Genomic DNA, 67,212 nt, shown 5'->3' on the forward strand with positions numbered 1-67,212 from the left:
TTGAATAAAGAAATACTCAGAAATGCAGTTTTAATCTTGTTTTACATATGTCCTCCATGTTCAGAAAAAGGCTACAACAACATGTTAAAAACACCAAAAACACAATTTTCTTTGGAATATGACAGGGGTCGCCAACCCAAAAAACAACGGTAAAAAAGCCATTTGGGCTCGTTTTTCTGCTGATCAAAACCTAGAAGGAGCCACATAGTTTTACTTTAGCCTTTAAGAAATTTGGATTTGCATTCATGACCTTCTTTTTTTTAATAATATGAATTATGTTTAAGGGCTGCATGGTGGCGCAGTGGTTAGCGCTCTTGCCTTCACAGCGAGAAGGCCCCGGTTCAAATCCCGGCTGGGACCTTTCTGTGTGGAGTTTGCATGTTCTCCCCGTGCATGCGTGGGTTTTCACCGGGGACTCCGGCTTCCTCCCACCGTCCAAACAAATGCTTCATAGGTTAATTGGCGACTCTAAATTGCCCCGAGGTGTGAATGTGAGAGTGATTGTGGCCCTGCGACAGACTGGCGACCTGTCCAGGGTGTACCCCGCCTTCGCCCATCAGCAGCCGGGATAGGCTCCGGCACCCCGCGACCCCGAAAGGGAAGAAGCAGTCAGGAAAATGAATGAATTGTGTTTAGTTTTTGGCTCGAGCAAGAGCAAAAAAATAAAAAGAAACTACCATCTCCTAAAATGTAATTTAAAAAAATGGTGACAACAGCTCAAATAACTTAGTTTCAAAATTAAAGATGCTCTGTGCCAAACAGGATCATCTCAGTGCAGCTCTGAACAGCTAGAACCAATGTTGTGCAGCATAAGATAATATGTGCTTTTAACTCATAAAAGATCAAACTTTTTCCAAAGTTTTGTTTTGCATATTAAATTTGTTCATTCTGGAGGTAGAGTTGAGCAAACTAGACGTCTTCAGGTCAACAGGATGTAAAAACCTACATAGTTTATCATCTATGTGAACCTCAGACATCAATTTATACATTTAACTAATCTAAATTAAATGAATGCTAATTAAGTAATCCATACTTTAAAAAAATGCTATCTTCTTTTTTTTTTTTTCATTTTTCCCTCTTTGTCCTCACCAGTCTTACACTGCTGGGTTTTGTTATTTTAGTTTGGGGTTGGACATTGGTAGTCTTAGATGGTGGGCTTTGTTTATTTGTTTTCTTTAGGTAGTTTGGGTTAGACAGCCATTAGATTTTAATCTTGTGTAGCTGGTTTTCCAGGGTTCAGTGTCAGTTATGCAGAGTGTCAAGTAAAAGGAAGCTCAGAGACACGCGTCTGAGGGGTGAAAGACCGCCATTTTTATTATACCTCTCTTATCATTTTTATACTCACATTACATCATATACCTGTCAAGCGCACCAAGAACACCCAAGAGGAAATGAAAATAGTGTAACAAAATGTACATTTTCTGTTGTTTTAAAGAACCTATTTGACCAACTACCACTGTTCCACGCTTCAGTCAGCACTTCAAATCCTAAATGACGGTGCCACCACTTTGCCTGTCATCGCTCATGTCAGGTAAATGTGTATTTACAAGGGCAGTGGTTTTTTTCTGGAGAGCTAATTCCAGTTGTTTCCATTTGTGTTTTGTTTTTGTGACCAGGCAACTTGACACGAAGTGCAGGCCTGATTTTTTAGATACTGAACAAAGTTCACGAGTAAAAATAGATAACTCCTTGAAGACGAGGTGAGGCCATCCGCCTGAAAGATAAACTCAGAGTGGACCTTTGACCGGGATAACGATCCTCAGCAGGCCAACAAATCTGCCAGGATCTGCTTAACACAGAAGATACGTGAGGGCAGGTCAGGTCTGACAACATGACAAAAACAAAATAATCTCAGCAGTAACTGGGAAAAGAGAAGGTATTTGTTTCTGAGAAGCATGTTAAAGTATGTAGGTTAGACTTCTGTCAGATGATCCAGTCGAAGCCAGAATCACCAAACACACAAATGTAAATCTGAACCACCATGAAACCAAGACAGAACAGATCTTTTCTGAGTTATCTGAAGGCACTTTTCAAAGAGGATCTCCTTCAAATGTGTTCAAGTGTCCTATGACTGTGGTTCAATGGACCATGAAGTTCTTCCATCATCAGGAGGACCTGCTGTCAATTTTCTCAAAGCTTTCTAGACTCCTCCCATCAACTAAAGTCACCATGACAACAGATACAAAAATGTTCTCACTACACGTGAAAAGTTTTGGAATTCTGGAGCTTGCTTGCAGCTACTTTGGTATGGTGGCAGTGAAATGAAAACAAAGCTTCATAGCTCTCACTGGTTTCACCTGAATAGTGTCAGAACTCACAGCTTGAAAGGTTGGCCGATCTCTTTCATTGGGTAGTTGTAGTTTGCGAAACGGTGGTTGCTAAGATAATTCATGAAAGTTAGTTTTGTGTATTATGTCAAAAATTGGCACACGTACCAATCAGTTTCAGTTGAGCAGATAACATCATGGTTGCCATGGGCTACGACCTTCACAGTGATGGCCATAAACTTGAATGGGTCACTGTTTGGATTTACTGCAGAAGTGAAGCATGAATTCAAGTCCATTTTAATGGCAGAGTCTAACTTAGAACAGAGGTGTCAACATTTTCCAAAAATAGCTGTTTTAACTCTTTATCACTGGAGCTCCAGAGTTTAGGTTCTTAGATTTACTGTAACTTTTCAACTGTTAGCACAATAATTCCAGTAGATTCTGAAGGAGAAAAGCGGCTCAATGAGCCGCTTTTCTCCTTCAGAATCCAAATCCTAAACTTTTGGAAACATTTATTAAAAATGACAGGAATTTTTATCATACCATAAATCTGCCTTTCATCTATGAAGGTCATCTAAAATAAACAAAAGCTATCAGGAAAAAAGGAAACTGAAAAAAAAAGTTTCTACATGTTTTAGGTTTATTCAAAACATCAATTTAATAACAATAAAAGGCAGACTGGGGTTTTACATTCTAAACATATTAACCGCAAAATAATTTTCAAATTCAGTTTTCACATTCAGACAAGCAAAATATTGAAAGTTATAAGAGCAAAAGCAGTATTTCTAACCATGTTGTCAAACTGAATATGAGGTCAGACTGTGGTTTTGGTTCAGGATGACATCTGCAACCCACGAATTGTGACTCCGTCTGCATGTCAGTTGGGTCTGGATGCAGATGGTCCCGGAAAATGGTCGACGATCCCAAAACCAGATCAAGGAGTCCTGGGCGATTGGAGTGACCTTTGCGTCGTGACTTGTCTTGATGACCTAAGTAGTTTCATATGGGCTGCATGGCGCCCCCACCCCCGAACGCATGCACACACACGAATACGGCGGCCTGACTAAAAAGAAGCACTGCAGCTGCCTGGAATATGTTGAAATAAGTATTTATTTATTTTAACTGTCAAGGGTTCAATAATAATCACAGAGCATTTTTCAGGATAATGACACTTCTTCCACACCATGACCAAACCCCCAAACCTTGCAGTGGAAGGCAGCCATGCTAACCACTACAGTAACATTTGATACAACTTTCTCAGGAGGGTAGATCTTTTGACAGGCATTTCCAGTATAAGATTTCTGTTGATAAGGATTTAAAAAGAGGAAAAGGGGAATTACCAAGGAATGTAAATAAAAAAGACAAACCTCTGCTTTGAGTTCATTTTTTTCCTCATCTTTCTTCATTTTTTTTTACCTTAAAGCTGTCCCTGAGGGCTTGTTTTGCAGCTTTTTAATCCATAAAGTTTTAAAGAGGCACTAACAGATAAGACCGCACGCAAGGCGGGGCAGAGCACTAGACGAATTATTGATTATTTCAAACTTTTTAGTTATAGGTTTTATATAATATTATATATTATATGAAAATTATAAAGAAAATTATATTATATATTTATATTTTTTTTATATGTTTTTTTTTTTTTTTACATTTTACATGAAATGAGTAGTGTGTCATACTGTAAAGAAGAAAAAAATCATTGCAATTTGGCACCCTCTCCAGCAGGTGGCACCGTAGGCGGCCGCCTAGCTCGCCAATGCCTAAGGCCGGGCCTGGTTGTGCCTATACAAGAACCAAAAAGTAGCAGTTGTCTCCATGTGTATTTGTACAGCTGACATCATAAAGTCATGCTTTGTACTCACAGCACAACTGTTCAGAATCTGAGAGAACAGAGCTATGGATCAGCTCTAAAAAACACGACAATGGTAATCCTTCTGAGAATTGAACAGACTGCCTAGTCTATTCGAGTTCAGGTGAACACTTTCAATGAAAAGTCTATGTAGACCCAAGCCAACCCAAATTTCGGACTTCCATGTCCAGTTCTTACAAAACAAGCTTTCATTGATCGTGCTGGGAGTAATGGTCTCTTAAATACAATCCTAATGTTCATCTTCCTCCCCTTTGTGAATAGGGAGGATGGTGCCTCCCCACTGCCTGGCTTGTTTCTGGAAAGGCCCTACTTCCTGACTCTTCTGACCATGTGGCTCAAGGAGTAGATCTCACCAAGACGGCAAGAACTAGCAACAACTGATAAATCTAAGCATGATGTATACGTGAAGCAGGTAATGAACCTCATAAATGCTATTTTGAGTTGTAGTGAGCAGTTGGGACTTAAGATTAAACATAAACCTCTTCTGGGTTTATTTAGAAATGAACTTGAGTCATACATACAAAAAAAAAGTCTGGACCAAAATATTTTCAAATGATTTGCATGTGATTTGCTCTTTTGTGCACCGTGACACCAGAGTGACACATGTGGAGGTGTTTTTCTGCTCTCTAATGTGTTTACAGCCGAATGTTTGGAGGCCACACTGGGGTTGTTTGCATGTAACGTGGTTTCTGAGGAAAACCTGGGAACCAGGGACATCAGTTCATTGGTCAACAAGCAGCCTCAACAACATTCTTCATCTCCATTCTCACGTCAATGTTCAGCTGATATTTGTATAGAAAGTTGAATTTTTGTGAAAAAATGTCACCCCAGAATCAAAAAATGATTTTTTTAAAGATAAATTTACATCAGATCATCAGGTTTCCTTAACCTCTAACTCTTTGGCTCTGGAAGCCTGTTTTTTTTTTTTAATGTTCTTCGTTGTCTTATTAGAAGGTTGTAAACCAACGAAGGGAGTGCATACTGCCACCTACTGTGTAGATTGTTATGACAAATGAAAGGATGGATAGACAGTATGTGGATGAGTGAACGCCCCTGGTGTGGGGACGCTCTAATGGAGCATTCACTCAGGTAGATCTGGTCCTGGTCTGATCCAGAGCTGGTTTTCTCTGACGGCCCTCCTGGTTCTGTGGTTGTGAAAGCTCACCTGAACTCCGGTTTGGACCAAACAATGAAGAGTTCCTCTTTGGAGCAAGGGTCTCCATTCTCTTGCAAAAGAACTCTGGTGTGGTTCACTTCAGTGTGAATACAAACAGACTTTCCATGGATCAAAGAAAGGAAGAGAGGGAGGAGACGATGTAAGCTCTGAGGTTCCCTCAGAGGAGTAGAGGGACCAGCCAGTTTTTTTTCTTCTAGTTTACAGCAGTTACAACCACACAAGATGGTCAGCCTTTGCCTTCATCTTGGGAGCTTCTTATGTGACAGTACTTTCCAGCGTTCCCTCTCTTCTTCAGTTGAGTCGAGTGAATTGACCCAGAGTGGAAGACGCCTAAGCTGACTTTACACCTGAAAAACTGTCTACTTTAAAGGATTGACAGAAAATTCAACTTTTTTGCAACAAAAATATTTTTAAACCCTTTGATGAAATAAATCATTTTTAAGCATCATTTTTAATGATAGTAAATATAAGTAAATATTGACACGAATCTTCAGAAAAATATTATTTTATTTACCCACTGTCTCACATTTGATACACACGTTTTTAACTTGGTGTAACTGAATTATAAAGAATTAATTATCAACAAATGTTGCAATATTTTAAAACAGAAAAAAAGTATTTTAAAAAATGATTGATAGATGACTTATTCTCACCATGAAGTTTGAAAATTTGTAAAAATGATGCTGCTAGAGGTGTTATTAGGATTTCATTCATTTAGAAATGAGCAGGAAAATGTACATAGAATGCTTTGATCATGCTAATGAGAGAGAGGTTCTAGAAATGTATGGATCAAATATGACAAATATGATATGAAATGTGATATAGGGTTAAGCACAGGAACGGATTTAGCCAGCCCCATGGGGTGCCGGTAGAATATCGAGTGTGTAATGAGTGCAATGAGTTGGCGAGCTCCGCTGTCCAGCGAGCCAGACTACTGAGTCCCCACTCTAGCCAGTGTGGAAGCACAGGCGGGACCACCATAGAACCCACGGACAAACCCACCTGGGGCCCACCGATTCAGCCCAGAGGTAAACCATATGGGGCCCACATTGAAATGTTCGCTGGGAACACTTTAGGGTCACAACACAAGACATTATGTCAAAACGCAAGTTAAACTGCTTTTATTTTGAATTTTCTATCGGGCTCAGTGGCTAACAGAAAGTTACATCACAGTTGGTGAGCTGTGGCGGGAATACACAAGAAGCAAGCAACGGTGAAGGCTGTAAAATCTTCAGAAGTTAGTAATTAGTGGTAAAAAATGATTATGAACTCTTGGTACTCACTATTTAAATGTTTATAACTGTGTCATTAAAGAGTTTTTGCACATTCGAGGTTTCAAGTGTTGTGACCCTTCTGGGCCACCGTAGTGAGGGGCTGTAAGCTAGTGGGAGAGACAAATGGATGATTCACTCTGCAAAAAAATCTAAAAGACCACTTTTACAGTAGATCGAAAGACCTCTCCTGTAAACTAAGAAGGCCTGATCCATGATCCCAGTGGGAATTTAGGATATCTGGTTTTCATAGATCCTGCAGATAACCAGCAACTCCAACTTCAGGATCTGCTCAATCAAGGCGAGCAGAGGTGGATGCTCGGTTGCTGCTGCACATGTAAACTTTGATCATCTTCAGAACTTGTTGCCATGTTTTTGTTATTATAAACATGTTACACAAGAGGGCGTGCTGCTCCCAGAACCGGCAGTTTGGCAGCAACCCTGCAGTCAGAACCCTCCCAACTGCGCATGCGATCACTTCAGTATCAGTACAGCTGATGCAGCTGTTCCCAGGAGCTCATGGGTGATTTCTTGCTGGGGAGTTGAGGGTGGGATGGAGGCAATGAATGAGGCTGGCGCGCACCTCCCCCTCCCTGCAGGGGGGGCAGCTTATCCAGCAGCCCGGCAGATGTTCTCCTCCTCCTCCTCGGTGGGGGCTGCTGGTGCCTCCTCACGTCTTTGTGCGGGATTTTTCTCCCCCTCCCTCCCCTGGCAGATGATGCTCCCGCACCGCGTCCGTGCGCGCGCGTCTCCTCCTTGACCTCCATTTCACTCAGATGGCTTTGTTTTGGTTGTCAGCACATCAGTGGCCTCCCCTGACTTTGCTTCAAGTGTCTCCCCTCCTCGCGCACATGCGCACGCACAGGCGCGCGCGCACGCACGCACGATGAGGCGCCCCATTCGCCCGCGCAGCCTCACTGCGCCGTCCTCCGCCCGCAGATTGGAGGACGCAGGCAGCGGGGGAGGGCCGACGGAGGGGAGCGTTGCGAGGCAAAACGGCAGGTCACATGAGCGCAGATCTGTTTACAAACCCGGAGCGACGGGAGGAAGGGGAGCCGCGGCGCTGAAGCTCCATTATGGACTGAAGGAGGAAGAGGAGGAAGTCTGCCACGACGAAGGTGTGAGGGCTCGGCGCTGCGCACGCTCCACCTTCTCGATTTGTTTTGATTTTGCTTTCAATCGAAGCAGCAGATGGTTAGAGGGAGAGTAGGACCCCCTCCCCGCAAGCTTCTCTGGGGGCTGCATGGAGCGCTCCTCACTTTGTTTGGGCTCTGAAGGAGACGCAGCTTCGCCTTCTGCGCTGAGGAGGACCGCAAGATCCGAGGAGTGGAGGAGGAAACGGCTGCTAAAAAGCAGCTTTAGACGAGACAAAGCACAGATTAATGTTGGATAATTACCTTGATTGGGGAGGGGTGTCATCCTGCAGGCCGGGGGTCTGTGAGCTGGAGGGTCGGAGAGACCCTTTTCTGCTGGAAAGGTGAGTATTTCCTGTGTTTATGTGATCGAGGCCTCAGCAAAACAAACACAGGCCTCTGCAAACCTGTCACTTTCTCTCTCAACGCCTTTTCCCTTTGTGTCTGCTTCTCCTTCCTGTGATGACAACATTCTGGTTGGGATCAAGACGCTCATGAGGTCTCCAGACCCCAAACCTCCCAGCCCGCCCACAGAGCGCCTAATCCAGATTTGGAAGTGCTGAGCCAGCACAAATCCAGAAACAACAAGAGACTCTGCTCAGAGGGAGCCGGGTCCAGCAGAACTCCCTCCGAGTCCGGGGCAGCTTGGCGCCTCTCCAGGGCCCGAATTTGCTGCTGCTGCCTTGGAGTCGAGTTTCATGCAGTGGAGTAACGGTAGGTGAGTGGGTTGTGGACGTCCACAAAAACACGGGCATTCAAGATGTTTGTCCCCCCAAAACAACCCCCACATCACACCATTGTAGATGTCAAATTGTCCAAGTGGAACCCCCCCACAGCGTGCAAGCTGCTCCCATTCATCCCCTCTGAAGAGTCCTGCATCAATGGGAACACATGGACTTCCCGTGCCATTGTTTTACCAAATGGTCCTGGTCCCTCCAGCTCATTTTGGTGAACACGCCCCCTCCTGTGGCAAATTAGCTTGACACACACATGCAGTCACTCCTCACCTCTGCAGAGCCAGGGAACAGATGGCGGCGTGACGAAAGTGGTGTCTGTCCTTGGTGTTTGTCTTGTTCACAGCCAATTAACGCGCAGTCCTATACCTGCTCCTCAGCTGCCGCCCCCCAGCCCCAAAACTACTCTGATTACTCGCTCATGTCCATTGCTCCACACAGATGCCTCGATGCTCTTGCAGTCTGATCTGCATGTTCACGGTGGAACAAATGAGCTTTTCTTTAACCCTCGTCCTGTCTTATGGGGTCCAGATGACCCCACTTTAATGTAAACATGCCTAGGATAGCACAAGGGTTACAGGGGTGTCAAACATATGGCCCGCGGGCCGCATCCGGCCCACCAGATGGTTTAAGTCATGAAGAGAAAAAAATATAAGGATGTTGAAAAAAAATCAAGTTTCTAACCCATTCCTGTAGCAAGTTATGGTTATTTAAAGAAATGGCTGCAATGTACAATTGCGCCACTAGGGGAAGCAAAGGAAAAGAAATACCAGCCATGAAGAAAAGCGCTTCTCAGGGCGATGCGGTTTAGCCTCGCAACGGAAGACATTTTCCCCCTCCACTTGGAGGGGGAAATTTTTAAAAATATATGTCCCGGACACACTTGCACTGAAACTGTCCCTTCAAATAGAGGGAAAAGGAGAAGGGAAGAATATGGATTGGACCTAAGTAAGCTAAGCTAACATTAGCATTAGTATAAACAGAGAGCAAGCTGATGTTTGTGTGTTTTACATTAGTCAACTCATCGGAAAAATTAGTCGACTATTGTAATAATCGTTTGTGGTTGTTTGAGGCATTTTTTCCAACTGAAAAAAACAAGCAAAAAAACAAAAACAAAGCTACAGATAACAAGTTGATCATATGTTATTTTGCTATCTTGTTTCTGGTCCGGCCCACTTGAGATCAGACATGTTGAATGTGTCCCCTGAACCAAAATGAGTTTGACACCCCTGATTTAAACTGTTTTACAACGTATTAGAGTGACCACCAAGCAGACAGTAACAGTACAAAGGTGGCTGATGAAAGAGGAAAATGCATCTTGAACGTCTTGTTATGGAGGGTTAGTGCAGAGATGCTTCAAAAATATTATCAAATCTGACATTTTCAAGGACATATTTTCTGCAGAGATGCAGGAGTTCATCAATAATTCGCTTCTGAGTTGTGGGTGGGATTGTTGTCATGGAAGTAAGCCTCCACTGATGTCCCATCATCCCTTTGTCTACTCCAGGGGTGTCAAACTCAATCACCCAGGGGGCCAAAATCCAAAACATGCAAGACAAGATAAATATTTATTGACGAAAAAACGAAATGGTTAAAATTTTTAAAATGTAACTTTAAAACATAAACATGAATAAAAACAGACAGAAATTATATCCAGGAATAAAATAAATTTAAACCTTAAATAACTCAAGATTTTGTTCTCCATAATAAAACATTTAGTCAAAATTGTTCAAGTTAGAAATAAAGTAAATGTTAATATATATATATATATATGTAATTGTACATAAAAAAATATAAATACAGGATCAGCAGCTAGCTGGTCCTGAGGAACCTTACTCCACATGTGTCAAAGTCAAGGCCCGGGGGCCGAATTCGGCCCCCGGGCCTTGACTTTGACACATGTGGTCTACACTCTCTCCTGCTTCGTCCTCCACCGATCCAACACAATTTGAATAAATAAATAAACAAAAACACTGTTTTAATCTTAAATTATTTTCTATATGATAAAAATGCTACAGGAGTATTTTCAGTGGAGTGGGACTTTAAAACAGACGGAAAGAGTTGATGTGAACTGCATGTGTGTGTACCGCAGGGTAACAGCTACCCTCTTCCTGGCAGGATGCCTTTGTAGTTTGGGTTGTCAAGGCTCTGAACACGACCACAGCATGACGTCGGACATCTACCACCTCCCGCTCAACGTGTACGTCATCGTGCTGGGCATCGGCCTCTTCGTCTTCATGCTCAGCCTCATCTTCTGCTGCTACCTTTTCAGGTGGGTTTCGAACCAACGCCCCCCCATGGTACAAACTGACATCATATCGTGATGAGATAAGATCTGTTACAAAAACTGCTCCGGTTGCAATTCTGCAACTTACAACGTTCAGTGGAAAACCCCTTCTAACAATTAGAAAAAAATGTGTTTGCTTACATTTATAAATGTGTTTTATGGTTCACTCTTTCTGCTCTTAGTTGTGGATTCAGAGAACACCAGCTGCTGTCTAAGTCCTTCGTTCAAACTAAACATTAGACATCCGTAGAACTGCAAAGATGCTGCAAATGTTTGGTTATGTGCAGATAAACATCTGCTTTATTGGATTGTTTTTGACCGTAATGCACAAAGCTGTGCACCAGACTCGCCCCTCATCAATTCATAGCAGAAAGGTGTGTATTATGGAGTCAATATTTGACTTCTTTAGTGAACTGAGCAGAAATCTCTTTGACTTCCTGATTGAAACATGTTAAAAAGGAAACTAACTGTTCCACTTCAATTCACCAACTTACCTGGAGGACAATGCTCCTTAGAACTCAAATTGTGTACTACTCAAGTTTAAAATATAAAAAATGCTACAAACGTTATATACTTAAATTAAATACTTATATTTGAATTAAATGTGTTTACATTAAAAATAAGCATTAAACACATAATTGGCATTCTCAAAGCTAAGGATTTTGACTATATGCTTTTGCTCGAATAATTAACACATTTCATTAACGTAAAAAATTAAGTGCCTTATAATCAAAAAATATTTTAAATTATCCTTTTTAAATGTCTTTTCAAGAACCACTGCTTACAATCAATCCTTCACTATCTGTTACTCAATGTGACCCTTGACTGTATAAGAGAATTGGACTAAGCCAGTGTGACGTCGCCCGTTGAAAATGACCTACTTCTGGCTCCAATGAAATGAAGTCAATTTAGTCGCCATTTTGCTCTGATAACGACGGTTATCTTTTCTGAGTCAGCTGAGCAGCTTCTCTTCCGCTGTAGTCCCACCGTTTTGACGTCATCGGTCTACACCCCGCATGCGCTTTGATGGTTCAATGGAAACGCTCACTTGAATTGCCTGGACCGTTCTAAATCGACTAGGAGTGGACTGGTTCGATCCCTTCCGCTCAGTGGAAACGAGGCATTAGTAAGCAGTGATTGGTCAGTTTGAGTCAACGTTTCTATAGTAACTACTGCTGCAAATCAGGAGCGAGCTTGTTGAAAGTCCAAAGCGACTGGGGAGAATCATCCCTGTGGGAACCAGCGGGCACCACATGTTTTTATAGAGGCATCTGATTGGTCAGTTTATCACGTTAATAAGTTGTAAGAAAGAGTTAATGTCATAAAAAATGAGGATTAGCAAGAACATGTTAAAAATAGAATCAGAGTTAGAATGGGGATTCTGACAAACATAATGGTCCTATTTGTAAGGAGGGAGGGGTTACTCGGTCCAGTTCTCCAATAGTCTATGTAACTCAAACCTGTCAATCCAGATGTAGTAGCTTCTCAAAAGACCAGTGCAGACAGGTTGTAGACGAGAACAATTTCCCTTCCACCCACATGTGAAATTAGGATGGCTTTGTGTCAACCTTTTGGAGGCTTTTTGCTTTGTTTTCTATTCATGAAAATTGTGATGAGGGTGAGTTTCACTTGAAAAGAAAGAAAAAACGTCTTCTTTCATTTAATTAAAGGTCAAATTTCATCTTAACTGGGAGGAGACCAGAGTTGGTGAGATAAACTAAAACATTGTAATAAATAAACCAAAAAAGAACAGAAACCGAAAAAACAGAGCAGATGACCTGACAAGGTAAAACTGGAGACCAGACACTTAAATAGTCGGAAGGGAATTGACAGAAATGAAAACAACAATGGAAGATCAACATGGACCTGGAGTGACTGAAAGAACAACTCAAACCAAGAACACAACAAACTAAAGCAGAATCCTTACATGGATGATGCTAGGGATATCTATGGCATGTATGTCTATGGTTTAAACAGTACCCATTTACCCACACCTTAACGGGCACAAAAACATTATATTATATTTTCCTTTGGTCTTATTGTTGAATAGATTGTCATGACGAGTGTAGCAGGTGAGATTGTGGTGGCTGTCTCATCTTACACTTGTTGTCTTTTGATTGACAGGTGACAATCAAACCCATAGCTTGTTAAAGCCTCACTCTGCATGTCCTAACATGTTCTAACAAAGGGTATGAAGAGGTGGTGACAAAAAAATAGAAAAGATGCAAACCAGACGGGCTGCAGCAAAAATATAAACAAGGAAATCAAAAAAATAATAAAATTGTGTTTAAAAATATTTGGAGACATTGAGTGAAAAGTTTTGAAAATGGTGATTAAAACAATATTGATAAAATATTTCTAAACAAACCTGATGTTTTTAGTTTAGTTTTAATTTCAGATTCTGTTTGTCAATTTTATGTTCATGTTTAAAAATAGAATCAGGAAAATATATTTTTAAAGTCTTCTGTAGAGTTGTTATAATTGACTAAAATATATATTTTTCAAACAACCTTGTTAAAGTGTTTAATTTTGTGAAAATGTATGGAATTTAATCTAAATAGTAACGGTCTTGTTGTTTGGTAAACTGCACGTGCCTCCATTTTTTATTTTTTTAGATAAACTTTAATTAGAAATTCAGAGCTGCTGTTTTATTTGAGGGAAACCCCAGTGGTTACTGGTGGTACTGCAGGCTCCACCATCAAGCTTTTGTTCTTTAAAAATAAAACCCCCCTATGGAAGTTTTTTTTTTGTTGTTGCCATAATTGATTTTTTTTATTCACTTCTTTATTTTTAAATTGTCGTATTGAATTGTAAATTTTAATATTGAATTCTGAAAAATTATTTTTCATATTGAAAGCATGAATTACATATTGAATTGTCAATTAAGAATTGCATATTGCTTTGAATTATGGCTAAAAAAAACTTCCATAAAATCTATCATTCAGAACTAAGAAGTCCAAAGTATTTCATGCAGACATTATTTAAAATGCAGCATTAAATTAAAATGAACTGCACTCAAATACAGACTTAGAAAGTACATAGAACAAGTTTTCTCAATGTTTATTTAAAAGTTTCTAAACTTAATAAATAAATTAAAATAGGGAGGTAGTTTTACTTTTAATTTCTTATTATGTGAGACAAAAATTAAGATTTTCTATGATTGTTTTATTTCAATTCAGTCCTGATTAATCCAGTTAGACCAGTTATCTGTTGTGAGTTTCAGTAACGAACTCTGTTAGTGACCAGCAGATTAGATGGGTGAATTATTAGTCCACCCTGAACATGAAATGGAACCAAAAAAAAGAAGATAATTTAGTTTTATTGTTTTCTCCACAAAGTTAAAGTGGTTAAAGTGAGTTTTTGTGGTCACTGAGGCAGCCTAAACCCTGCGCTGCGTCTTGCAGGCGAATGTTTTCGCCCCAACACTGATTCCTGTTCAGATCTGTTCTGCTGTTTGACTGAGCTTGTCCACAGATTTGTGTCAGTGGGCGGGGGGCACGGACTCCTCTGACGCTTGTTCTGTTTGTCCCTCAGGTTGAAACAACAAGGAACGAGGGAGCAGTTCAGCTACAACGAGGTATGTGCTGCAGTCTGCGGCTGCGGGTGAATATGTAACTCAAGCCTCTGAGGCGTGTTATAAATACTGTGTGTGTATGGGGGGGCTGGGAGCATCTCACTCTATGAAAACTGAACGCTACCCTTTATAGCTGACCTTGACACCGTATCATTACCTACGCTCTGGTTTTAACTGCTAATCCAGCAGCGGCAGGAAGGAAGCGGGGCATGACAACGCGCTGACAGGGGGTTCAAATGTGCTCAGCCTCGCCTCGGGGAAGGTTAAACTGCCTCTGCAGGACATGAAGCCACAACACACACGGCTTTAAAGCCTGGAGACCGAGCTAAAGGGTTAATTTCTGCTGCCCGACAGGAACATTCACCCGTTTGTCCTCTTCTCTCTAGGTGGTGCTGAAGGGAGCCAGCAAGAAACTGAGTCTTCTTGGAGTAAGTCCATGTTTTACCCCCAAAGCTTTTAGTTTTTATGCATCCGCTAAGATGAGTCATTATAAGAGGGGGGGGTGGACCAATTGAACTTCTTTTTGGGATGAGATTGGCAGGATGCAGCTCATCCTCCCTGTAAATGTCTTTAATAAAATCGTCCATAGTTTCTGGGCTCATTGCAGGTTCTCTGGAAAGATTTTTTCTGCATGTTTTATCAAGAACAATTTGGGTCTGAACCCAAAGTGTCTTGTTGCTTAGAAACGCTTGGAAACAAGGCAAAAAGCAGGGATTGGAAGGCATTTTTGAGCCTCAGAATTGAATTAGTGCAAAAATGAGGCTTGTAGTGACAGCTGTGGGCAGAACCGACTCCACCAGAAAGAATCTGCTCTTTTATTCTCTCATTTGAACATTTGCAGTTCCACAGAACTTGACTATAAATAAAACATTATTTGGGGAGCAGATAGAATATTGTTCTCATTGTGATAATTTCTTTCTCTCTAATCATCGTGTAAATAATGGGGTCTGCACGTTTAAACTAGTTTCAGATTCATTAACTTGTTGTTTGTGTTCCTGCAGCAAACGTGCGCGGTGTGTCTGGAAGAGTTCAGGACTCGGGATGAGCTGGGAGTGTGTCCATGCTCACACGCATTTCACAAGAAGTGAGTGCAAAAAAACGCTGCTCGCCATTAGCGGAAACACTAGAGCTCATTTGCACAAATGAGCTCTAGTGTTTCCACACGGTCACATGACTCTAAGGACCAATCGTGGTGGTTCGCTTCATTCAGGAAAGACACTGGTGGCTCAAACAGACAGGAAAACTACAGAGTGGATACAGCAGAATGAGTTTAACTCCCTAAAATTATCTACTAAGATAAAAAAATACATCTAATTTTTGAATCAGTCAGAAGGTCTTATTTAGTGTTTAATATTTGCAGAAAGGGGCGGAATTGGAATTGCTTCCCTGTCCCAACATTTATCCCTTTAAGCGGAGAGATAGAGGGGAAAATGGTCTCTTCCAATTCAGACATTACTACCACCATCACTCTACCAGTGGACGGACACATCAAGTCACTACGGTTCCTCATTAAAGAACACTTTCTGACACCACTACTATGGCATTACATTTCTCCCAAAAGTCCCCCACAAACTCCATGTGTGCAATGAACGTTCCACAGGTACAATTCCGCCTCCATGAGCGCTCCTGTAGTCCTACACGCTCATGGAGGCATTTCTGCTCGCGTAACAACTTCTGCCTGAGTTTGTATAAAATAGAAAAAACTAAACGGAAACCTGCGTGTGATTGGCCACTTTTCCCGGTTGCTAGGGTAATACTGATGCCATTAATGGGGTTATGTCTGAATTCTTTCCCTAACCCCTAACTACTAAAAAACTATATAGTGTGGGACTATATAGTTTTGGATTTTAAAGGTAATTCAGACATGACGCTCACTACTTTTCTTTCGTTTTTCTAAACACCAGATATGACATTACCGATTTCACCAGGTAAAAATCGAATAAATACGAACATCTTACGACGTTTATTTATGACTTCACTGAGTTTTGATGGAGACAATGTGGATAGTTTATTCAAATATTACATTTAAGCAAGTGTTTTTGTTTGAAATTGTTTGACCACAATGCATTGTGGTCTATATCCGCTAATCTAGTGAGCATCACTGGACAGCAGCTTTTCCCAAAGACTTCTGGGAAATTTCGAGTGCACGTGATTTTGGAATTACTAGATTCGGACAGCACTAGAAAATGGTGAACGCACTATATAGTGATGGGGGGGGTTCGAACAAAACCAGTATCAGTGTATCATTTGTTTTTCAAAGTAAAATAAATTAAAAATTAAAATTAAAAATGACTATTTCAGATGATTATCATTTTCGAGAAACAAAACATTATTTGTGTTCCCATTAAAGTCTTCTTCCACCTTTCAACTTTCCCACAGCGTAACAGCACCCACGATTTCGCATCAGTGATTTGGCAGAGATTTTACGCCGGATGCCCTTCCTGACACAACCCTGTACTTGAGGGGCACAGAACAAATAATTTCCGCTCCACCACAATTTAAATTCAGAGTTCCTGTTTTTGTGTTTTCCCCACCCCGTGATCAAACACTTTTCTTAGAAAAAATGAATCTAAATATTTATTATGTGTTTGCTTTATTTTCATTTTTTTAAATGAGAACATCAAAAATAATTTGTTTTTCTACAGTAGTTTAGATACTGATAAATAAATAAAGAAGTCCTTTTCCACCATTTTCATTTTTAGTTTTAATTTGACTAAGGATTCGCGGGTATGTCTGTTTAGTTTTTTTTTTCTCTAATGTTGAGTATCACACGAGCGCACAGTCCTCCACAAGGGGGCGGAACTAGTTTTAGGAGAATAAGAATACTTTTATATAAGAGCAGGAGAGGTCACAGGAACATAGGAATATTTCCACGAGTAGAGGAACGGGTGTGGAGACTGTCCTGCGTCCGTGGAACGTTCATTGGCTGCGTGGAGAATGTTTATAGTTTAAATTGTGCTGGTGGGAAACTTTAGGCAGAAATTTAATGGCATAAACTTCAGCTTCAAATACCCCTACAATCGGAGCAAATGGGGAGGAGCCAGAGGAGTAGGGAATCTATTTGGATTCAGCTTAGGAGTTGGCTTCAGTCGCAGGAAAGGTAAAGGTCCATATGAAACCGGTACCACTTTTGCTGGTTCTGTCACATTAGTTCTGTCTGGGCAGACTTGAACATGTCTGATTGGGGGACTGTGGATGACGGTATGCTGGGAAAATCTGTCAGGTCTCGTCTCTGGGACAGCGGAAATGTGCAGGAATGCAGATTAATTTCTGCCTCATCAGGAATGCTTTAACTCGTCTGCATCACTGTTGCTTAGAAATATTTGTAAATACAAAGAGGTAAATAAGTATTTGAACACAACCATGATTTTGCCCTTAAAAATCAAGGAGGGATCTGAAATGTCCATTTCAGGTGCATGTCCACTGTGAGAGGAATAAGCTAAAAAAAATCTGCAAATCACAGGTTGTGCCCCTCATGTAAAAAACCACCCCCATAGCATGATGCTACCACCCCCATGCTTCACAATAGGCATGATAATAATCATTCTTCTTCCTCCAAATTCCAGAGGAATTATGACCAAGAAGCTCTATTTTGGTCTCATCTGATCACACGACTTTGTCCCATGATTCCTCTGGATCATCCAAATGGTCAAACTTCAGACGGGCCTGGACATGTGCTGGTTTACGGAGGAGAACCTTTAGTACCGTGTCAAACCGTGACATCTTAGTATTACCTACAGTAATACCCAGCTCTTTCCGTGTAGCTCTGGGCTGATTCCGTACCTTTCTTAGGATCATTGAAACTCCACGAGGTGAGATCTGTCATGGAGCCCCATGTCCGAGGGAGACCGATAGTCATGTTTAGCTTCTTCCATTTTCCATCAGACGTGGATCTTTTTTTTAACTAAGTTGCTTGGTTATTGCCCCATAGCCTTTTTCCAGTCCTGTGGAGGTCTATAATTTTGTCTTTGATGTCTTATGACAGCTCTTTGCCATGTTAGTAGTTGGAGTTTTACTGATCATAAGGAGTGGACAGGTGTGTTTATGCAGCTAAGGACCTCAAACAGGTGCTTCTAATTTAAGATAGGTGGAATGTGGACTAACAGATCTTTCTAGCTAATACACAGGTGTTCACTAGTGCTGCCACAAACGATCATTTTAATAGTCGACTAATCACTGAATATTTTTTCCGATTAGTCGATTAATCGGGTCATGCACAAAGTGGATGTAAAGCACACATCTTAACCATCATTAGCTTTAAACTAACTAAAAACTAGACACATTCACAATAGCATTATCACAGAAAGAATGTAAGTTGAATTTGGCCGGAAAAGATGCTAGCTGAAGATGCTGATAGCCAGCTAAAATATTTGTTAAAGGCCAAATCAGCCTAAAAAAAGCCTAGGTTAGAAAAACAGCTAGCATGTAGCTGGAAAATTGACTAAACACAAAATAGCCAATAAACAACAACAAAAAAAGCCCGAATTAGACAAAGCAGCTAGGATGTAGCTAAAAATATTAGCTAAACTCCAAAATAGCCTTAAAACAAAAAAGACCATGTTAGCAAAACAGCTAGCATGTAGCTGAAAAATTAGCTAAACACAAAATAGCCACAAAAAAAAACAAAAAAAAGTCTGAATTGGCCAAAACAGGTCTAATGTAGCTAAAAATATTAGCTAAACTCCAAAATAGCCTAAAAACAAAAAAGACCAAGTTAGAAAAAACAGCTAGCATGTAGCTGAAATATTAGCTAGACTCCAAAATAGCCTAAATAAAATTATAAAAAATGCCAAAATAGTCCAAAAAGCTAGCAGAATGCCGTTATAACTTTCAACTTTACTACACTCTGACTCCATAATAATATAAAGTAATGACTAATCGACTATTAAATTAGTCGTCGACTATTTTAATAGCTGATTAGTTGTCGATTAGTCGACTAATCGTGACAGCCCTAGTGTGCACATACTTACTTGCAGCAGTAGCAACAAATACATTATTTTAAAAAATATACTGTGATTTCCATCCATTTTTTTTTTTTTTAAGATCATGTCCACCTGAGATGAAAATTTCAGACCCTTCCATGATTTTTAAGTGCAAAATCACAGGGTGTTCAAACACTTTTGTCCTCACTGTAGATTACATCATCTACGCGCCCCAACTATAAAAGATCAACTGTGACCTCCGTCCTTTTCCTTTCAGGTGCCTGCTCAAATGGCTGGAGATCCGCAGCGTGTGTCCCATGTGCAACAAGCCCATCCTGCGGCTGCACACCGACGCCCCGCAGGGCGCCGAGGGTCCCATGGACCCCGAGGAGGTGTGAGGTTGCAGGCCAAACCCCAGACAACCCCCCCTTCCAGAAACACACGCATCAAACACACTAAAGATGACGAACAGTGATCGTCTGACAGGAAAAGTTGATCCTGGGAGGCGCCACCCTCGACCTTCGACAGGAACAGGAGCCGCCGGGATTCAGGAGGTTTAGAGCGTAGGATCTTTCATCAAAATGTTCCTTGTTGTACTTTCATGTTGCACAGTTCACCAGAGAAATGAAAAGAGACGATACAGGCGGCCGCCAGCGAGCCGGTGCAGCACTGCCACAGACATCACGGAGGCGCCGAGGAGCCCGGACCATGACCAACCTCCACGATCTCAGGGGTGTTACCAGAACAGCCAGCACAAACCCCGACGACAACAACGCATCCGCCCGTGCCACGCATGCATCTTCAGTACTGCCAAAGCTTCGGCAGCCAGGGGGCGCCATCACTTCAGGCTGAAACAGACCAGCTGGAAGACGAACTTCTACGTAGACGATGTTGTTTCTGATTGTGTCCCCGCCCCCTTTTCCTTTCTCAAAAAAACTAAAAAACAAAAAGAAACAGACTGATAGAAAACTAGTCTTGGCTCTGTGTACTGTACGTAAACGTCTCCCTATATATTGTTATTTTGTATTTTAAATAAAGTGTCATGTCATGTGTTGGATTTATTGAAAGAAAGTTCATAGAAATGTTGAGGGAGTTACAGAAGTTCTGCTTTGATCCTTAAAAACGAGAAGAGTTCTTCAGTCTTTCTCATACAAACGTCAGTTTCTCTCAGAGGGCTGATCCCACGCAGATTTACAGCTTCAAAGTCCAGAAACGATAAGCTGGGGCGCCAGTTCCCCCCCTCAGCTGGAACCTTCTGCACCTTTAGCTTCCACAAACTCCACGGCTTTGTCTTTGACGGCCTGGACGCTCTCGGCCGTGCCGTGCTTCTTCTCATACTCCAGGTAACGCTTGAAGAAGAACTTGATCTTCTTGGCAGAAATGCTGAGGTGGATCACCCGATCGAAGAGCGCCCTGAAAGAGGAGGAGAACGTCATGTTGTGCAGGACACATTTGGGATCAGTTGATGCTTTAGATCAGGGGTGGGCAAACTGCAGAGCCCGTCCAGATAATTAATCTGGAATAAGTTTTTATTGCTCATCCCTATAACTCTGATGTCTCTTCTTAGATAGTGCACTACAAACACGATTAGATATGATTACCTGACTTCCTTCTGGGAGCCGTGTTTGATCTCCAGGTCGATGAAGATGGACCACAGGTCTGTCCGCTTGGGGTAACTGGTCAGGACCTTGTCGAACATGCTGCGACCCGTCTCTGGATTGCCGTAACGGAACTCCAGCTGAGCAAACTTGGCGATCACGTCCACACCTGTGAGGAGACGGTGATGGTTACAGCAAGCAAAACCTTCAAACACCAAAAGGGTCCATCCAGGCAAACATACTTTCTTTGGCAGGCAGACTCGCTAGCGCCCTCTGCAGGAGAGCGCTGGCGGCGTTGCTCTGACCCTGCTGCAGCAGGAAGGAGCCATAACTCAGCCAAACCGCCTTGTTCTGGCGGAAACGCTTCACCATCGTCTTATACAAGCTCTCGGCCTCCTGAAGGCAAAGAGAAACGCACAAAATAAGCAACAGAAAGTCTGACTCGGCTGCATTTTGGATTGAAGTCGTCCGACGATGAGCCATATGAGGCTACTCTACTGTGCTGATGCTAACACAAAAAACCTTCTATCACTCAAGGAAATTCCACGTAAATGAACATATGGGATAACAGCAAATAAGAGATAAACTAAGCTGTGGAATATGAACAAGTATCCGAGCACTCAATACTTGAGACCTGCTACCAAATATTCAAGTATGAAGGTTTTTATTAACAATTCAGTTTAAATACCTTGGATTTTTTTTAAACAAATATGAAGGCTGCTGCTGTATATCAGCCACAGCTGTTCTCATTTGGTTTATTTACACTAAACCGTTTGTTTCTCAATTATGAGAGATCAGTTATCCGTCAGATAAGTAAGCTATGACATATACTTTTTGTTGCAAATCCTGAAATATATAGTTATTGTGATATACAATAATTTATATTGTGATATAAAATTTGGTCCATATTGCCCAGCACTAGTTTACACCACCAATTCAAGCGACCACTTACAATGAAAAGTTTACGTAAACACACACATATGCGAATTACTTGCATTTTTATCAGCGCTTTCAGACTCTACATACTAAATGTGCAGCCAGCATGTTGTAAGTTAAACCATGTCAAACTTTGACCAATCACGGAGTGAATTTGGTAGTGACTCATAAATGGCATCCCCTTTTAATTCATGGAAGTGCAAACAGTTTGAAAATTGATCCTGAAAGAGAAATTAATAATTGTGGTGCCAAAACGGAATTCTAGGACCAGAGTCTTTCATAAATTGGAATAGAGCAGTGAAAGAAAAAGATTCATGAGACTTTGACATTTCTCACCAAGCCACTTCCAACCGTAGGAGCAGTAGAAATAATAAAAGAAGGAGAAGCCCCTCCCTGCTCCTCCAGTGTGAGTGTGAACACTATAGGCTAAACGTGCGTTCAGGAAAGCAGTAAATGTGTTTCTTGTGCGCCGTGTGAACGTAGCTCGAGACTCTCGACTCAGAGAGGGTACCTTGGTTTTGTTGCACTTGTTGTAGATGTCTGCCAGCTGCTGGTACACCGGCATGGGCTCACAGAACTGCACGGCTCGCTCAAAGACCTTCTTGAGGCTCTCCTCTGTCCCGTACATGTTCTCCAGGTTCAACAAGGCCACCCACACGTTCAGCTTCTCCTGCTCCTCCCTGGAGCAACAGCACAGGTTCACACGTTTGCTCTCTAACAGGAAAAAAAACTCTGCTCTTCTGTTAGCCACTGGAACTGAATCGATGAGAGGCAAACATCAAAAGAAAGCTCTTGGTTCCTTCTCTGATCTAATTCAACTGTTATTTTCCTCTTTTCCAGTGTTAGAACATTTGATTTGGGCTCAGCAGCTGTTCATGTTCTGCTTTTCTTCGAGCTTCATACTTACACTAATATACTAAACACAAGTTTTTTCTTTAAGAATCTTCCTCACAAGCCTGAGGAGTCTGCATGCGCGTACCTGAAGGAGATGGTCTTCAAGGCCCTCTCCGCCACAGAGCGGGCCTGCTCGATCTGCGTAGCCTGCAGGTGGTGGGCCATGTACTGCAGCCACAGCAGGGAGCTGTTGGGGGAGGCCAGGATGAGGCGCTCAAAGGCGGAGGCGTCCTGCGGCCGCAGGTTTGGGTCCATCAGCTCTGCCTCGCGCTGAACCAGAGCCCTCTCCGCCGCCTTCTTCTCCTGCTCCAGCTCATGGCGAGACTTCTTCTGGGTCTGCCCCACAAAGACCATGAAGGGTGAGGCGCAGCCGCAGAGTTCACCGAATTTAACCGCACGGCCATTTTCGAGCTTTACCTTCTCACTTCTGTCGTGGTCTTCAGCGTCGCTGGACTCCGCCTCCTGAGCGGCAGACGGGGGCTTCAGGGCGCTCAGACCTTCATCCCAGGAGAAACCTGCTGTCACCTGCAGCCTGGATGGACCGGAGGAAGCGGGAGTCTCCTGTGATGAAGAGGATCAGAATCCAGCGCTTAGAAGCTGCTGAGTTTGTTTTTTAGAAAAAGATCATCCGAGTTTACCTTTGATCTTTTAGGTTTTTCTTCCTCATCCTCCTCCTCCTCTCTGAAGTACACTTCCACTCCGCTGTCCTCCCCATCAGCCTTCGCTCTCCGTTTCTCTTTCTTCTTCTTCTTCTTTGTTGGGATATCTTCTCCTTTCTGCTGAGAGAAGATTACAGACAAATCTTCTGTCACATGACGATCAAATCCTGACGTTCCTCCTGTGAGAGAAAAAGTGAGTGGGAACTTCTAAGAATTTTTTTTCTAGCGGCAGAGTTTTTGACCCTCTGCGAGGTCAGAAGGTCAAAAACTCAGAGGAATAGAGACACGAGATCTTTGTCTCAGACCCTCCTCAGGCAGCATGTTGGAGTCTGAAAACATGAAGTTGGAAACCAAACCAAGACATGGAAATGCATCAGAATGACTTGAAGGACTCCTGAAGGCACGAGTCTGACCTGTGTGGAATAAACATCAAACTCCTTCATGTTGTCAGCAGGTTTTTGACATCGTTTTATTAAAAAAAAAAAAAAGATAAATGAATATAAAAAAAAAGATTTGGGCAAATCCTGCTTGTACTTCTATTTTTTCTCACTTTGAGACATTAAAAACTGCTGCTTGTTGACGATAAACCTTTTAATATTTTCATCTATTTATAAGTGAAGAAAAAGTATTTGAAATCCTCAGAAGCCGTTTGTCTGGACTGTTTGCTCTCCGTTTCAAAGGTGTTATCTCTCCAAATGGTCCTTATGCTTCATGTTCTGTCTGGACCTGATTTTAATTTAATATATATATATATATATATTTTAGTTTTAGGAGCAAAATGTGGAGAAGTGCCAAGCTATAGACATGAGGCTTCACATCTACTTTTTATCTGTATAAAGAAAAAGATCCTTGTTTTTGGTGGAGCTGCAACATTTAGTGATTCCTGGTTTGGATTGACATAAGACCGGGGTCAGCTCTTTTACCACTGAGGCTCTCTGGCTAAAGAAACATAAAATAATTGTAATTTTTAAAAGGAAAGGTTGCTAACTTTGCATTGATTTAATTTATTTTAGTTAAATTTAGAAGTTTATGGCTGAAGTGAACCTTAAAGACAAACTAATGTTTTTATATCCTTGCTGACATCATTAGGTCTTGTTTACTCTGCGCTTCCTCCAGAATACACAGATTACAAATACTAGGCAAAACTTTGGTAAAATCTGCTCTTTTCTGATTGCTGGGTATATTTTATGACTTTAAAGTACATTTTATCTTATGCACCATAACAATAGTTAGTAGCTATTGAGAGGGGAGTGGCTAATATATAAAGATTTGTGTATTATGGATATATTTTTCTAGTGGATCATTATCAAATCATGTTTCATATTTATGCTCCACTTAACAGCAGCAGTATGTAGGAAAAAGGTTTACCAAAGTAAACATAAAGTACATCAAGAGAAAATGTCATTTTTGTCTCGTGTTGTTTAGGAATACATTTGCTTCACTTGAATGTTCCTGTTTGGGACAGGAAGTCTTTTATTTTGAAATAAAGTAAAACGAGTTTCTGTCAAAAGTAAAAAACAACTTTGAGAAAATGTCAATTTATCTCATTATTTATGTATTTATTCAAGCCCAAAAATAAATATAATTCCACTTTATTATTAAAAAAGTTTTGCGGCTTGTATTAGGTTTTGATCAGTACCAAACAGTCCCAAATGGCTCTTAAATAAAACAGGAAGTTGGTGAAATGTAGGAGAGCATGAGGGATGACAGGAAGGTGCTGCCATACCTGTCCACTCTCAGACAGCTGGCGTTTCCTCTTCAGGTCGTACTTCTGCTTCTGCTCTCCGGTGAGGCGCAGCGGCAGCTTCAGGGACTCGGGCAGGACGTCGGGCTTCCCCGTGTCCACAGGAAGCAGGGAAAGCTCCACAAACTCCTTCTCTTTGTCGATGCTGTGAGGATGAAGAAAACGGGTTACAAACAAAGATGAGGTGACAGATGAAAAGCCTGGATGCTCTCTGGTTTCACCTGAGAACTTTGGTGCTGAGGAGAGAGTTGGGGGGCAGATGTTCTGCCAGCACGCTGTGGCTGCTGACGAAGTACTGCGTGGTCTGCTGAAGCTGGGCTCTTCCTGTGATTGTTCTCGACAACCTGTGGATGTAAACAATGAAGAGAACGAACAGAGAAAGACGCAGAGGGGTGGAGCGCCATCATTACCTGATGAAGACTCCCTGCTCCCCCACAGACTTGACGAAGCCTCTGATGATCTGTCCCGCCTGCAGCTCGTCCAAAGACTTCACCTCGGGGTCTTTTACAGCCTTAGGCTGCTTTGAGTTCAGCCTGGAGGGGCAAGTCTGAATAAAATAACCGGTTCCGTAAACATCTCCACAAATGATGCTTCCTACCGTGAAGGGCGCAGAGACAGATGCCACTTTCCGTTTTCTTGACACAGGAGGAAACATCTGAGCAGATGGAAAACAATAAGTTTCCAGGTGTTATGAGGTATCAAAGACAGACAGGTCTTCCTTATCCACAGCATTCACTTTCAACAACATATCAGCTAGAATCAGAAGAAAGGACGTTTTCCCCAGGATCTGAATCAACCATGTTCAGCCTGGTGAAGATGATTCCAGCGGTTTAAGCATCTTTGGATCTTTTAGTCCTGCAGCTTTGAACATAACTCCAGTCTGAACTAGGAGCCAAACTTTTGACAGACATCATGTCAGGAGAAAGTAGGAACAAAATCTGAACCCCAAAACAAAGGAAAAACAGTCTCCATGGCCTCAGAGAAACTCATTGAATTTAATCACGGAGCAGATGCATTTACTGACCTGACCAGTTGATCTTTGCTGAACGTCTGCAGCTGGTTTGGCCGGTAGGCGTCGGCGAGGTCCGTGACAGAAACCGTGCCGCTGCCACCAAAGGGAAGCTTGACCTGGAGGCCGAGCTGAGGATGAATGGCGGTCACCATTCCCAAAGTGGAGCAGCCTTCCTCCAGTTTATGGACACCTGAGGAACACCAGAGATCAGCCGGTGGTTACCATGGTGACAGTAAGGAGAAAAGCAGACGGGGCAGCTCGCACCTGTGAGCGAGAGAACGAAGCGAGGAGGTTTGGCGCTCACTTCCACCACTTTGGCTCGGACTGCCTGGCCCAGCTTGTACAGTTTTTCAGGGTGAAGAGCATTCTGAGGGGGTGGAAATGGTTAGGATCTAAAGATCTCCCTCCTCTCCCTAACCCGGGCTACCACGGCAATCGTCACGGCTCTGATGCGACATGGGAGCGGTCTAGTTACAGCAGACGACTTCCATTGGCTACTGGACGGCTGCAGCCACAGGCTCTGCTGTCTACCTCCCAAAACTCCAAAATCATGTAGGCTCACGCGATAACCTGCCATTAATTACGGTTTAGGTCGTTAATAGCCCCAAATTCACAAAAAGTGCTGCGACTCAACTCCTGCGTCCGGCAAAAATTTGAACACAACAAAACAGATTTTAGAGAGCTGGAGAGGCGCTGGACGTGATTGTCTGCAGTGGATCCTCCTCTTACTCTTTTAAAGTTACATTAAGACTCCGGAGGTCGCATCAGAGCCGTAACGGTTGCCATGGGATCCAGAGGTAAGGGGAGCCAAATCCAAGCTTCAACGGTTATAATAATCAAGAGCCTTTAAAGGGGACATGGAAGCGTGCACATCGCCGTGAGACAAACCTACCTTAAGGTCGCTGATGATGGCGAGGAGCTCTACGGTCCCGGTGACACACGGATCAGGGGTAACCTCCAGTGACCTCCGGTCGGCGTGAAACTGGAGACAGGAGGGAGAGACGCTTAAAGGAAACAAACTGAGGCGAGTTTTTGGTAACGTTTAATGGATTTCCCATAGGACGGCTAATGCTCTGTCAACCTAAACATACATTACTGACTCAATAAACTATTTTATAAACCCACAGATATAATTTACAAACTCTTTTATGGAAACATTTTTTTTTAAAATAACCATTCGTGGTCTAAAACGCAGTTTTTTGCCCGTACTTTATTCTTCTTCTTAAAAAGTGTAATGCTATAGCACGATCACCACCTAGTGTCCAAACTGAAACGTCCTCCAGGAGAGACAGAACAATGTTTCCAATGTTAATGATCTGAACATTTTAGTTAGAACTTCTCCTTTAGAGAATCCATGTAACTCTGTATATTAACAATCTCATTATTTCACTGATACATTTACAGTATGTGAACTGTATCTGATTAATCTAAATATATTCAAAACATATAGTAGATTATCAATCTATTTCTAAATAAATATGTCCAAATTTGTCCAATGTAAACTCAAAATTGAAATGAATTGAGAAGATCGAAAGAATAAAAAAATTTGAATAAAGTTGAATGGTTTCTGGAAACTATTATTGATACCCAGCCCTGTCTGAAAGTCAAACCTTGGACACGAAGCAGGTGATTTCATCGCCCGCCTTGTACAGCTCCAGCTTCTCTTTGGCCTTAACTGGTGGTAAATCAATGTTTTCGTCCAGTTTGCTGCAGAAAACAAATGGAAGCACGTTAACGGCATAAAATAAATGAGAGATTTGCCTCTTTCCCTCTGTTTTACCCCCTTTAGAGAGGTGGTGCTACTTTAAGATTTCATTGACCCGCATTTTGGCTGAAAGCTAACAAACTGCAGCTTACCTGGGTATGAGTGTGAGCTCGGGAATGGTGTAAGTAAATCTGGGATGAGAGAACGGCAGGAATCTGGAACAAAAGTTAGAGTGTTTAAAATGGTCCGATCACATTTTCCTCAACCACTGAGCGTGACAGCTGACCTGTGACTGGAAGCCTCACGTCCCCCGATGACTCTGGCGGTGACCCGGCTGCCCACCTTCACCGAGGATGTTGGGAAGGATCCAATGCGCACCAGGTCGGGCTCCATGATCTGGGACACGTGCACGCTGCCCTTGCTTCCGTCCTCCAGCGTCAGCTGGATGCAGGTGGGCTTCACGCTGCTCACTGTGGCCTGCAGGATGTCCCCAAAGCGGTGGCCCCGGGAGCCCACCTGGCCCTCTGAGGTCGTGCGCTGACGTTTGGGGGCGCTGCTCTCCCACGACAGCAGGGGGAGCCCTTGCAGCTCCTCGCAGCTAGCCTCCACCACTTGAACGGAGAACTTCCTCCCCACCTCCAGCCTGTCAGACGCTTCCGTGACTACTTCGTTCAGGTGGTTCCTGGTCTGGATCACGGTCAGCTGTGCCGTATCGCCCAGAGAAACGACAGCGAAGTCGGTGTCGACGTGCTGCACCGTGGCAGTGTATCTGTACCCTTCATTCAGCTGCAGGAAGAAGAAGGAAGCACATGAAAAATAGATCCACCAACGTCTAAATGTTGCTCTGATGCTACTTAGAGTTTAAGTTAAAGACGGGAAACGCACGGTTTTCTTCTTCCCCATCAGATCGGGAAGCACGGAAACATAGACACAAGTGGAGAGAAGGTCGACGTGAAGGACGGGGGCTGAAACCTTCTGTCCAACAGTCAGGCTCACCCCTGGAAAACATCAGATTTAATTCACTGAGGAGAGCAACGACACACTGAAAGCACAAACTATCATTTTACCAGAAAACTGAATTGATGGGAAAACAAAATCACAAAAGAGATTCTGGAGGAAAAATGGATCAAACGTTGGAGCATTATGTTGAGTCACCCAATGTAGCCTGTTGTAGTTTTTCTGTCACCAAAAACATTAAAAGTAATGCTCAAACATTAAAATCAGATCTAATCAGTGAGATTAAACTGATATGTATCAGAATACATGTTTATCTTTGTGGCGACATCAAAGCAGGTCAGATGTTTCCACAGAGGAAGAGATACGAAAAAACATCAGACTTTGAAGTGTAGCAATGACTTTAAAACATCACGTTTTCTTTAATAGATTGGTTTAAAGGGGTCATTACATGAAAATTCTACTTTTTGAGGTTTTAAAAGCATTTTACTGTTCATTCCTCACTATAACGAACCCCAAAGTGGTATTTTGATCAGTCCATGCATTTAAGAGTATTCCTCTAAAAACCTGCACTGTCTGCAGCAGCCCCTCCCATATCCACGAAAACGTGTGGTTGGAAACGTGCTGACGTCATTAAAACAGCTCCCCCCAGGAAGTCTGTACTGCAAGCTCCGCCCCCCTGCTTACACAACACTCAATTTATCCCCTCACCAGTGATAATGAGCGAAAAAAAAAAACTTTTTATTTTAGATGCAGAATACCATATATCTTCCAGTTATGTCTTGTCTTAAATAAATTCCAGCTTAAATAGGTGTTGGTTACTTTTTCCGAGGCGCTACCTTAACACCCGGTCCTGCACGCGTGTGTTTGTGTTGGGAAAGAGTTTAGCGATGGCCATACCTACTAAAGCCGATATATCTTTGAAGAAGTTTGGATTATTTTGGAGGGAGAAATACAGACACAGATTTTGTCTGGGATGACGTCATGACGCAGACAGCAGCAGCACACAGCGACAGGCGGAGCTTCAGGAATCGAGCCGTTTTACTTCCAGGTAGGAACAAACTCACGAAATATGACTAATATTTCATAAATAATTAGTTTTTTAGTGGTCCAAACGTAATATATGATCATATATGTGGATATAGTTCACTCTGAAAGGCTTAAGAAAATCATGGTCGCAGGAGTTCTGCTGCAGTTCCTACCTTTCATGTGCCACTTGCTGGCCAGAACTGTGGCCCCGGTCAGGCGGTCTGACTTAAACATGGCGGTGCTGTCCTTCACAGAATCCACCGTCAGCTTCAGGCGCTCACCGACTGACAGCGCAGCCAGATTCTGGGTCAGCTCTGTGGCGTCTGAAAAACCAGAGAGAGGGTTGTGAAAAAAGAGGAAAGCTGAAGACAAGATCACAGTTCCTCTACATCACGAGTCAAAGTCAAGGCCTGGGGGCCAAATCCTGCCCCCCGGATCATTTTATTGTTAGTAATGACCCGATGTTATCTTGCGCTTATTTCTAAATTGTATGATTTTGACAAAATATATTTTTATGGAAAGTAAAATATTGAAAGTTAATTAAGGTTTAACTTGATTTATTCTGGAATAATATTCCTGTATTTTTATTATTCATTATTATGTTGAAAAGTTTGCTTTAAAAATTGGCATTTTGCTAGTTTTTTGGACTATTTTGACATTTACTACTTTTTTTTTTTAGACCGTTTTGAAATTTAGATAATATTTCAACTACATGCTATCTGTTTTAGCTAATTTAGGCTTTTTTTTTGTTTTTTAGAATATTTTGAAGTTTAGCATTTTTTTCAGCTACATGCTAGCTGTTTTGACTAACCCATTACTTTATTTATTCATTTAAGATTTTTAGGCTAATTTGGCATTTAGCTAATATGTTAGCTGGCTATCAGCTTCAGCGTTTTTTGCCATTAACTTTAGTGTTTTCAGATATCAGCTTCAGCGTTTTAAACCATCAATTTCAGCATCTTCAGCGGCTGAATTCAGCTTACAGCATTTACACTAGCATCATCACAGGTAATGCTATATATCTAGTTCATAATTATGTTAAAAATGTATAGTTATAAAGTTTTAAAAAAATAGTTTTAGTGAGTTAAATAAATGTTTATCCTGTTCGGCCCGGGACCTAAGGTGTGTTTTGGATTCTGGCCCCTTGTGCGACTGAGTTTGACACTCCTGTTCTACATGAAGGAAACAAACTGACATTAGATTTGGGATGACAGTGTCAAACCTTTATGTTCTCCAGCTTGTAGTGATGTTTCATTTGATTCAAATTAAACAAAAATGCCAACATTTCTGAGCTCTGCCAGGAAGAAATGCAAAAACTGAACTCCTCGAGTCCCAGATGTGCAGTTTCTCCCAAACATGCACGCACCTCTCAAGGACAGCATTTCCTTCACAGCTTTCCTCTCCTGCAGACCGTTGACCAGTCTCGTCTGGATGTTTCCCTCTGGACTGATGATCTCCGAGATCTTCAGTGTGACCAGGAATCGCCGCTTCTCCTCATCCAGGTTGGTCACCTTGGCGAAGACGGTCTGACCCAGCTGGAAGGCTGAGGTCACGTCACTGATGAACTTGTCACTCATTGCCTGAAAAAGTAGAAACGGTTGAGGATGAGTTTAAGGCCTCCACAGAGGTTTGAGCTTCCATCCAGCACTCACAGATTTGGGAGCCAGACCCAGAAGGCCGTAGGGGAACTCCACGAAGACGCCATAGGGCATGATGTTCTTGACCCATCCAACCAGCTGCATTCCCACAGTGACCTCGGAGAAATCTTTGGCGATCGCTCCTTCCTCCAGAGCCCGCCGGAGCATGGGCTTCTTAGTGAGAGTCTACAGCAGAACAGTAAAGGAAAAGCATCTCCTCGTCTCAACCTGAGAGCTCGCAGAGCAGCAAAGCGGATACGATGTTCAGCTTCTTTCTGTTGACGCAGACGACGTTGGAGATGACGTCTCCCTCCTGCAGGCCTTCCCACAGCAGGGGGCAGTTGGAGGTGTGATCAGACAGGTGCATTGTGGGTAGGACGGCACGGATTTCATCAGGTAGGATGTCCACCTCCAGACCGTTGACCGACTTTTTCACCACCTTTGCTTCCAGCTTCTTTATTGCAGAGACATTGGAGAGGAAATTTAAGGAAAGAAATAAAAAACAAACAAACATCCTCCATCAAGAATTCCTACAAGTTTCTTCAAGTTAAATTTAAGACTTTAAGACATTTTTAAGGCCATACATCTCAAAAATTAAGACCAATTTCCCAGTCTATTTCCCATTTTATTAATTTATTCCCAATTTCTGATCAAAACTGTAGCTTCTTATCATGTTTGTGGTCTGTGCCATGATGTTTAAAGGTTCCTTCACACCGAACGCGATACGTGTGACAAATTTGTCTGCCCCGCCCCCTCTATCACCAAGCAGCAAATTCACTGCTCGCCACCTGTCAAAAAATGTGCTTCTGCTCCTCCCACATGCACCGCAGCCGGATGTGGGAGGAGCTACCCGGTCTGTCTGTGGATATCTCACTTAGAATGAATGGTAAAAACACGTGATGTTGAGGAATAAGGTCTTTTGACGTGCTGGCTGCTCCTATTAAATCAGAACAATCCAACCCCAGAGCCACAAACCGGTGCCCCGCCCCTCTTTCACCTGCTGCTCCCCGCCTGTCAAAAATGTGATCTTGAGCTAGACCCCGCGGCTGCGTGTGTGTGCCTGTGAATGGTGTTCACACACCGGCTGCGTCGGCGCACATTCCAGCGGCCAACCCCAATGAAAAGTCCATGCAAACGCACATAGAAGTCCGAAATTCTGCTTTATGCACGTTTTCAAAGACCCCCCACAGAAAGCGGCCGCCCGAATGCATGCGGCACCCCCATACTTCCAATGAATGGAAGACATATAACCAGATTTATTTATTGTGAGGAATTCTACAAAAAATGAAATCCTTCAAAGTTTTTGTTTCGGTACTGGGGCTTTAATCGCACTCTGGGGGTGTGTCTGGATGACAGCCGCTTCGCAGCGTCTCTGGGTTTTTGTGACTGAGTTTGAAGGCTGTCCCACAATAACACGAGGGGCAGGGGATAGGGTATTTTTTTTTGTATTTATTTACAGTTCAGGAGACCCGAGCAGACCGTCTTCTGGCGTATTGACCGAGCTCCACTGAAGTCTGGGGGTCTGGTTGCAGCCAGAGAACCGCTGTGGTGCCAAAACACTTAAGTTGGATCAGTATTTTCCTGCTGATCGGGTCACTGAAAACGTCACGTGCCCAAAGCTGAGTTTCTGATTGGCTGATGCGACACTGCAACCTGTCAAACTTCAGATCTTTACATTTTGGCTGCGCCGCCTGATTTGCGCCTTTCGCTCAAATCGCGCCGCAGGACTTCAAATCGCCTCAGAGCGCGCCTGTAGTATTGACCTAACATTAAAACTCTCATCTCTCTGCCGAGTGATTCGCATTCGGTGTGAATGCACCTTTAGAGCCCTTTTTTAATGTTTTTTTTCTTCAAACCGGCAGTGGGCATTTGGCGTTTTGGTGCATAACAACTGGTTTTCCCGATGTTTGCTTAAGTCATTTGATCAAAATAATCTTAGTTGAATTTTTTTTATTTTTAACATGAAATGTGAAACGGAAAAGTTTCAAGCAGAACAATTTTTAAGGCTCAGATATCAAAATTCAAGACATTTAAAGGTATTATTTCCAAATGCCTTTTAGGACCCTGGGGGAACCCTTCCATCTCACCTTCCCCACCTCACAGTCAACATGAGGCTCAGCGGCTTCGACAGCGACGCCCTCCACCGCCGCCTTAAACGACAGAATCATCTTGGATCTCTCGGGGTCACACTGAAGAACTGCAGCTTTCAAAACCTGGACCAGAAGGAAAAAACATTCTCACACCCATATGAAGCCACAAACCTCTGCCGCCCCACCCCTCTGACCTGTCCAACATAGAAGGCCTCCTCCGGATGGACGATGGGCTCGGAGCTCAGCTCGCCGAGCGGCACCAGACCTTTCACGTCGTTGTAGAAACGGACAATGCAGCCAAAGTCTTTGACGCAGACGATGAAGCCGTGCGACACGCGGCCGGGACGGGCGTCGGAGTAGCTGAGGAACAGAGGGAGGGAGCTCTCCACCAGAGCCTTCTTTCGGGTCAGGTACAGCTTCTTACCCTCAGGTTCTACGGACAGAACCTGAACCAACAAACAAAACTCAAAACAAGCCGAACAGCTTTGATGCAGGAACTTTTTAGAGGAGACGTGTACTGACCCGACATTTCACCTTCATGCCCGGCACATATTTCTTCTCCGGGTTCTTCAGGACGATGTCGGAGAGGTGGGTGCGAGGCACCAGGCCCTTGATGTGGTCCGACAGATGCACCACCATGCCCTGACTCAGGAGGGATGACACCGTCCCCTTAGAGGAGAAGAAGGTGAAACCGGGGGGTCGATCAGTCCACAGGGGGCGTGTCCATCAGCCCTTTAGTGTAGCTGGGGCCAGAACGACGGTTGCTATGCAACAACCAGGGCTCGAAATTAACTGTTTTTGGTCACTAGCTATGGCGGCCTGTAAGATCCAAAGTGACCATCAAGTTGAAGTTTTACCTGCATATAGTGGGTGTTAATTAAGAGCCCTGGTAACAACCTAGATGAGGATTTGAACCCACATCCTCCCAATCCCAGAGCAGAGCAGACACTCTTCCACTTGGCTGCTGGGTCGCTGCAGACGGGAGTTTCTTACCTCCACCACCTGACCGGCCTTCAGGTCCTGGTACCTGTAGAACAGCTTCTCAATCACGCTCCTGTGAACACACGCCCGTCAGTTCTCCACGGCACAAGCAGCTCAGAGCTGCTGCAGATGGTAAAGCGGGGAGACATACTTTCGTAAACTGGCAAAATGAATCTGTTCCATGGGACTGAAGTTCAGGATCCTGCAGCTGTGCTCAGGTGCTGCGTATACTCGGTTCTCATTGGCTGGCTCGTTCGGCTCCTTCAGGTGGTTCCTCTGTCCGAACGATGAAGGACGAGCTCTTAGACCCGACCCGACCCCCACAGCATTTCGCTCGACGTTTAAGGACTCACGTGCACAAACGCTCGGCTTCCGTCCGGCAACTCTAGCACGGCTCCGGACAGGTGGTGCATGGCGATCATCTTGCACCCCTTCAGCACCTCCCCGACTCGGTCCCTCCCAGCAGGGACGGGGTCGATCCCAGAGCCCGGCTGGAGGAGGTACCTGCGCAGGGTGAGCCCCACCAGGCGGGTGGACGGCTCCACGTACAGAACACACGCTTGCACCTGCGGAGGAGCGTGAAAAGTCGAGCTTTTTCAATGTCAAAGCTGAGCAGCAAATAAGGAGAAACTTTAAGGTTTGACACCAAATTTGACGTAGCCCTGTGTGTAAGAGAGCTGAGTACATGAAAGCTTTAAACCACAACACGGAAAAAGACTTTCTACTGAATGATCCCAAGTCAGAAGGAAGACTTTGCTCAAACGTTTGAACTTTGACGTTCACAGGTGAAAAAAACAAAAACTTGAGTTTTCCAATAACCTATATTTCAGGATTTATCCTCGCATCATTTTTCTGGTGTCTTTGAGCGATTGTGAGTTCTGGATCCGGAGCAGCACCAAAAAAAATCTTTTTTCATCAAAGGAACGAAGCCGCCACGACCCATCAGCTGCAGTTCAGTTTTCAAAGGCTCGATTCATGCGTCTGCGCAGCTGCAACTGAAATGCTGTCTGCAGATATTTTATAGTGAGGTTACTGAGCCACATCTAAGGGTTTTTTGGATAGCAGAGTGGTCTGCATGCACCGCTTTGATGCTTCAAAGAGCAGTTTCTAAGGTGATGGAGCCTCTTTTTGTATTTGGCTCTTTGCAACTGAATCCTGATCCTGCTGCCCTTACAGCATGGGTGTCAGAATCCAGGCCTCGAGGGCTGGTGTCCTACATGTTTTCAAACCAACCAACATTCCATCGAAGTTCCTTAGTGGCCAAACATACCTGATCCAGGGGGTCAGCAGCAGATTTGTGGAAAACCAGCAGGAGGCCGGTCCTCGAGGCCTGGAGTGTGACTCCGCTGCTTTACAGCCTCAACTCATGTTTTCTAACACTCACACCAGGAGATCAAAACGTTTTACCGCCTGGTTTGATAAAAGTCTGTAATTCCACATTTTACTAAATCGCTCCTCCTTTTTGTGTCACATAAAAACATTGCAGTCAAATTTTTTGCCTTCACAAAAAAATGAAATTTTCCCTTTCAGGTGAGCTTTACCTGCAGTCCCTCTGTGTAGGTAGATGTCTGCTCAGGCTCCATGTGCATGAAATCCACCTGGGCACTAAAGGAAGACAGGAAGTCCAGCAGAAGACCGTGTTTGGTCACCTGTGGACACGTATGGACAATCGTTTACTGAGAAGTCTCAGAGAAGAAGCAGATATACGAGTGAGCACTCTGGACTGAATGTCTTCACCTTTTTGACGGTAGCTTTGACCAGAAGGCCCGGCAGAAGGTTGGTGAGACTCCAGCCCAGTTTGGGTTCGGCACACGCCTGAGCGACCGCGTCCGGGTTCACGGAGAGCCTGACGACCCGTCCGTCGTTCTTCACCGCCTCAACTAAACAGGTCAGATACTGACCCACTCTGAGCTCTGGACACAAGAACAGAGTCTGAGAGAGAAAATAGACTCGCCTCCATTTGTGTGTGTGTAATTCTTGATTTGGGCGCAACTTTGAATACGTGCACAACTTTGGATTTGTGAGTGTAGTTCTTGATTTGTGCGCAACTTTGAATTTGTGTGTGTGATTCTTGATTTGTGAGTAACTTTGGATTTGTGCGTGATTCTCGATTTGTATCTCATTCAACATATTTTGTGCATAAGCACAAAAAATATGAAATTAAAAAAAATACAATTTATACCTGCACAAATTAAAATTACAACAGCTTGAAACTAACTATATGCACAAATCTTTAAAAAATACATACAAATTGCCAATTGTTCAAACACTAAACCACATTTACACACAAATCTAATGAGAGACTCTTTTTTCGTCTCCAAGATTGTGTGTAAGTGATGCATTTAAATGCTGCTAGAATTCTGAATTTGTGTGTAATTTTTAAAGATTTGGGTGTATAGTTAGTTTCAAGCTGTTGTAATGTTATTTTGTGTATGTGTAATTTTTTTTTTTTTAATCATTTTTGTACTTATCCACAAAATGTATTGTATGAATTACAAATCAAGAACTGTGCACACACAAATCCAAAGTTACGTACAAATTCGGGTGAGTCTATTTTCTCTCTATAAGTGCACATCCTCCAACGTAGAGGAGCCAAAACTAGAAGACTTTCATCCAAATGAGTACAGTTACACATCCATCTATGCACACGGACACACATGCATGAAGGCATCCACGTGCACGCACAGACACACACCTCTTGGTTGGTTTTGTTTGGTTTTCGTCGCTTCTTCAGGCAGAAAAGCTTTGGTTCCACTGACACCGATGTCAACAATGCAGCCGTGATCCTCCACACTCTCCACACACCCACTCAGGACCTGCATCACCGAGAGAAAGCTTTATTGAAACCGAGCTCGTTTACAAAATGAGATTGAAATATCTGAGGCAGATCCCTCACCATTCCAGCCTTCAGGGAGCTGGAAGTAACACTCTTGTTGACCAGTTTTGGGTTGATTGACAGCTGGATACTCGGCAATCCTCCTTTTGTGACATCCAACTGAGCAACCGCACACCTGAGCACCATGCCGGGGTGGAACAGGTGGGGCAGGGAGCAGATCTGTGAGGTAAAGACGCAAGCATCTCTCGAAATCTGTCGAGCGACTCCGATCATCAACGTCCGTTTGTGGGCTCACCTCGGCGTCGTCAGAGTCCAGCTGATCGCTAAGCAGCTTGGTGTACGAGTCGCTGATGTTTCTGATGCTGAGGAAGCCCTGCAGGCCACAGGGAAGACCCACGCTCACCTCGAAGTCTGCCACCGCCTTCACGCAACCCAGCATCAGCATGCCCTCCTTCACATTCTGGAAGATCAACAGAGCCGGTCTGCACAGCAGCACAGAAAGCATCCAGCACTCTGGAGTCCTGAGGGGGGTCGTACCTTGGTGTGAAGAATTTCCACGGTCTTAGCAGGAGCGTTGAGCGTCAGGCCGCCGTCTGACTTCTGCTTTTTGAGTTTTCGGCTCTCATCTTTGTCACGTCCTTTTCGTTTTTTACTCTCTGTCAGTTCATGCACCTAAGGCGGGAAAACAATCCTTTACAAATACACTTTACTGACATGTTTACATGAAACAGAGAACACTAGATTATGTCCAAATGTCAGTGGATTTCAATGAACAGAGAGCTTCCAGTTGGACGGACAAAAATGTTTCAGCTGCAAGCCTGACTGTCTCAGTGTATATCCCTTTAACCATGAGAGGTTAAAGTGCCACATGTGGCTCCAGAATCCTGATACAAACACTAAATCGTGTAGCCAAGTCATTTTGATAGTGCAGAGATGCGTTTTGAGTGATGAGTGCCAAACTTTTGGTCAACTCACATCAGTTTAGAGTACGAGTGTCTCAGTGATTATGATCAGGATGAAAATATCTCAATCTTCTCACAAGTTTCTGGATAAGACTCTGGGTTAAAGGAAGAAGACGGACGAATCCACATTTAATCCATTTTAGAAGGGAGAGATGCTCTCATCATGCCTGATCATAACATGAAAAGGTGGTGCTATGGTCTGGAGATGGTCAGCTACAGAAACACCAGGTATTAGTCCAGACCAGAACTGAGGCTCTCCAGATGTGTTGGACAAACCGGTCCGACTCTCCAGCATCATCCTTGCTGAAAACTGGTGAGCACGTGTTTGTAGTAAGCTACTTACTGACTTTAAATGGATTTAAGGTAAATTAGAAGCTAGAAGATGTGGTCTACCTGGAACAGGTTGTCCACTTGAGCTCGTCCCACCGTGGTTTTACTGTCAGCAGACTTCTTAGCTGTCCCTCCCCGGGGAAAGTCTTCCTCTGCTGACGCCATCATTCACGTTTCTGGTGTGTTTTAAGCACAGACGTAGCGGTTAATACGCGAACCGGGACATAAAAACATAATCAGCCGCAGGGATTTAAATGTTAAGTGAAGCGTTAGCATGCGAGCTAAAGTCTAAATAGCACATGTTAGCATGTAGGTTAATAACAAAGAAGCGCGTCAGTGCAGACGCATGACATGAATATTTTACGAATAGTTATTTAAAAAGGTTATATTATGAATTGTTTTCTAGTTTAGTCCCCGGTTGATACGAGCAAAAACTCACATGTTGTTCAGCAACACGCCTGACCATGACCCGGAAGAGAAAAAGAACCGACGAGCGCCTTCTGTCCAATCACAGAGCAGGATAATGATTGACATTTTTATAAGCCACTCAAAAGTCGAGCTCTATGATCTTTTTGAGTGATGTTTCTTTTTAACCAATAGTAAAACAGTTAGAGGTGTTTATCGTGGGCGGGACTTCCTGTTATAATTCAACATCGCGGCCTCTGCTGAAGGGCACTTGTCGGTTCTAGTTTACGCAGGGGTCGAGTGGTAAAGGTAAGCATTAACTCGTAAACTAACTAGTTGTGTCATTCAGTTTTTTGCCTAGGAGGTTAGTGGAGGCTAAACTGTGAAGTACTTTGTGTGAGGTTTGTTGCTTCTAAACCAGACTTACCTGACAGCCAGAGCTACATGCTAACCGATGCTAACCAACATGCTAGCCAGTCACTAAATGTTCTGGATATTTGAACGTCCAAACAAATTAACCTGTTTGGAGTTCTGTTAGTTCTTCGTTCTTATCTGGAGGACTTGAAGCTTAATTAATATAAAAATGTGTTTAATTTTTTTTAACAGTTTATGAACTTCATTTACTTCCATTGATATATTTAATTTGAATTAAGGTTCCCTCATTTTCAGACGTCATATATTTTAAATATTCGATTTTCTAAACCAAATCAAAACAAAACGTTTATTCTTTTTCGCTCCACAAATCAGAGATTTCACTAGCCTGATTGTATTTTTGTTTTGAAAGGTCACTCACTTACTGTACTCTATTCCAGCTAAAGAATTGTTAATATTTTGTTTTCCTAGTTTTCATGTCTTATCAATCTATCTGATCGTCTGTAACTATTATTTCCTATGTAACATTTATGTCTGTGAGTATTTGGAGGTCAAAAACCTTCTGATCCTTCAGTTAATCTCAAGTGATGAGTACCTTCTGTACCTTTGGAAAATAGAAATTGCTTTAAAGAAAATCTATTTATTTAGTGAATGAATTTCTAAATAAAGTTTGATTTGCGAATTCATAATTACGTTAAATAATGATAAATTGTTGGAGTGTAATGACTCATTTTAATGATTTAATTCATATTATTATAGTTTGTACAATTCATAGTCCATAGTGGGTCATTATAAATGATCTGATCCAGAACATCTTTATCCAAAACTTGTGACTCGGAGATAAACACCTGGTACTGAACAGTGCAGGTGAGGTTTTCCAGATTCCTCTTATTTCTTAGCAGATAATGAATTAAATATGTGCACAAACAAGTAAACAAGAATTAATGTCAAATCCATTCACATTTTAGTTTCATAAACTGTGTTTTTCCACATCAAAATAATCCAAAGAGAACATTATTAGAACATTCTAGCACTACTTTATGGTCACATGAGTTTGCTAAATTCAAAGTGTTTCCACACATTGAACTGTAATGATGGTTTCTCTAATTTTGAAACAATTTAATAATGGTATACTTCAAATTGATTTGATTAAAAACTTGCCTCTGACAGATTGATCTGGTTGGATAAATCTCAAACTTGACTAATTGTTACACCTCTGATAAATTGAGCTGATTTATGAGGGTTTTTTCAAATTAATTGTAGTTTTGTTGTAAATTTGTGACCGGTTCTCTTCTTTGTTGTGATAGAGTAAAAACACAAACTTGAATATACAGTAATTGTTAAAGAAACGAGGATGACATTTTGATGATTAAGAGTGCTGATGATTTTTATTTTTTCTAAGGAATATGATTAACTTTGTTTTTTCATTTCAAAGGTGAATAAGTCTTTATTAGATGTGTTGACTTGTGTTTCTGCAGGACCATTAATTTCTTCGCCATGGCGGGACACGACGCTGGAACGCAGTATCAGTTCACTGGAATTGCCAAATTCTTCAACTCCTACACAGTGATGGGAAGGAGGAATGTGAGTGTTTCAAACCTGTCATGATGTGAAGTGAAAAAACGTTTTGCTTTGAAGGCCTCATGTCTTTTTCTGTAGACAGAACCATGATGCTCTGTACCAAAAGTTATTTTGTCTCATGTCCACAGAATGTTCTCCCAGGATTGTGGTTTTGCTTATCATGCTCTTGTGTCAGCAGTGATGTTCCTCTGGATCTTCTTCCACAGTGTCTCTTTGCATTCAGACGGTTATTGTCGGTGTGAGCTGACACTCTGTGTTTGGAAGTTCCTCAGGGTTCTTTGTCCACCATTCCAACAATTCTTTGTGATTTCTTCTTCATGTTGCTCTTTCGCTCACATCCAGGAGGTCATCTACAGAAACATGAGCTCTAAGCATCTTTATTGCTCACTGTGGACCCAGGAATCTGAATATTGTGTAGTCTTGAGATGTTTTCTGTTTTTCCTTCCAAATGACCAGGCTTCTTTTTAGTTTTCTGTTCTGAATGCTCAGTGTGTGAAAGGTTGAGTTCTCCATTTTAGCTATTTGCAGGTATGATTACTGTGTTTCCCACACCTCCTACCTGCCACAGGTTTGTCTAGATAGAGATGACAGGAGCGTTACATTCATGAAAGGCAACTTTCCCTACAATTTAGTGAGGGTGACAACATTTTAGTTTGTGTTTGAAGTTCTGTATGAATTCTTGTCAGGTTGTTTCTGTTTGGGTTGTTTCAGACCAAACATGTGTTTATATCGCCTTCATCGTGTCTGACATCCATCCCTCTGCAGCACAGGAAGCAGGCCCGTGTTTCAAAATAAAAGCTTCTGTTTTACTTTCAAAACTTTCTAAAATGTTATTTTATATGTAAGATGACGTGCCCACGCGATAATACATGTCATCCATTTTTGCCTCAGACAACAAGTTTAATTTTGGAAGTACAAGAACATAATATTAGGACTTGGTGAGGAAGGAGGGGCATGGGGCCTAATAAATAAAGGTCCCCTCCTCCCTACCCTTACATTTAGCCTTCCAGAGAAATATGGAAATAGTGTCTTAGAAATTCTGGTGTCACTTCTGTTCAATGACGTCACCAATAGTCGCCGGTCTGCTAGCTTTAGCGCAGAGCTTCCAGCGCTTGAATACACATAACATTGGTTTTATGACTTTAAAAAGGTCTTGCTACAACAAAGTTATTACATTTAAATGTAAACTTCTGTGCTTCAGAGCGCACCCAGGTGAGGACAATCACTTCTTGATGCTTGGTTTACCTTCACAACGGAGGACTTTGTATCCTTCCGCTTGGAGGATGGGATCTTAAATATATTAGGGAGTAGGGAAGAATTCAGATTGGGGCCAAATTTTGGACGTTGAGACGGGATATGATGTAACTGATGGTCGTGAGACAGACTCCCTATGCATCACTAGGGAGCCACACCACAGAAGGACAGCTGTTAATCCAGGGTAAACATTTCCAATAGGAAGTTATGAGAGAAGCGTTGGGTGCAGATATTTCTGTCACGATGGATTGCCTTTTTTCAGAAGAAAAACTCTGATTCCTTACAAAGAGAGTGAAACTAAGAAGACCCAAAAACAAGATTATAAATTTCATGTTTTGTAGTGAAGAGTTCAAGATTTACTGCTTTAGTTCAACATTTTCAACTTTTAGGTCTTTTTGGTGCTACAGCACAGATTGTGAAGCAGCAGCCATCTTTCTTCAAACATTTGTAGTTTCAGAGAAGAGTTATTCTTTGCTCTGTTTGGTCATTTAGAGCTTTAAATTCTGCAACTTCAAAGATCTGTTTCTGTTTTTTAATCATTTTTCAATTGGATTAAAAAATGTTTTCTTTTTGAGTTCAGACACGTCTGTAACCTCCCGTCATGTCTCTTTGTTTCAGTGCGTGTTGGCCACATACGGCAGCCTCGCAGCCATCTTCCTTTTCTTCAAACTGAAACCCAAGAAACAGGCGGCCGTCGCAGAAAAATAGTCATGTGAGTTCTCTTCAGGTGTTCTGCTGTCCTGCTCGCTCCACACCAATAACTCCAGACGTTCTTCCCCGACAGGTTCTGGGAGTTGGAGCAGCTGGACGTGCTTGTGTGAAAATATGATTTCTCTGTGTTAACAATAAAGAACGATTCTATCCAGATTCTAGAAAACACGTTTTATTTACAGTGTCACCCGTATAAAATACTATGATACAGAAGAGCTGTCAGCCGCTCGGCTGCAGCCACGGCAGTGATTTCTAAAAACAGTCTTCAGCCCACTGGGTCGGTCTGCCTCGTTTTGGTCACGCAGCATACGAGCCTGCAGCCAGAAGCAGGTTCCTGCGGGTGAAGTGGAGGTGGATCACAGGCGTGGATTTGCTCATGTACGTCCCCAACAGAAGCTCCGGGGAGTTGTCCTGCAGGTGGATGTGTCCCGTGGCAGCTGTGAAGTCGTCGGTCTCTAAATCATCAAACGCCTTCGCTGCGTTCCACAGGCGGACCGTGTTGTCCATTGAACCTGGAGGCCAGAGGAGAAGTGAGTCTCTGCAACTGCAGTTGACTTAAAGATGGGGTGTCAAACTCAATCACACAAGGGCCCAAAATCCTGAACACTCCTTAGGTTACAGGACGAACAAGAAACATTTATTCAACACTCAATCTTCATTTTTAAAACTTAAAAAATCTAACTTTGTAACATAATTATGAACTAGATACATAGCATCACCTGCAATAATGCTAGTGTGAATTTTGTGAGCTGAATTTGGCCACTAAAGTTGCTAGTGCTGATAGCTGAAGATGCTGAAATTGATAGCTGAAAACGTTAAAGTTGATAGCCAGCTAAAATATTAGGTAAATGCCAAATTAACCTTGCAAACTAAAAAAAAACAAAACCCTTAGGTTAGCCAAACCAGCTAGCATGTAGCTGAAAAAATAGCTAAACTTCAAAATAGCCTAAAAAACTTGGGGGGGGCAAAATTAGCTTAAACAGCTAGGAAGTAGCTGTCATATTAGCTAAAATCAATCAATCAATATACTTTATTAATCCCCTGGGGGGAAATTCATTAAATCAACATAAACCTTAAATAACTTTCAATATTTTAGTCTCCATAAAAATATATGTTGTCAAAATTATACAAGTTAAAAATAAGCTCAAGATAACATCAGGTCATTAATAACAATACAATAAAATGATCTGGAGGGCCGGATAGAATTACCCGGAGGACCGGATCCGGCCCCCGGGCCTCGACTTTGACACGTGACTTAAAGCATGAAGGTGGGGGCTGAACACCCACCAGAGGCCAGGATTTCTCCATCCCTGCTGAACCTGAGGGCGTAGATGGTATCTGTGTGACCTTTGAGCTCTGACACCATCAACCCATGGCCAATGTCCCACAGAAGAACTCTGCCGTCGGTCGCACCCGAGGCCAAGAACTTCCCGTTAGGAGAGAAAGCCAGAGTGTGGATGGGACCCTGAAAAGAGAGCACACCAGAACCCGATGAGACGGGTTTCTGAAGAACGTCTGAAGGTGCCCAGCAAAGTCCATCAACCATCACTGAGAAGCTCATTTTGGTGCAGTAACCGGCTGACCTTATGACCAGTGAAGATCCGGACGCAGTTCCCTGTCAGGACGTCCCAGAGCCGGATGGTGCGGTCAGATGAGCCCGTGGCCACATAGTTGGAGTTGGGGTGGAAGCGGGTGCAGGTGACGTCAGCCAAGTGACCGGCGAATATCCGCAGGGGCTGGTAGTGATCCGTTGCCCAGAGTCTGTGGGAGACGAGGCTCATGAGTGAAGAGCTGGTGCTTTCCGTTACCTCTGTGCGCTCGCTTACCGGGCCACCCGGTCATGACCCCCGGAGACAAAGTAGTACCCATACGGGGAGAACTGGGTGTCCCACACGGGGTAGTTGTGGCCTTTGTAGCCCACTAGACAAGTGAAGGTGAGGAGACTCCACAGCCTGACCGTGCCATCCTCAGAACTGGACAGCAGGTAGTTTCTGAAAGACAGCAGCATCTCATGTCAGGAACTTTCCTTTAGTTCTTCTGTGGCACAAATCAAACCGGGTCAGACAGTTTACAGTTCAGGGCAACCTCACGTGTGGTTTACATTTCTATTGCAAAAACAGTTCCTCCTGCTAAGGAAAAAAGCTTTAAATTGGTTTAAACGGAGGAAAAATGAAACAGCTGGGATAAAATCCACAGAAAGACGAGGAGATTTGATGGAAATCAATTTATAGGGCGGGGTATCGCCAATAATTTCAAGAACAGATTTGATTCACCAGAGCCTGGATCGATACGATTCAGATTTATTTAGATTCCTTCGATTCTCTCAATTCAATTTTGAGTTTACACAGTTAGAAACATTTGTTAAGAAATACATTAATAATCCACTATGTGATTTGAAAATAATCATTTTAATGTGATTAAAGCTCCCATTAGCTTTCACACTACAGTGTGTGAAACTTGGTCTCTGCATTTGACCCATCCCCTGGGGGAGTGGTGAGCTGCAGACACCTCTGAACTCAGGAACCATTTGGGGGTTTATCTCCCTAATCCAACCCCTTATTGCTGAGTGTTAAGCAGGGAAGCACTGACTTCCATTTTTAGAGTCTTTGGCATGACTCGGCCTGGATTTGAACTCACGACCTTCCAGTCTCAAGGCGGACACTCTACCACAAGCCCACTGTAAAATGTATTAGTGAAATTATAATGGGATTGTTAATAGCTTACACAGTGTTACATGGATTCTCAAACAGAGAAGCTCCAACAATTGTTCTGCCTCTCCTCGAGGGCATTTCAGTTTGGCCACTAGGTGGCGATCGCGCTATAGCATTACACCTTATTCCAGAAGAAAGTATGAGCAAAACTGTGTTTTAGGCCACAAATGGTTCCTTAAAAAAATATTTCCTTAAAAGGGTTTGTAAAATTCATGCCTGTGAATATATAAAGATGTTCATTTAGTCAGCAATGTATGATTAGGTCGACCGAGCGTTAGCGTTAGCCGTCCTATAGGAATTCCCATTATACATTAGCATCAAGCTAGCTAACTTTAGCATTATGCTTTAGGATCGAATATTTATTTATTAAGCTTAGATTGATTAATCAATTTCATGAATCCAGCCCTATCCATTTATAGCCCCTCATGAATCATAGTCAAAACATTTTTAACCCCCAGCTTTTTCAGGAGGTCCGGTTGTGTGATACCTGTCTGGGCTGAAGCTGATGCCGTACACCGGGCCGCTGTGTCCGTACAGAACCTTTGACTCGCTGGCCGTCTTCTCATCCATAATCCTCTCTAGAACGTCGTCTGATTCTTTGTCAATCAAATTCAAGTCTTGAGAGGAAAAACAAGAAAGAGACGAATCCTTGAGTATCTCCGTGATCCGACCTACAGTCGTGTTCTGTGCCCGACGCTCACCTGCTGCAGACTTGACCTTGCGCAGCTTTTTTGGCGTCACGCTCCACACTCGCACCGTGGAGTCGGCAAAGCCCCCCGCTATCAGGCTGGAGTCGTCTGTGAAGTCCACCGCAGTCAGACCCTGAACAGGCCCAAGGGAGGTCAAACCTCAGCCCCAAACAACAACCATCGGAAGACTGCCGCTGAGCGCCGCTTACCTGGTACGCGTTGAGGAAGGTGTAGAAGCAGATGGAGGGCAGGTTTTCTGGTCCCAGTCGGATTCTCTTTGTGGCTTCCTTCATATACATGATCTTGTCCAGCTTGTCAGAGTCCTTCAGCTCTGGAAGAGGTATCCTAGCCACGACAAGTTGATTACCGAAGAGTTTCAGGGGAAATTACGGCAAGTCTTCCTTGACCACAGAATTTCACCTGTTTTGCGACGGAGCGTTGGGGTCTTGCTTCTTGCTCTTGGAGCCCATGCTGTCTTTTTTTGGCTTCTTCTTCTTCGGCTTGCCCTCCTCGTTCTCCGCCTCCTCGTCCTCATCATCCAGAGGCAGTTCGATCTCCGGCTCTTTCAGCAGCCCGTAATAAACCTGCAGCCACGACAGATCTCAGTGCTCTCATGGGATCACAGAGGAACCTGCTGAATCAGTCGGGAACTTCTCTCACCTTGGCCTTGTTGGCCTCCCGCTTCGCCTCTCCTGCTAAGCTGCCCGACATGGCGTCGATCTGGCTCTTGCTGCGGGGCATGCCGTCGAAGATGTCGATATACAGGTGCTCCTGGATGATGTTCCAGATCTGATTGTTCTGGCGCTCCTGCAGGTGCCTCTTCAGCAGCTGGTAGGAGTCGCGGGAGATGCGCAGGACGAACTTGCTGGTGCGGAAGTCCAGCAGCGTCTCGTTGCCTCTCATGTGCTCTTTCTTGGTAAGGCTGGATAAAACGCGGAGGTCATCTTCGTAGTAGCACTCCTGATCTCCGCTGAACCTGTAGACGAGGCCGTGATGAGGAGGAGGCGGCGTGGAGCATACATTTTTAACATTAATATCGAAAGGGACTCACTTTTGAAAGAAAGCCTTCGCCTCACTTTCATGATTGTTGTACACCAGCTCCAGATACATGTGGACAAACAGTGGGTAGAAGACCTGCGACAGCTCTGCCCGGTGGCAGTCCAACACCGACTCGATGAACTTCTTCAGGTCGCTGTAGTAAACCTTGTAGAGAGCTGGGTCTCCCTGCTGGCTATAGGCTGACAGCACCACGCTGACGTCAGGCTGATCGTCTGCGACTGCTGCTAAAAGAAACCAAGAGGTGAACTTCTGTGATGAACTGCAGCCGAGAAAGACTCAGAAATCTGACACCGTGGGTCTGATCCTGGCTTTGGAGCTTATTCTGTTCAGATGTCACCTGGTTTCAAGGGTGAAGCCAGTATTAACTCATCTAAACAGGGATTTCAACTTAAATCTAAAAACCGAACCTGTTTACCTGCAGTCTGATAACATGTTTATAAGCATTTCAGGAAAATGATCATCTGGATTACAGTTTCTAGACATTCTTAGAATATGTTGAGGTCATATGTGCATAAAGACTTTTCCTGTCTTCATTTATTTATCATTAAGAAAATGTGTCTTCTGCTCTCGGGTTCAGAAAGTGGCCCCCAAGTTAATATTGTTGGCACAAGTGGAACCCCATATGACCTAGCCTCAGCCAGACCCTACATTCAGTACATTAAGTTTGAGAACCATGTTGTAGCCCGAGTAGCCACGTCTCTAAATATATTTAAAAAAAAAAAAGACAGAATAAATCAAATGTGTGAAAATGCTGTAAGTCGTCAGATTACTGAGTAGAAGTCTCAAAATTACGTCATCATTAGGATATACTGCTTAGTCTTCCTGATCATATCGATTGATCAGATTTTGTGTAGTCTCAAGCCAACTGTGGACTCAAATGGACAGACAGATTTATTAATCCAGCATTTTTGGTAGTTTATTTGTGCTTTAAAACGATAGAATTATTTTTATTTACTTAAAAACAGGTTCATAGTTTTAGTTTGTGTCCTTGTTAATTGGGTTATTTTCCACTAACTGATCAAAGGACGTTTGTTATCTGTTTTTGTCCACGAGTGTGTGTTTGATTATCTTTTTTGGAGCTTTTAACGAGTTTTTACGTTACTATGAAAACTGTTGCGCGCGCTTTATGAAAAGCGAACGAAGTTCCGGTGGACGCCGGGCTGAGTCCCGCTCGCAGCGTCATACCTTTGGTTGGCGCCGGAGTTCCAGCGGAGGATGAGACCGTCACCCGGCTGAGCAGGGAGCCCGCATCCAGGCCGTCCACGCCGCCCGCGCTGCCGCCCGAGCCCGGCGCACCGCAGTCCACCCCCTTTGAGTCCAGCGCATCCTCGGGCAGTCCCGCCTCGCGCCGCAGAATTTCCACGGACTCAGTCAGTTTGTTCTTCCTCAGGAACTGTAGGACCGCCAGCAGCGTCTGCTGGTCCTCCGGCGCCCCAGCCGCAGTTTTGCTGCTTCCAGCCGAGCTGCTAGAGCCCGGGGAAGGAGAGAGCTGCCGGCCGTCGGTCGCATTCGTGTTCACGAACCCGTCGCTCTGCGGTTCTGTTTTTATGTCGACTTCTTCCTTCTCGTCGACCATTCCACCCTGCACGGCCGCCATTTTCAGAATGAAGTGCGCATGTGCGAGGTTGAAAAACGAGAAGAAATGACTGCGCAAGATAAGCAAATTTGATTGGCTCACAGGTTGAAGTGTGTAGGAAAAACCCGCCCCTTCTCTAGGCTCGTGCGGGCTCCAGAGCTTATTTTTTGTAATAAATCTTTATTAACAATACAATACTTTAATGGTATACATTTGTCCATGATTCAGACTAAATTATATCAAATTTGACTGCAACATTCATAAAACTACAAGTAATATGAATTCGAGTAAATGTTTTCTTCAAGACAACGTTTTAAAGAACACAAAATAACAAAACTATATAATGAAATACAATAAAATAAGGTTCAAGTTAGAAGTAATACATTTTAAGATCATAAATATAATTTTTTATCATTTCATATCACCCGTTTTAAAAATTTGTTTTTAAATCTGTTTTTTAAAGTTATTTGGTATGGTTACCTTTATTTAATAACCATTTTAAAATACAATATTTCGCCAAACTTAGATTTATTATATTTCTCCAAGAGGAAGAATACATTATATTTTGTGTTTGTTTGGTATTTTCCTAAACATAGTTGTAAGATATGTTTGTAAATTACTTAAAAATATATAAGGACATTCTATATGGATACATTCAATACTTTCTCCAACTCTGTAAAAGAAAGAATTCTTTCTACAGATATTGGTGCAAAAAAAGAAACGTTACATATAATACTGGGTAATATATTCAAAAATGAATATAAATTATTTAATTATATTTGTGAAAATATAAACTTCAGAGCTTTAAAAACGTGTTTCAGTGCAACTTTTTATCTCTTAGAATATGCCATTACATAAGTGAATATGTGATTCAACTATGTATTAGTATTTCATGAGGAGATTTCACCTTTTGCATTTAGGTGGGCTCCAACATGTCTGCTGTTTACTCTCAACCTACTGTTCTGACTCCCCCCCCTTTTGTCCATTTGTTTCCTTAGAAGCATTTATGTCCGAGAGAGCGGACCCTTAAGGATTCCTGACGAGAACCTTTGTGAGCTCAAAAGATCAGTTTCTCCTGAGAGTTTGCTGCTTTGTTCCCTCATGTTCCCTTCATTCAGTTAGAAGATTGAGATCTTGTACTCAAATGGCCGCTTTTTTATTTTTTATTTAATGTCTTTAAATATAAAAGTTGGATGGAGTTTAATGAATGAGTTCATGGAAACCTGAGCTTAACGGGTTTGATATTTAATTTTAGTCCATTTCTTTCTATGTTTAACTTATTAAATCGACTTTGTTTTTTTTAGCTTTTTATAAATAAAGTGAACTAAATGAATTTAAATAAGCTTGCATGAGATTTATGTTGTCAATGAAACAATTGCTAAAGTTTAGTGCTTTATAAAAAGCAGTTAAGGGAAAACATTCAGATTTTTTAGGCTGAAAACAACAGAATCTCATAGAAACTAGGACACCTAAGGGGTGGGATTATTTATATATATGTATAAATATATCCTTTTCAAGCAATCAATCAAACTCTACTTGACTTTAGCTAGTAATTACTATATTTAATGAATCAAATGTGACATAAGTATTTGTTATAATTTTTTTTATTTTCCAATCAATGCATTTCTTTGTTTCTGTAAGGAGTTTAAAAAATCTGTGTTTTGTCCTGTATTGTCCACAATCTGTGCTTGAAGTAAACCAGATCAACCAATCATTCAATCAATCAACCACTCAGTCAGTCAGAAACTAGGCTGAAATGTTGACATTAATGAGTTTCTATTGCTATTTCAACTGGTTAACTGGAGCTGATCACCTTGATGCTTCCCTTTTGGTACCAGATGGTGGCGCCTTCTTACCTCACATCCTCTGCGACCAACCCTCTATCTTATTTACACTTTATACATGGGAACACTTATGTTTGGATCATTCAAACACTTTAAAAGTGATGTTTCCAACATTTTCTCATTGGAAATAATGCAAAATTCTATTAGATTCTTCACCAAAGCAGTTTCTGGACCAAGTTAAACAGATATTTTTGTTTGTGTCAATTGTTGAGTCATGGAAACATAGTTTTAGACCCAGTTTTAGGGTGAAACAATGAACCTGGACAGTCAGATCAGCTCATTCCTTCACACCTTTGGAGATTACTTTTCCGGCTTCCTGAGTTTCCTGCTGTTCATCATGTTCTAGTGAAACTTTTTAGTGGTTCAAAGTTCTGCTTGGAATCCAGAAACTCTGCTCAGGTGGTTTTGGGTTCACTTTGCATTCTGCTGAAGCTCACAGAAACACAGCTAATGCTCCATGACTGCTACAGTTCTGCTGACTCAATAAACTGCTTCCTGGATGCAAGACAGCAAAGCGTCCTGTTGGATTTCACTGAAGAAGCTCCTGAAACTGCATTTTACTTTGGGAGAGGTCCAAACTTTTTGATTTAGGAAAAACGCCCATGAGTTTTTCACTGCCGGCTCTCTAAATGGTTCTGTCTGCATTTCACCTAACTGCAGGTGGACACACTCAGATTCAGACTTTGTGATGGTGGAATTGAGGATTCTTCTTACATTTTGGACTTTTTTGTTGTTTTTTGAGTTCAGAGAAACATTTTGTTTTGAAATGGTGTTTGGATCAGAGCCGTGGAGCGTTTGCGGTGCAGAGCCAGCAGGGTGTTGTGTAACACTGCAGCTCCCCGACAGAGCTGTGAGAGCGACCATCCTCCATTCTGGGCGTGGCGTTTTTGTCATTTTAACTTCCGATTGAAGCCCCGCTGACATGCAGCTGCAGGGGCTGCAGCACATCTTCAGCTTTTGATCCTCATGAGGGAAGTTCACTGCTGCACTGGTGATCTCTTTCTGGTGATTTCTTTTAAATACAGATAATTCACATCACAAATTTCAGAGCTGCTGTAAGCAGGTATGGGCAGCATGACTTTGCACTGGAAAAAAAAACATTTTTTTATACTGAAGGCAACCTAAACAGGCAAACTGCACGTGGAAAATAATTAAAAAAACACAGTAGTTTGAGAACACAATATAGAATGACAATATCAATGATTCAATTCTATTCACAAAAGTCTGAATCGATTTGATTTTCTATTATTTCAATTCTTCAATTGAATTAAATTGTGATATAAATTGCGTGATAATCTACCATATGATTTGAATATATGTACATTAATCTGATCCAGTTCTCATACTGTAAATGTATCAGTGAAATAATGAGATTGTTAATATCATCCAGTGTTACATAGATTCTCTAAAGGAGAACTTCTAACTAAAATGTTCAGATCATTAACATTGTAAACATTGTTCTGCTTCTCCTGGAGGACGTTTCAGTTTAGCATTAGCCGTCCTATGGGAAATTCCATTAAACGTTAGCATCAAGCTAGCGGACGTTAGCTTTATGTGCTAAATCGATTTATATTTTTTATGAATCGATTTATCTATTAAGCCTAAACCGATGAATTGATTTTATTAACTCAGCCATAGTGGCAAATGAGAACACTAGAGTGGAAGGACATAAAAATAAAATTAGCAGAAATTCTTTAAAGGCCAACACAATACAGGGACATAGAAAAAAATAAGATTTAATTTAAAAATGTTGCTTTTGTTATCTTTGCAATGCTTACCCCTTTAACACCTGAGGTGTCACCGGTGAAGCTTAAACACAAAATCTTTTACATACTGTAACTTTTCAACCGTTAACAAGATCATTCCAGCAGAATCTGCTGGAATGATCTTGTTAACGGTTGAAAAGTTACAGTAGATCAAAGAACATAAATACTGGAGCTCCGGTGTTAAACAGTTAGAGAAGATTGCATTGATGATTTCTCAATCTTTGTCAATAATTATACTAAAATAATTGTGGGTCAAGTGTTGGGCCGCTGCCCTCCTTGTTCCCCTGTAGCTCCACCTCTGGTAGGCACATCTACTTAAAGAAAATGTAAAAAATTTTTTACAAATGTACATGAATTAAAAATATATATTTCTTTGTGATTTAGATACTAATTTTTAGATCATTTTTGGCCTTCACTGAAGGCTTTGCAGGCCCACTGGTAATTACAGAGAGAGAGAGCTGAGGAAGTTGATTCTAAAGATGTAGAAATTTACTGCTGGAATATTAAAAATAAGAATTATATTTATGGGAAAGGTTGTCAGTCTCCACATTTATTTGCAACATTTCCCCCCCAAAAAAGCACACTTACTGCAAAAATACATCCAAAAACAAGATTAAACTCCTCAGGAAGAATTCACAAAACACTGAATATTTTTGCCAGAGATGGACAAACTTTCTTACTCGGAGATCACGAATGGTGAATTTTGGGTTGGGTTTTTACTGTGTATGTTTTTGTTTTTAAATGTAAAGTGCTTCAAATTGCACAAAGTATGAGAAGCGCTTTTTATAAATAAAGTTTGATTCTAAAAATTGGTGGTGTGTTTTGGTAATTAATCTCGAAAAAGAAAGAAATAACACGGAATTTGGATGAAAACACGCTTTGTAAATGATTGTAAAATGCAACATTTTGGAGATTTTATTTCAAAATGGTGGTAATTTCACTGATTGGTTGAGCTCTCCGGAGGGGGGGGGGTCTCAAGCTCGGAAATGCTTGAAAAAATGTTGTTTGTTACTGCAAGTAGAATTAGACATTTGAATGGTTTTAGTCTCAGAGGGAGAAAAGAAGTAAAGATGATAAATAGAAATAATACTGAATCAGTTCCATGACTTTATTTTACATTTTGATACATCTGCAAATGCAGCTTAAGTCTCGTTTTTTGAGCCACATCCCGACTCTTTACCAAAACCCGGAATGTCAGGAGGAAGTTCGTCCCTCCTCATCCCCGTTCCTCCTCTGCTCATCTGCATCTGCAGCCTTTGTTCTTTTTTTCCCAGTGCTCCTCTGTGGAAGTCAGTTCAGCTCACGCGAGGAAAGAAGAGAGGATGTTAGAGAAACGCTCAGTCTGTTCTCACACCTGACTGTTGATTGGTTCACTCCTCTGCTGTGTGTGTGTGTGTGGGTGCAGGGTGTGGTTCCCCTCAGAGACAGTTTGTTGCAGCAGAAGACAAAAATAAAAACTAAACTGATTCCTAAGTCTTTCTGCTGTTTTGACATATCACAGCACATCTAAACGTGTAAATAAATAATAAGTGAGAGTATGTACACATACATGTACGGAGATGTTCTTTTAAAGAAACCTGGCAGAGACCCGTCAGACATGAGGATAAAAGCACTTCAGCCTTGGATGCAGATGGTTAAAGCAGCAGACCATCACCAGCGGGTCCATGGATCAGCTGTGATGAAGGTCAGGAGTCCGAACCGGCGTGGTGAGCCGGTGAGGTGCCAGTTCCAAATAAGGTTGAGGAAAGGTTTGCTTTTGTCCTGCAGGTTTGCAGCCGCAGCATCTGCTGGAGGCTGAGGGGAAACCAGTCTGTGAGGGATGCTGAGCGGGGCGTGGCACCTTCCTTTTCCTCACTTCATGTCCGTGCACACACGTGCACGACAGCTTCACACCAGCTGTGAGAGAACAGGGAGCGGAAAAATGATTGTCTGAATGTGGAACATTTGAGGGGTAAACCTTCTGGCGTCAAACGAAAAATCTGTCCGTGTCTTTAAGGAAAAGTGTTCACCTGTCAGCTGAAGCGGTCCAGAAAGGCTGCAAGGGCCCCCGCTGAGATGCACGAGTAAATAATTCATGAGGTGTGGCTCTCAGAAGAGGAGAAACTGCCCTGAAAGGAGAGGAGGGTGGGAGGTGGGTGGGAAGGAGGGATGGGGTACCGCAGTCACAGGAGGTGTGGTTAAGAAGACGGGTGACATGCAGGGCAGGAGGGGTGAGGTGACAAGTAAGGAGCTGAAAAGGCAAAGAGAGAAGAGGAAAATCTCACCCACATACCCACCCCACCTCGCTCTCAGCTTCCATCAGACTCAGAATTACCTCATTTACCTCAACATCTTCTTGCAGAGGTTGCAGGTCTTTTTGCCCTCTCAGATGCTGTTTTTTGTCTGAGAGGCCTTCGTTCATCTGAGCAGAATAATGGAAGGGGGTCCACCACAGAGCTCCACTTTGGGGGAAAAGGAAGTTTGGCTAGTTTGCATTATTCAGCACCGGCTGAAGGAACTCCATTTTCAGCTAAAGGACCGAACTACTCTCACATGGGTGAATCAACTTTAAAAAACACAATAGAAACCTTTCACGTGACGTCATATTTCCGGTTTAGAACGGCAAAGCTGACAGCTGAACGCTGTTAAAGGCAATTTTACATAAATAATAAAAGGTAACCTAAACAAATTTTACTGAAATTGTTCAATATTTATTTTATAAATGTCCTACATGGTTGTATTTGTTTTCTCCTCTTATATCAAATGTCATTAGTCCTCCTGCAGAACGCTGCACAGCTGCTTCCCCAAATTCATGGATGAAATTAAACACACATGGATTATTTCTCTCTGACAACTCGGCCATAGTTAGACGAAGGTTACAGGAACTTCATTGATTGCTGCTTGTTTGATTATCAAGGTAATTAAGATTTTCTTCTCCCCACATCAGCCATTCCCAGAATTCACCCTGCTTTTAGTACAGCAAATTAACAAACTCATTAAAAAATCCCAAACCACCTCCTGTCAGCTTAATCATATTCCAACTGCTCTGGTCAAGGCTGCTCTTCCCTCCTCATCTCCTCTCATTATGAACATCATCCACACCCCCCTCAAGTCTGGAACCGTTCCTCCTGCTTTCAAACAGCAGCTCTCACCCCCATCCTCAAAAAAACAGGATCAGATCCCACCAATCTCAGTAATTTCCACCCAATCTCAATGTTCCATTTATTCCAAAAATTCCTGAAAAAGCTGTCGTCTCACAACTCCATAACCACCTCTCTTCCAATAATTTATGTGAAAAATTCCAGTCTGGCTTCCGTCAACTTCATTGTATAGAAACAGCCCTCCTTAAGATGACCAATGGCCTCCTTCTCGCCGCAGACTCTGGTTTAGTTTCCATCCTCCTCCTGCTAGATCTGACTGCGACCTTTGACACCATCTCTCACCCCATCCTACTGGAAAGACTTTCAAACATCAGCATCTCTAACTTACCCCTCAACTGGTTCCAGTCATATTTCTCAGACTGCACTCAATTCATTCAATCAAAATGCTTCACATCTCCAACAGTGCCAGTCACAGGTGGTGTGCCCCAAGGCTCTGCCCTGGAGCCCCTGCTATTCATCCCTTACCTTCTCCCCCTTGGTCAAATCTTCTGTAAAAATAACATTCTCCTTCAGAATCTACTGGAGTTATCATGTTAACAGTTGAAAAGTTTCAGTAAATCAAAGAACGTAAACACTGGTTACATTTCTTTTCTAAATGGCTCTATATTCCTCTCCCAGCTAACAGAGAGAAGCCGTAGCACCAAACTCCTCCGTGGTCTCTGAGGACTTTCACTCAACATCACAACTCAGGTAAACCTGTGAAAGCTCACCTGTCAGCTGCTGGGAATTATTCTGTCAACTGAGGTTTCTCAGTTTCAGTAACAGTCAGTGGTTGTCTTTTTGTCGTTTAATGGAGCACTATGTGTTCTTTTATTTAACTAAATGGGTTTTAATATTTAATATTTTCTAAATGTCATTGTAAAATTAGTTTGTAAAATTTGTTTGTACGTTATATCTATGACAAGTCAGTTATTTTAAAATAGATAAGTGATGAATAAGTTTGTTGAATAAACATATTGTAAATACACGGTACAGGAAGAGAATGGCAACATATTTAGTTACTTGAATTGCTGGGTAAGTTCCAGGTTTTTTATTATAAAATTTTTTATTCTTTTTATTTTGTATGTATTTGGGTTTGAAACAAGATGTTGAGAGAGAATTTAGGTCCAATGCTGAAGCAGAGAAAGAACCCCTTTCAGCACAGCTTGACCTCTATTTTAGTTGGCTATCAGCTTCAGTGTTTTTAGCAATAAATTTCAGCATCTTCATCTATCAGCACTAGCATCTTCAGTGACCAATTCAGCTTAGAGCATTCCCACTAGCACTATCACAGGTAATGCTATATATCTAGTTCATAATTGTATTAAAAGGTTACAGTTTTAAAAAAAATGGATTTTGGCCCCTTGCGTGATTGAGTTTGACACTCCTGGTCTAAAGACCTGATGTTTCACGGTGGTCACCTGTATGCCTCATACATGTTTACCCCTTTGTATGACAACAGACAGCCTATCACCAGCCCGGTTAGGGCAGCTGTGACTTAGGCTTTAGATCCAGTGTGAAATGAAGTGGTTCAAGATAATTGAAATGTACTGCTGGTTCAATTTTTCCCTTTGGTAAAGTTTCTTTTCATGGTTAGTAAATCTTCTCTAACTGATGAGGACTGTTTTTTTTTTTTTTTTTTTTTTTTAAGTAGTATGGATTTCACTCATGCCTTTGTTGTTGCTCCACTTTCTGCTCCACCAGTCCAGCTTCTAAATCTTCAAACAGTTTTCCATGTTTGTCTTTTTGCATATCCTATCTTCAGACAAGTTGTTGTTGGAGATACCACAATGTCACATTCAAGAACCAGAAGAGTGTCTCTTCCAGCTGGATGCTGTGAACTCTTCATCTGAAGAGGCAGAGGACACACCCAGAGCTGATGGGAGAGCGGGCGATAGCCACCTTGATCAAGGGCACTTCACATGGAAAACATGGTCAGAGACCCACAAGAGTGACCTTCCCGTGTGGAGTCCCTTCCATCTGTGTCCCTTGATCTTAATGAAGTCGGTGTAAAACTGTTTCATATCACAGCCCCTCCCCGCTCTCAGCTCCCTCCCACGCTCTCTCCCTCAGCCGACATCTAACAGCCAGTTAAGCAGCACGCTGCAGGTCCCTCGCTGCTCCAAGATGAACACGGCTGCTCCTTCATTGCTATGAATAATGCACCGCACATCTAACAGGAGTGAAACTGCCACCAAGAACGTCCCGGCTCTCAACCGAGCACAGTCCAGCTCTGCTTCAGTTTGAAGAAGCTTCTGCTTCACCAGAGAAAACAGGTTCTTTGTTCCAATCAAAGACACAAACACTGACAGCTGCTGAGCTGGTGAGATGATTGTTAAAGGTCAGTCCCTCCGCTTCAACCTGTAAGTCAGAAACCACAGAGTTTTACAAATATGGGAAGATTTTTTTGACAGAAATGTGCATATTTTCCAAATGCAAGTATTAGCTTTTTCACATTGAAGCTCATGGTAATAGAACTATTGACTTTTTTCTAACTCAATACTTGTCGATGATTTTGTGAGGACATCAGCATTCTTGTTGAAGTGTCCTCTGAGGACATTCAGGACAGCAGATCCCGTTCAGAGGGACAATCTCAGCACCAGTCAGGTCTGAGTCTCAAGGAGCTCTGGGAGGATCAAACAAAGTAACACTCATTCTTCAGATAAACACACATCGAAGTCCAACCTTTTGTTCTCCTGGAGGTGTTACAAAAAGACTAGGGTGGGCCGGGTCTCTTTTTGTTGTGCCATCACTTGATCTCATCAGGAGGCAGCGGGGGGTGGGGTGGGGGGCATGGTTATGGCGGTGTCCTTGACCGACCTCTGTTGGGGGTATGACAGCAAGCTGCTGAAGGTGTGAAAATAATTGGCTCAACAAACCAGATCTGGTTTTGTTTTAGAACAGTCAGCTTAAAGAGCTTTTACATAGAACTCATTTTTGTTCATGAAACTCAAAAACCTTTTCAAAGGTCTGTCATGCTTTTCTTAAACCTTTCAGAGTAAGCTATGTCCACGTATATGCTCATGTATCACTTTTGGCACACCACAGAACAATTTAAAAAAAATAAAATATGCTTTATTTTTGTGAACTCTTCTGAAGTAAAAGATCTCAGAGGCTCCACCTTTCGCTTATTGTGGGTGCCGCCCATTTCATGGCATCGTCTTAGAGCCCTCGGCAGGGTGTCTGCATTTTGCCAACAAAAAAAAAAAACGTTGCAAAGATGGATCTGCATTATAAAATGAAAGCCGATCACCGCTCTCTGTCAGCGGAGTCTGTGGCAGCACAGACTCTTCCTGGAAGGGGCTGTTCCCCACCTAATGACATCACAATGTGAAGACCTGCTTGTTTTGTGAGTTGGGAGGGGCTGGTGCTCAGAGACCAGGGTCTTAGAGGAATGCTTAGAGATGTGTTAACGGATCAAGATACCTCTTTCTGAGAATTTGTTTTTCTTTTTTACAAGGAATTATCGTTATAACACACTCAAAATCTCCAAAAAGTTTATTTTTTTTAATACTGCAGGTTTTTTGTTTATATCTAGGAATTGGTTGATGAAATCAATTTATCAGTTTGAATTGATCAAAGCTTAATAGATCAATAATCAATAGATATTGATTATCTGACTTTGCTTGAATTGTCGTGGAGATTTTTGTAATAATGGATCCTGTTTATTAAAGAAACAAAGGATTAGAAATTTGTGAAAACTTTTAGAACTGGGTCCACTTTCAACGGATCTGTGGTCATTTAGGATTTTTTTTTGTTTTTTTGTTTTTTTTTGAGGAGCTTGTGTGTTATCTGAGCTGTGCTCATGTGAAGGTTTAGAACATTAAACCATTACAGAAACATCCCAAAAGTTTCAGGTGAATTTAACAGGAAAGTACACAAGCAAACTTGTTAGAATTGAACTTTTAGGAGAATGTTTCCTTTTTTGTCTGCACAGAATCTGTGAGGTCAAACCTCTAAATTGTTTCTAATTAAAAACAGCCTTATTGATTGACAGTGTGTTTATTGTGGTTCTTCCACCCTGACACATAAACCATTTCAGACATGTACATACAAATCCCTCTGCATCCAGTAGGGTGCTTTTCTGCCTTCACTCCACTCTGGGAGATAAATATTTGAACACTTAAGTCGTCTTCGGCCCGGACTCTCTGACGGTTTGAAATGTGTTCATGTGGCGATAATGGAAAGCTTTAGGTGTTTTCCAGACGATCAATAGCTGTTCACATGCTCTCTGGGACACAGTATCTCAGGCTGCAGGCAGACTGCCAGCGGGCGGGAAATGACTCCAGTCAGCACTTCAGAAGTCGTGCATGTGCCAAGTATTTGTGATGCTGATGAAGAGGACGAAGCAAAGCCTGCACAGGTGCTGCCTCTTAATGGCCAGAATATTTCAGGTGAACTCACAAAGAGCGTGCATGGATTAACGCAGCAGACCTGAGGCGGGAACAAGAAAATGAATAATCTGAGGGATCCAGATTTAAATGTGCTTGGATCCTCATAAGGAGCCTATCAAATATGGCCTTTAACCACAGAGATGTGCAGCGGCACAATAATTCATTATGTGAGTCAGCACCACCTCAGCTGCCTCAGAGAGCCCATTGATTTATGGAAATAGTCAAATGAGTGACATTTGTGTCACTGATGAAGAGAGCAATCCCTTTGTGGCGCTTAGTTCTGCTCACGTGGGAACATCAGCACCACGTTAGGTCCTCCAGTCTAACCTCTGAGAGATCAGGTTCTGATGCATATCCTGTAATCACCCTGCAGTAGGAGAGCGGCAATTCACAGCTTTCTGCCGCATTCAAGGATAAAATGTCTGTTGTGACTCATGGGAGACAGCTGAGGATGGCAGTGTTATTTATCCTCGCCCACCTGACCACACAAAGACCAGCATGGAGGGAGGGGCAGTTTGAGAGAAAAGCAGAGGAGGGCAAAAAAAAATACACGGCACATCAAATATAGGATTGGGTGAGTTATTGTAATCCACCATCTCAGCACACAATCTCCATGTGTGACATCTGCGACTAGAATGGATCATTTTTAAATAATCACCTTCATAAAATAAATATTCTCCAACATTCACCCTGTTCTGGATTTTCCATCAACACAGTACAAATAAAGAGCAGGGTTGATAAAATTGATTAATCGAGTTGAATCGATCTAAGCTTAATAGATCAATAATCAATATAGCTCAATTTAGCACATAAAGCTAAAGGCCGGTAGCTTGATGCTAACGTTTAATGGAATTTCCAATAACACTCGGTAAATATACATTGCTGACTAAATGAATATCTTTATAAACTCACAGGTATGAATGTTACAAACTCTTTTAAGGAAATATATTTTTTAAGTAAACATTGTGGTCTGTAGCACCATTTTTTGCTCATATTTTGCTTATTCTACTTGAAAAAAGTGTACTACAATAGCGCGTGCTCCACCTAGTGGCCAAACTGAAACATCCTCCAGGAGAGGCAGAACATTTATAAATTATTAATATGTTTAAAAACAAATGTGTCCAAATGTGTAAACTCTAAATTTAATCCAATTGAGTGGATGGAAAGAATAAAAAAAAGAATTCGGATTCGAGTTGATCCAGACTCTGGTCAATCGAATCAAATCGATTCTGGAATTCATTATCGATACTCAGCTCTACTATTGAAGCAAATCAGAAATGAAGAATATTCTTCAAATCTTCACAAAAAGCAACATGCAGGCAGGTCACCAGTAATTTGCTCCACCCATCTCAATACTCATGTTGAGTCTATCCACCTACCAATCATACATCACCCCCCACCCCTGTTGTACTCAAACAAACTCAGAAAAGCTTTTTTTAATCCAACTCTTGGTGCTTTTAGTTTTCAACACAGGACTCAAGTGAAAGGGTTTTCATTTTGAAGCCAACCTCCAGTGGTCATTTGACAAACTGAGTGTCAGGGCTCGAGGTAAACATTTCTTTCTCTCGCTATTTACAAATCCTCCCACCCCACCTCTAAATTGCATAAGCTCGCCAGAAGTTGCAAATAAAATAGTAACCAATTAGAAAAGATCCTGAAAATGTGATGAAAAAATAAACAGACTCAAAAATACTAAATTCTAAATGCTTGTGTTGAGACCAGAAAGAAATGCTGGATTATTTGGATTCTTTTTGGTGGGTTCTGCTCTCCCTCCATGTTGTTATCTTGTGGCTCTTCCAATAAAGTTTTATTGATTTGGCTTTAATTGAAACAGATTAAAGGAAGAAGCTGCCTAACCCTGAGCACACCTCTGCTCTTGAGCAGTTTTCGGACTGCCTGACTGTGTTTCACATTTTGATGGTCGCCTGTGTTTGTCCTTGGGGTGTCATTGCATTTCAGGAAAGAAGAAAAGCAGATGAATTTGTGCGCTCGCGGTGGGGGTGGGGGTGGGGGGCTTGATGTGGGAAAAAATCTATTCTTCTCCTAATTGTCCAATGAAGGAACATCCTTTCTAAGTAATAGTTTGTGGCTGCAGACAAATGAGCTGTGAGAGGTCGTCAGCTTAGTGCAGCAGATAGCATCTCCCCCCACCTCAGAGGTGTCCAGCCGCCCTGCACACGTCTGCATGTTTGATATCTGTATGCTCTGAGGAGCATGGGGTCATTCATCAATGAAGGGGTCTCTGGAGGCAGAAAATCTTTACTGTTTTTGTGTGGGGGTAGGACAGCAAACCACCCTGAAAGAGAGCTAACAAGACAGGAGGAGGGATACATCAGACTGAAACACAGGCTGGAAACAGAGGACCACCGTTTGTTAGCCAGCAGATTTGGACAATATTTAACTTCCAATACAAAAGTGAAACAGAAGAAAACGCAGGACTCTCAAGCTCCCAGGTCTCTGGTAGAGGACCCGAGGGGCTTGTCCCCCCCTGAGGATGTGTCTTGCAGCATCGCATCCTCTGCTCTCCCTTACCTGAGACATTCACTGAGTACGCTGTCAGTTGGGGCCTTGAGTTTGATATATTCATGCATCTTGGATGTTTCATCCTGGATCGTGGCTTCTACGCTCCCTAGTCTTTGGCCTCCTTCTTTGCGGCTAGTATACAGTCTCAAGGTGCTGGATTTGTTATAGAACCCTCAATTTTGTGTCTTAACATCTGTGGTCTGTATCTCTTCCTTTGTCCATCTTATTATTCCTCTGATGAATTGGCAGTGCGTAACTGTTTACTCCCCGGGTCTTGTTCTTGCCATTGAGCTGACTTCTCAGGACTTCTTACTCGCTGGAGGTATTTGGCTGTTGCGGCTTTCCTTGTTGCCTGTTCCAGGTTGCCTTTTGCCTGTGGAATTCCAAGGTTGTAACTGTCCTCAGTGTCTGCTATTGTTCCTTCTAGGAGTGAGACCCCTTCAGTGTGGACTTCCTTGCCTCTCTTTGTCACCATCCGACTGCATTTCTTGACCCTGAATGACATCCCAATGTCAGTACTGTAGATCCTGGTGGTGTGGATCAGGGAGTCAATGTCACGCTCGTTCTTAGCATATAGCTTATATATATGTGTATATGTGCAACACAAGAATCCTGCCATCGCTCTCTGATGAGGCTTGGAGGTGAGAGGTAATATGTGAGGAGGTGGTGCCTTGTTTACATACAGTCATTGTTGCCAGATTAGGTAGTTTCTTGCACAAACTGAGGATGACTTAGTGACCTTGCCTGCCACCAGGTCCTCTTGCAACAATTGGGTGGGTCTGTGCTCAAATTGCGGTGTTTTTTGCCCAATTTGGCAACTTGCTGCACTTGCATGAACTCCGTCAGTAAATTCAAGCTCTTTACTGTACGCATTAAAAAAACTGCAACAAAAGTAGCAATCTCATCACGCTAGTATCATTACTTCACGTTGGTATTAATACTATCGGTACTCAGATCGGTGTGCCCTCCCCCAAGACATGTGACAAAGCAACAATGGCATTTTACTGAGAAATAAAGGAGGTTTTGTTAGAAAATGTGGACCGTTTTAGTGATGATGTCAGAGCTTCAAGATGAATGACTAAAACATGAACTGTCTGACCTCCCAGGATATTAACTGATTAGTGTGAAAACCCAAAGTAGATGTAATCTGCTTTCAAGCAATAATGTTTTGAAAATTGGGAGACCCATATTATGGATGGGACTTTAGCTTAACATTTACTTTCCAGTGATCAGAGTTCATGTTTTAAAGCTCAAATTTAAATACTTATTTGATCAAAATAATCTGCTTCCTTCCACAGCTTTGATTTTTACAAGTTTCTCTTCGATGTGAGCAGCTGAAAAAGATCCCTCCTGACATGAGCTTCCCTCTGATGCTCCTGAGTGCTGTGTCATGGCTCATGGGCTGAATGCCGAGTAAAGCGCAGGATGGACTGGGCTAATCCATTATGAATGGTAGGGGGCAGCTGCCTTATTCCTTCAGAGAGTTGCTGGAGAGTGTTATTGGGCACATGTGACACCATGCTCTGCAGGAACAGGCATTTGTCTGAGCAGCCTGCATCACGCCATAACTGAAAAGCCTTCCTGTGGTGATCTATGCAAACTCAGCTCAAATAAACCCAAATCCAGGTTCAAGTCCAGACCAGACCAATTCACTCAGGAGTGTTGCTGTGATAAATCCCTCGGGGCTCTGCTTGTTTTTCTGCACCACTGCACCCTCTCAGTCTCCTCTAAACTAACAAGTCTCTGCTGAACAGCACTTCCCCAGGTCCCTGAATGCACCATTTGAAGCAGCTGTCAAAGTCAGAGCATGACTGATGCAATTTTGTTTTCTTTTAACAAACAATAACTCAGTTGAATGAAATGCTTCATTATTTGGTGTAAGACAATGATGTGTTTTTGAATGGAGGACACCTCTGAGGATGTGTGAAGAGGCGGAGCTAAAAATATTTTTAAATGTGTCTCTTTTTGCTTGTTTAGGTGTTGGAGTCTGTGCATGTTTGGTAGCTCCAAAGTCGATCTTTTGATCGACTAAACATGAAGTTTTCTCCCTGATTTGCACAAATCTCAGCCAAGAAGAGTCACAGATTATTAGGCAGACATTTCAGATTGTCTATAAAACTGAACAAACTAAATTAGTGAATGCAATAAGTAACCGAAAAGAAAGACTGTAGTTTCTCCAACAACCTTCATTTCCTGCAAGCTTCCATCCAACTGTCTAAAAGCTAAAAATACTCTCTTATAAATATTTCATCACACTTTATAATGAATCCCAGGTTCCATTCAGGAGGAACCGATGGAAATCACGAAAAGGGAAACGAATGCCTTTCCTTTTCTTAGAACTTTATCTCTAAAAGGTGAAAAAGATTGTTGTGTTTTTGCTCATTTTTATCTGAGCAGAACTTTGAACACAATAATCACTGTCCCTCCTCTCAACCATCTCAATCAGCTTCCCTGCATTCTCTGCAAGATCTGTTCCTCCAGTGGATTCATTCCTGATCCGACGTAATCAGCTGTGGGAAAAGATCTAAATGGCAATATGTATATGTATATGTCATATGTAATATCTTTATGAATTGATGTCTCTCAGATGAATAATACATATCTATAGCTGTGAGCTTTGAAATCAAGTTAGATATTTAATAGATGTGTCCGTGCTGAGTTGGTACTAGTGGTTGGGACCAAATCGAAAATATACACCTTATTTACTTTTTGTGTTTCATTTTTAAACTCTATGTGTGTGCTTTTGAAATAATTCCAAAGGATTGAGTTATCTTCCCCTGAGATGAGAAAGAAATCGGTTGAGTACAAACCGCACCTTCAGCTTTCCTTTTATTGTGACCGTCTTTTTTTGTAGATAATGGAATTGTGCTCTCTGGCTGAATGCCCCCCAATGAGATTCTGAGCGGGGCACAGGCTTAGAGGATTTCAGGAAGACGAGCCGCAGCCTCCTCCTTTGTTTCGTGAACGTCCTCTGTGTGTCTGGCTTTGCCTTCTGCTATTATTAGCACAGAAAAACCCCGCTGATGCCATGGATGGCACAGAGACGTCACACTCAGACCCCACCTCAGTGATTCAGCACTTTCTGCTGCGACACCCGGTGATGTAGCCAGTCGCTCGGTGTATCATCTCCCCACAGAACACCAGCAAGTTATTTTAGAGCGTAGGTGTCAGAGGCTTATGGCTGAATCCATTTACACCCAAATCTGTAGTCCTGTTTTAATTTGCACTCGTCTTCTCATCACCAGCTTGGCATCTGTCTCTCCGTCTTGCCCTTTTTTCAGACAAGGCCTGGTGAAGAGCGACTGCACATTCAAGCTTTTTTACAAATTCAAAACCTGGGAATACCTTTTCTGTTGTGATTTATGACTGAGCGATGAGCGAGTTACATTTCACTGAGACATGAAAAATTATTTGTGGAAAATAAATGTTCTATTGGCAAAGCATGCAGGTAACTTTACTTCATCTGATCATTTCTTCTCAAACACTCTTCATTAGTAATTCCTTCAGGGCTAAACTTTGACTTGTTGATTAAACAGTTTTAGTTCATTGTCATCAAAGAGGTAGTAGAATATCTCGGGGTCTGACTGAATGTTGATCCATCTAAAGCTCTGGAAGCATTTTTCCCCTGAATGGACTTAAAGGATTTGTTATTTCTGCATGTTTGTCTGTTGTAGACCCTGCAGTACATCAATTACCTTAAATCAGGTGTAAAAAACAGAGCCCCCCCCCCTCCTCCCCAGCTTAAGCTTCATGTTTTTTACTTTAATTTGAGACTCCAATCATGCATCTTTACAATGCAGCCCATTATAACAACCTACATGTGCTCTCATTATCATGCATGGTTCTGTAGTTGAGCTATTATCAAGTTTTACTATGTTGATGCAAATATATCCATCCATTTTCTACATTGGTTTAGTCCCTTTCTGGGGTACGGGAGTCTAACCCAGAGTCTTGTGGGTGAAGGCAGGACACACTCTGGACAAGTTGGCAGTATGTCGCTGGCCCACAATCACACACCCACACACACTCACACTCCCACCTAGAGACCGTTTAGAGTCACCAATGAACCTATGAATGAAGCATGCTTTTGGATGGTGGGAGGAATCTGGAGAAGACCCACGCATGCACAGGAAAAACATGCAAACTCCACACAGAAAGATCCCCCATTGGTGGTTCTGCTTCAGGTCCTCCAGTCTGGCCTTCAAATGATGGCCTTCTTGCTTTGAGGCAAGAGTGCTAACCACTCCACCACCGTGCACACATATATAACCCACTGAACACAGTTTCATTTAGGTTGGTTTATTTATAAAGGAGCATCTCAGTATCTCAATCACACAGAGAATCCAAGAAAACTTCAAAACAAAGCAAAAAAAGTTTAACAATTACATTTAGTTAGAATCCATTTAGTTCAGTTACATTTAGTTACATTTAGTTAGTGTACGTTTAGTTACGTTATGTTACAATTAGTTACATTACATTTAGTTACGTTACGTTTAGTAGTGCTACATTTAGTAGCATTACCTTTAGTTGCATTACATTCAGTTACATCATGTTTAGTACATTACGTTTAGTTATGTTTAGCTACGTTACGTTTAGTTGCATTACGTTT

At 42.4% G+C, this 67,212-nt stretch overlaps 4 protein-coding genes across 9 annotated transcripts; 2 read left to right on the forward strand and 2 right to left on the reverse strand.

Annotated features, from left to right (window-relative positions):
* The first annotated feature begins 7,519 nt into the window (after positions 1–7,519).
* On the forward strand, positions 7,520–20,280 carry zgc:175214 (uncharacterized protein LOC557610 homolog). Of its 4 annotated transcripts, none has more exons than XM_024259557.1 (7): positions 7,520–8,059; positions 8,204–8,433; positions 10,542–10,721; positions 14,271–14,313; positions 14,697–14,738; positions 15,312–15,394; positions 19,510–20,280. In XM_024259557.1, exons 2-7 carry the CDS (start codon positions 8,414–8,416, stop codon positions 19,628–19,630), a joined length of 489 nt encoding a protein of 162 aa, XP_024115325.1. In that variant the 5' UTR covers positions 7,520–8,059; positions 8,204–8,413; the 3' UTR covers positions 19,631–20,280. The 4 variants fall into 4 exon arrangements, with proteins under 4 accessions (XP_024115325.1, XP_024115329.1, XP_024115327.1 ...); XM_024259561.2 differs by having other exon boundaries at positions 7,523–8,059; positions 10,568–10,721; XM_024259559.2 differs by having other exon boundaries at positions 7,523–8,059; positions 8,204–8,429; positions 10,568–10,721.
* pdcd11 (programmed cell death 11) lies at positions 20,278–39,106 on the reverse strand. Of its 2 annotated transcripts, none has more exons than XM_024259505.2 (36): positions 39,039–39,106; positions 38,663–38,775; positions 37,845–37,979; positions 37,603–37,767; positions 37,368–37,526; positions 37,167–37,287; positions 36,209–36,384; positions 36,013–36,120; positions 34,825–35,037; positions 34,623–34,747; positions 34,484–34,544; positions 34,013–34,159; positions 33,685–33,936; positions 33,488–33,613; positions 31,660–31,854; positions 31,416–31,586; positions 31,130–31,343; positions 29,937–30,086; positions 28,666–28,778; positions 28,067–28,566; positions 27,933–27,995; positions 27,686–27,782; positions 26,968–27,057; positions 26,340–26,442; positions 26,088–26,265; positions 25,662–25,718; positions 25,474–25,596; positions 25,285–25,407; positions 25,046–25,208; positions 23,299–23,436; positions 23,078–23,221; positions 22,746–22,996; positions 22,278–22,446; positions 21,073–21,226; positions 20,834–20,999; positions 20,278–20,645 (listed from the first exon to the last, which is right to left on the reverse strand). In XM_024259505.2, the coding sequence occupies exons 2-36, from the start codon at positions 38,765–38,767 to the stop codon at positions 20,474–20,476; spliced, it is 5,427 nt and encodes a 1,808-aa protein (XP_024115273.1). In that variant the 5' UTR covers positions 38,768–38,775; positions 39,039–39,106; the 3' UTR covers positions 20,278–20,473. The 2 variants fall into 2 exon arrangements, with proteins under 2 accessions (XP_024115273.1, XP_024115271.1); XM_024259503.2 differs by having other exon boundaries at positions 23,299–23,439.
* Positions 39,107–39,160: 54 nt separating this feature from the next.
* atp5md (ATP synthase membrane subunit DAPIT) lies at positions 39,161–43,083 on the forward strand. Its single transcript, XM_024259563.2, has 4 exons — positions 39,161–39,313; positions 40,855–40,960; positions 42,830–42,923; positions 42,996–43,083. Exons 2-3 carry the CDS (start codon positions 40,874–40,876, stop codon positions 42,917–42,919), a joined length of 177 nt encoding a protein of 58 aa, XP_024115331.1. The 5' UTR covers positions 39,161–39,313; positions 40,855–40,873; the 3' UTR covers positions 42,920–42,923; positions 42,996–43,083.
* On the reverse strand, positions 43,077–49,134 carry taf5 (TAF5 RNA polymerase II, TATA box binding protein (TBP)-associated factor). 2 transcript variants are annotated; one of them, XM_024259512.2, is made up of 11 exons: positions 48,567–49,134; positions 47,374–47,602; positions 46,983–47,298; positions 46,743–46,906; positions 46,532–46,667; positions 46,335–46,455; positions 46,121–46,250; positions 44,749–44,913; positions 44,506–44,683; positions 44,210–44,387; positions 43,077–43,434 (listed from the first exon to the last, which is right to left on the reverse strand). In XM_024259512.2, exons 1-11 carry the CDS (start codon positions 48,976–48,978, stop codon positions 43,220–43,222), a joined length of 2,244 nt encoding a protein of 747 aa, XP_024115280.1. In that variant the 5' UTR covers positions 48,979–49,134; the 3' UTR covers positions 43,077–43,219. The 2 variants fall into 2 exon arrangements, with proteins under 2 accessions (XP_024115280.1, XP_024115279.1); XM_024259511.2 differs by having other exon boundaries at positions 47,374–47,605.
* Positions 49,135–67,212: the final 18,078 nt, after the last annotated feature.

This window comes from Oryzias melastigma, linkage group LG1, assembly GCF_002922805.2.
Source record: "Oryzias melastigma strain HK-1 linkage group LG1, ASM292280v2, whole genome shotgun sequence".
Taxonomy (NCBI): domain Eukaryota; kingdom Metazoa; phylum Chordata; class Actinopteri; order Beloniformes; family Adrianichthyidae; genus Oryzias; species Oryzias melastigma.

Bases quoted from the DNA above. Each gene is read 5' to 3' on its own strand.
- atp5md (XM_024259563.2), top strand. From the start codon at position 40,874: ATGGCGGGACACGACGCTGGAACGCAGTATCAGTTCACTGGAATTGCC. The intron at 40,961-42,829 runs GTGAGTGTTTCA...TCTTTGTTTCAG, and splicing joins CAGTGATGGGAAGGAGGAAT to TGCGTGTTGGCCACATACGG.
- zgc:175214 (XM_024259557.1), top strand. From the start codon at position 8,414: ATGCAGTGGAGTAACGGTAG. The intron at 8,434-10,541 runs GTGAGTGGGTTG...TGTGTACCGCAG, and splicing joins ATGCAGTGGAGTAACGGTAG to GGTAACAGCTACCCTCTTCC. The intron at 15,395-19,509 runs GTGAGTGCAAAA...TTTTCCTTTCAG, and splicing joins TCACACGCATTTCACAAGAA to GTGCCTGCTCAAATGGCTGG.
- taf5 (XM_024259511.2), bottom strand. From the start codon at position 48,978: ATGGCGGCCGTGCAGGGTGGAATGGTCGACGAGAAGGAAGAAGTCGAC. The intron at 46,668-46,742 runs GTGAAATTCTGT...TGTCGTGGCTAG, and splicing joins AACGCTCCGTCGCAAAACAG to GATACCTCTTCCAGAGCTGA. The intron at 44,684-44,748 runs GTAAGCGAGCGC...CGTCTCCCACAG, and splicing joins GGTCATGACCGGGTGGCCCG to ACTCTGGGCAACGGATCACT.
- pdcd11 (XM_024259503.2), bottom strand. From the start codon at position 38,767: ATGATGGCGTCAGCAGAGGAAGACTTTCCCCGGGGAGGGACAGCTAAG. The intron at 36,385-37,166 runs GTGTGTGTCTGT...TCTTGTGTCCAG, and splicing joins CAAACAAAACCAACCAAGAG to AGCTCAGAGTGGGTCAGTAT. The intron at 22,997-23,077 runs GTAAAGCTCGAA...TTTGTGGGGCAG, and splicing joins ACCACGACAGAAGTGAGAAG to ACCCAGAAGAAGTCTCGCCA.